The sequence below is a fragment of the Bos indicus x Bos taurus genome, chromosome 26, assembly GCF_003369695.1.
Source record: "Bos indicus x Bos taurus breed Angus x Brahman F1 hybrid chromosome 26, Bos_hybrid_MaternalHap_v2.0, whole genome shotgun sequence".
Taxonomy (NCBI): Eukaryota; Metazoa; Chordata; class Mammalia; order Artiodactyla; family Bovidae; genus Bos; species Bos indicus x Bos taurus.
Genome location: NC_040101.1, coordinates 45,309,623 through 45,381,711, shown reverse-complemented (window position 1 = coordinate 45,381,711; position 72,089 = coordinate 45,309,623).

Below are 72,089 nucleotides of genomic sequence, written 5' to 3'. Positions count from 1 at the left end.
AGACAACAAGATAGATTTTTATTTTTTTAATCAGAGAGTATGATACAATACCTTCACTTTGTTTCAAAGGAAAGGTACCAAAGGATTATTTCAATTATGTGCATAGTCAGGAGCAGGGATGCAACAATGGATTATATGCAGACTGAAAGAATTAAAAAGTTGGCCAACATACATTTAGATGATTTTTTCCCCCTCCATGAAACTGCAAAGAAATCTGTTACTTCTTTGAGTATTTCCAAAGGAGAATCATTCCGTATTTTAAAATACTAACAGTGAATTCAAAACAGGTGTTCTTTTCAAACAAACAGACTAAACTCTTCTGGAGCCAGCCATCTTTAAAAAAATTTTTTTTGGAGGGAAGAAATAAATATTTATTAACTTCTGCGGACATGCTCTTCATATTACACATATTCTCCCATTTACTTGCTACAGGGAAATCTGTGAAGGAGCCTATATTCCACACCCCCCAGAAAACAAACAAACACAGAAAAAATGCCTTAGGCTCAAGATGGTTAAGCAATTTAACCGAAGTCACACAGTAAGGAAGCACCAAATCTAGATTTGAACCTCCTCTGTTTTTTTTTTTTTTTTATCCCATTTTACCCTTAGTAGACTTAGACCTGAAAAGTTTTTATCAGTAAACTGCTGTCTTTATGAAAGTAAAATATCTCCTTCTTTTTTTTTTGGATAATTTTGAACAAATGTCATTGTTCTTCATTTTAAATAAAATTGTGCAAATTTAAATTGACTTCCCTTTGCTGTTGCTTCTTTCTCTTTTTCTTTCCCTTCTTTTACTTAGTCTTCATCATTCCTAAATCGATACACCATGGTTTGAGTGCTTTTTTCCTAGAGCATATCTTGCACTTTCAGTTATGTAAACCCTTAGGAGGCTCAGATAATATCTCTCATATAGGGAGTATTTGGCTCCAGCTGAGCATTTAAACAGCTGCCGATCTACACCACTTCAATAGCTCACAACTGTACTCAAGCTGGGCCAAATATTTTAATACTTTATGGCTTCATCATTATTTTCCAAATGTGTACATGTCATAGAGGATAAGAATGGGGAAAGAATAAATGGAAAATAATTATGTGATTCAGTCTGTCTCCTAATTCTGTGAAAAAGTCCAGAAAGCATTACAAAGTATTATACTACATAACATGTAATTTATAACACCTATCATACAAAATACTAAGTACATAGATGATTATTTTTTAATTTTTCCTTCCTATTTTAATCTGTTATATTTTCTAAAGAAAACTCATCAACAAGCTTTGAAAGAGGGATAAATAAGAAATGTGTTTCTGGTGATTAAAGACTGTCTTTGTCTAAGTGAGGCAGATTTAGTTAGAGAAAGAGATTTGACCCAGAAAGCAATGGAAAACAGATTTGTCACATCACCTTTCATGACCCAGTGCAAAGAATGTAGCTTTCGGAATTGTGACCTTGAGCAACTTAATCAATATATAATTTTTTCTCATTTATCAAGTGGGGATAATGAAGATGTGCAAGTTTATTCTGAAGAAGTAAGCTACATTTTTAAAGCTTTTTGATTTGGCACATAATAGATATTTAATACATTTTATCCCCCGTTTCTCCCTCTTTCTGCCAGTCTAATTTTGGGGTCATAGTTAAACACAGCTAGAACCTAAAGAGTTAGAGAACTATTTTGAAAACCATTAATTTTGTTAAAAGTCCAGTATATAATAGAGTTCATATGTTTCCTACTATCAAGAATATTTGAAATTGCATTCAAGCTGAATGTAACTGATTACCTTTAATTTTTGGTTCTCTTATTTCATTTTTATTATCAGCTAAAATTATAATTTAAAAATTATTACTATATTTCCTTAAAACAAAGTTTCAGAATTCCTGAGAGGTCCAGCAATTAGGACTCTAAGCTTCCACTGTAGGTTTGATCCCTAGTCAGCAAACTAGCATCCAGCATGTTGTGCAGCATGGGCAAAACAAAAAAAAGTTTAAGTACAGATATCCATGTTAAAAGCTTAATATTTCCTTGTGACATCTGTTATTGCTCTACTAGGAATTACGATTCTAAATCAGAACTTTTGTTTAATGTTAGCTACTACTCTCCTTCTCTGAAACTTTCAAATAATAATATCTCATATCTTTATGAAGTTTGATCATGCTTAATATCTAAATTGTAGATCACAGAGTAATGCTTACCATGGCTTGCTAGATCCATACAGATAGATTCTAACTTATGTAATGCCAGTTTCCTCCAATATCAAGGCAATTTGGATGTGGAGCATCCGAATTAGACATCAAGATTAACATGAGAAACAATATCTCCTCATAAATGCCCTGAAGTCTTGTGACTCTTTTCTAATTATGATCTAACTCTCTAAGTTCTTTTTCCCTTATTTAGATGTAATTGTCATATAAGTGTAAGTTTATGATGTACAACATGTTGATTTAATACATTCATACATTGCAATATGTTATCATCAAAACTTTAGCTAACACCTTTAGCACATCACATAATAATGTGCTTGAATTCTCTCAGTGTTGGATGGGGCTTATTAGCTGCTAGACACCATCAGAAGGCTTTTAGATAGGGAGTTTGACATTTTGTTGATAATCTCTAATTTTCACTTATCAGTCTCCCCATAAGAAATCTACTAGACTCCTATGCTGGTGGGAGGAGAAAGGGCCTAAATCTGGCAGCCAGAATTGGAGAACCCAATCAAGGAAGAGCTTTGGGTATCCCATTCTTATTTCCTTTCAATAAATTTTTCCTATTCCCAATATGGTTCTCTCACCCACAAGCACAGCTCACCTCAGTGTCCCTGAGCCCAGATTTTATACAGAAAGTAAACTTCTGCTTGTATGGGAGAAGGTGGTTATTGAGAAACTTGGTTTCTGGGAGGATATCTAAGGATCAAACTAATTATCTTGATGAGCCAGATATGCCTCCTGCATAGCCCAAATTTAAACGCTTAGGTTTCAGTTTCTCTTGCTTGCTAAATCAATTAGCATAGGAGGATATCTAAGGATCAAACTAATTATCTTGATGAGCCAGATATGCCTCCTGCATAGCCCAAATTTAAACGCTTAGGTTTCAGTTTCTCTTGCTTGCTAAATCAATTAGCATAGGTCCTGCTTTCTTATAAAATTTTGTAATCTCTCTTGTTATTCACTGCTTCTGGCCTTCTCTACCACTCCTTAGTTACACAAAATTCCCCAGATACCTCATCCCGAGACTCTGTTTAATTTGGAGAACTGAAAATTTTCTTTCAACCAAGAGTAGCAGTTTGTTGGAATGAAGAATACTCCATATAGTTCTCTCATATTAACCATATTATTTTTGTGTGTGTGTTAGATGGTTTAATTCAAGCTAGTTTACTAAATAAATAATTTAAAATCTGCTTTCCTTTTGAAATATGTATATCTTTGGAAATAAATCTGTGTACATATTACATACTCCAGATTTTTCTTTCCTTTTTCTCAACTGAGTATATTATTAAAAAGAAAAGATGAAATTATGACTTTTTAAATATTCACAAGTACTTGGACAAGCAACTCAATCATATTCATTTCATATGTCAAATTGCACGATTAATAGTGGAAATTCTGGAACCATACAGATCAGTGTTCAAGTCTGAGTACCAGAGCCCTTGCTGGCACAGTTAGTTTTGTCTTGGTACAAGTTAGGCAAAGGTTTCCCAGGTGGCACAGTGGTTAAGATTCCACCTGCAATGCAGGAGACGCAGGTTTGATCCCTGGGTTGGGAAGATCCCCTGAAGTAGGAAATGGCAACACACTCCAGTATTCCCGCCTGCAGAATTCCATGGGCAGAGGAACTTGGACGTCTACAGAGCTGGACACAACTCTGCATGTGTACAATTTACAGCAACAAATTAAGCAAAGGTATTCCCTCTGAGTGAAGGCATCCCCAAGAGAGAAGGGGTCAGGAGAGGAATGGGGTTGGATTTAGTTTCCTGTCAAAGACACATTTAAAAGATAAGAATACCAAGAAAAGCATTGGATAGCTGAAAGATAGCCCACCCACAATGTATATTAATATATAGCATAACCAATTCTGACATATTAGATATTAAATGGAATATAATTCACTTCTGCCATTGTCAACCTGGATCACTATTTGATATGCAATTTACATTGAAATGATGCAGAATGAAATTTCTGCTTCAATTTCTTGGCTTTTAACACAATGCACAATGTTTTACAGATGTCTGACTTTTGAATTTTAATTTGTATGCTGTTTTCTCTGAACAAAGACTGACATAAAAAAGTTGCTCTTTCATACAAGAACAATTCCATAATGAGCACATAAAAGATCCTATGCAATGCAATTTTTTCTTAAAAAAAAAAAAACATGTCTAATATAGTTGTTTCTATAAGTGTTTCAGAATTTGCAGGTAAATATATAAAAGGCAGGATTTGGTAGCAAAGATCCATATTTTTCTTTTTAAGTTTAGCTGATTGGGAAGAAATGTTTAAAGATCCTGATCTTGATTCTAGTTCTTCAGAAAACCTGTCAGCTTTTCTTATACTTTACTTTCCTCATTATCTGTCACTTAGGCCCAGTGATTTTTTTTTTGTTGTTTTGTTTTTCTTCTTCCTTCTGCCTTGTTATTCTTATTTCACCTTACCTACCTGTTTAAGATGTTACTATCATTCTTATACTCTTTTCCACATCCCTTAAGATTTCACTATGGGTTGTTCATCTTTGCTGCTTTCTTTCATAGCCTCTTTGTCATAGATTTGCAAATTAATGCCAATAACATTGAAGAGAAAAGCCATGTTCTTTCATATTACTGCATGAATTGTAAGAGATGCTTTTATATGGATGAATAGACTACATATTAATACTTTAAAGAATTTTTTATTGTGGATGATGACATGTATGGAATAATTCTGGGATTTCTCTATATTTAAATAATAACTTTATTAAGAAAAAATTCACATATCTTAAAATTCACTCCCTTAACTTATTCAACTCAGTGTTTTTTGGTATATTCACAGAGTTGTGCAACAATTACCACTATCTAATAACAGAGAATTTTTATTACCCTGCCTACATAGCCATATACGCACTAGCAGTAACTTCCCATTTACCCTTCCCACTCCTAGAAACCATTAATCTGTGTTCTGACTGTATGGATCTGCCTGCTCTGGACAATTCATATCAATGAAACCATACAATATTTGACCTTTTTTGTTTGAAAGTGATTTGTTATATTTTTTTCTCATATAATCACTTTTTAAAGTTTCCCTGACTGACACTAGTCAGTGAAAGTCTTTTAAAAAAAATCAGTTTTTATTGAAAAAAACTGCCCTCACTTTCTGCCCTCATGTAAACACCATAATTTTAATATCTATATCTGCTATAACAAATTTGCATTTATTTGGGAGGCAGTTTCCACTATTTCTGTTGATGGTTTCTCTTTTGATCCATTTCTTATTTGTTCAGATGTATTTTGGCTTAGACTTGGACACTTCCTCACCCACAGAGGGCTTCCCTCATATCTCAGTTGGTAAAGAATCTGCCTGCAATGCAGGGGACCCCAGTTCCATTCCTGGGTCAGGAAGATCCACTGGAGAAGAGATAAGCTTACCCATTCCAGTATTCTTGGGCTTTCCTGGTGGTTCAACTGCTAAAGAATCTGCCTGCAATGCGAAGACCTGGGTTCAATCTCTGGGTTGGGAAGATCCCCTGGAGAAGGGAAAGGCTATCCACTCAAGTATTCTGTCTGGACAATTCCATGGACTGTATAGTTCACGGGGTCGCAAACAGTGGGGCACGACTGAGTGACTTTCACTTCACTTCGCTTCGCTTCACCCATAGAAGCCACTTCCTTTAATTTTTATACTCAAAGCCATCCACTGAATGGTTCACTTTGATGTTATCTTCACAGAAGCTCAGAATTGACTTCTCTCGGAAGCCAGTATCTGCCCTAGTGAGTCTGTTGCATCGTCACCCTTCGTTTCTGAGCAGACTGCCTGGTGTATCTGTTCTTCTGGCTTCGTCACTTCACTTAGCTCCCAGGTCTTTCCTCCCACTCGCCTCCTTGTTGTGACACTCTCCTGCTCCTGTGGTACCTAGGTAACTTTGCTCCGCAAGATATTCTGACACAGCTGCTTGCATAATATCCAACACTAGGTTACTGCTCACTTCTCTGTTGCTCTGCATCAGCCTGTCAATAGCTGTCTATTCCTTTGGACTTAGAATTGCCCCTACTTACATTGCATCTTAATCACAGTTTCACAGCCTGGTTTTGTCCAGAATTAAAATATTTATGTAAAATTTTGCTTTTATTTAAATACCACTTTTTGTGTATATTCCTCACCAAAATTAACCTTAAAATTTTTTTTTCTTAGGATATATTGTTCCAAATTTCTGCCCTAATTATTGCATTTTCCCCTGTTCTGACCAGTGTTATAATACTATTTCCCATCAGCAGGTATTATCCAGTTAATTTTCACCTCAGTGTATGAGCTATTTCGCCTAATACCTAGACTCTGGGCGTGGTTTATGTTGCAGTTATTTCAATTCCAGGTTCAATAATGTTTTCTATGTTGCACATTCAATTTGTTCTATTTATAATCTTACTTCAATGGTTCATTTAATAAAAATTTCCTTTTTTTCTATTATTTCTCAAACTTTTATTCTTCTTTAATTTTTTCTCAATTGTTATTTCAGGTCAATCTTAAAATTTTATATTTTAGCATAAACGTTTTTGATAGTATTATCATTGTCTATCTTTTAAAAAATCAGTTCAATTCAGTTCAGTAGCTCAGTCGTGTCTGACTCTGCAACCCATGGACTGCAGCACTCCAGGCTTCCCTGTACACTGCCAACTCCCAGAGCTTGCTCAAATTCATGTCCATCGAGTTGGTGATGCCATCCAACTATCTCACGCTCTGTTGTCCCCTTCTCCTCCTACCTTTGATCTTTTCCAGCATCAAGGTCTTTTCCAATGAGTCAGTTCTTCACATCAGGTGGCCAAAGTATTGGAGTTTCAGCTTCAACATCAGGCCTTCTAATGAATATTCAGGACTGATTCTCTTTAGGATTGAATGGTTTGATCTCCTTGCAGTCCAAGGGACTCTCAAAATTCTTCTCCACCACCACAGTTGAAAAGCATCAATTCTTCAACACTCAGCTTTCTTTATAGTCCAACTCTCACATCCGTAAATGACTACCGGAAAAACCATAGCTTTGATTAGATGGACCTTCATTGGCAAACTAATGTCTCTGCTTTTTTAATATGCTGTCTAGGCTGGTGATATCTTTTCTTCCAAGGAGCAAGCGTCTTTTAATTTCATGGCTGCAGTTACCATCTGCAGTGATTTTGGAGCCCAAGAAAATAAAGGCTGTCACTGTTTCCATTGTTTCCCCACCTATTTGTGCTGAAGTGATGGGACCAGATGCCATGATCTTTGTTCTTTGAATGTTGAATTTTAAGCCAGCTTTTTCACTCTACTCTTTCACTTTCATCAAGAGGCTTTTGAGTTCCTCTTCACTTTTAAAATATACACGCTTTTAAATTTATCACAGTTTTGTCGCATACCTGCCATAGCCCAGGGAATTTCCTAGGAGCTAGAGATAAAGAGTCAAGTTGAAAACACTGCACTTTCATATGAACAAGAGTATTCAAGCACACTCAGGACTTCACTATTAGCATAAGCTATTCCTTTTGACTAAATTATATATAAATGTACATATATAAGAAAAAAGATAAATCATTACCTCAATTCAGGCATACTTCGATGAGATCAATGTGTATTTTTAAATAAGCTCTCCCTTATCTTGCTTTCAAAGAAGCTGATATAAAGATCCCTACATTATTAATTGTGAGGAAAAACAATAGTAATTCTTAAGATTTGTTCATTAGAGGAAAGTGACAGCTTGTTAGACATTTACCAAAATAACCCTTTTTATCTTACAAAGTAATCTGAATCTCCATTTAGAGATCTCCTTTAATAAATGTGTGCCCAGGATATTAGATTTCTATTCTCAGTGTGCTTTCATCAAGTGAAATCCAACAAACTTTTTCTGGTAGAAAATACATCTGCTTTCTAATCAGAAAAAGAATGAGTGAGAGAACAGAAATGAAAATGTGGTCTAGTGCCACCTATGAATGTCTCTTATGATATCATGATATGCCATCCTGGAAGGAAAAATAAATAAATAAAGATAATGAGAAGAAAATTTGCTGCGATGTACATCGGTTTAGAAATGAGATGCTTTAGAAATGAGATGCTACTCAGAATTATTCTTGATATTGTTATAAACAACAGAAGAGCAAAATAAGTATGCAAAGAGAAGATAATTTATTAATATTTGGTATAGAGTAATATTACATCCTGGCTTGCTGTAAATAGTCCTGGTTTAGAAACGTTATCTAGCATCTTCAATGTATGTTTTTTCCCTCATGCTCTTTCAAAATTGTTCCAAACTGGGTAATAAATTAAACACTAATTACACAAAATGGCATTTAGAATGATACAACTACTTTTAAGCCAATAGTTTTGATCATTACTAATTTTTTCTTTGCTCTCAAATTTTTAAAGTCTCAGTAAAAATAAATTATTTTTAAAAAGAATTTTGCTCGGTGTTGCCACATTTTCTGGGATGGTCTTAGCTTTGGGTACTTCCAAAGAAAGGAGCTTGACATGTTTTCATCCTATTCTGATACAATTTATAAATATCTATTTTTACTGTACTGTCCATTAAATTTTTTCTTCTGCTGTTTTCTAGATATGATTAGAAATGAATCTCATTTCAGTAATGTTCTCCCTTTTACACAGAATGGGTTAGACATAAACAAAACAGCTGGTTAATGTGATTTATTACAGTTTACAATAAATAATTGACAAGAAAAGGACTAGAGATTGTGAATTCTAATTGAAAATAAATTGTAGATGTGGTATTGATAATATATTTATTCAAATCTTGGGTCTACTAATATTAGCTCTATAGTGAAGCGAAGTCGCTCAGTCATGTCTGACTCTTTGCGACCCTGTGGACTGTAGCCTGCCAGGCTCCTCTGTCCACGGGATTCTCCAGGCAAGAATACTGGACTGGGTTGCAATTGCCTTCTCCAGAGGATCTTCCCAACCCAGGGATCAAACCCAAGTCTACTGCATTGCACACAGACGCTTTATCCTCTGAGCCACCAGGGAAGCCCCGATATTAGCTCTATAAGTCTGTGCAAATTATTTAACATTTAATTCCTTATTTTCCTTATAGTCTTAAGGCTATACCTTCCTTCAAATGGAAAAAGCAAGAGAGCTCCAGAAAAACATCTATTTCTGCTTTATTGACTATGCCAAAGCCTCTGACTGTGTGGATCACAATAAACTGTGGAAAATTCTGAAAGAGATGGGAATACCAGACCATCTGACCTGCCTCTTGAGAAACCTATATGCAGGTCAGGAAGCAACAGTTAGAACTAGACATGGAACAACAGACTGGTTCCAAATAGGAAAAGGAGTACGTCAAGGCTGTATATTGTCACCCTGCTTATTTAACTTCTATGCAGAGTGCATCATGAGAAACGCTGGGCTGGAAGAAGCACAAGCTGGAATCAAGATTGCCGGGGAGAAATATCAATAACCTCAGATATGCAGATGACACCACCCTTATGGCAGAAAATGAAGAGGAACTAAAAAGCCTATTGATGAAAGTAAAAGAGGAGAGTGAAAAAGTTGGCTTAAAGCTCAACATTCAGAAAACGAAGATCATGGCATCCGGTCCCACCACTTCATGGGAAATAGATGGGGAAACAGTGGAAACAGTGTCAGACTTTATTTTTCTGGGCTCCAAAATCACTGCTGATGGTGACTGCAGCCATGAAATTAAAAGATGCTTACTCCTTGGAAGAAAAGCTATGACCAACCTAGACAGCACATTGAAAACAGAGACATTACTTTGCCAACAAAGGTCTGTTTAGTCAAGGCTATGGTTTTTCCAGTGGTCATGTATGGATGTAAGAGTTGGACTGTGAAGAAAGCTGAGCGCTGAAGAATTGATGCTTTTGAACTGTGGTGTTGGAGAAGACTCTTGAGAGTCCCTTGGACTGCAAGGAGATCCAACTAGTCCATTCTAAAGAAGATCAGTCCTGGGTGTTCTTTGGAAGGAATGATGCTAAAGCTGAAACTCCAGTACTTTGGCCACCTCATGGGAAGAGTTGACTCATTGGAAAAGACTCTGATGCTGGGAGGGATTGGTGGCAGCAGGAAAAGGGGACGGCAGAGGATAAGATGGCTGGATGGCACCACCGAGTGATGTTTGAGTGAGTTTGAGTGAACTCTGGGAGTTGGTGATGAACAGGGAGGCCTGGCTTGCTGCAATTCATGGAGTCGCAAAGAGTCGGACACCACTGAGCGACTGAACTGAACTGAACTGATACCTTCCTTACAGATCTGATATGAGAGATAGAAATGACTGTAAATTTCTTAGTATGGAAGAACTCATTAAATTTCTGATCTTTAAAGATAAATGTCAGTCTGTTTTTTCATGTTAGAGTCATGTTCTATATCTAACTCAATTGCAAATTCAACGCACTCTTCCATAATATGACACTGAACCCAGGGCTGGAGAAGAAAACGTGTACATCTGAAATTAAAGAAGAATTCTCCCTTATTCTTTCTGCCCTTCAGAAACGAGAACTCAATTTCTTATCTCCTCAGTGTCCAAGCACCCTCAAGTCGGGTGGTAACAGCTGGAATGGGAGCAAACTTATGGATGTTCCCCATCCTAATGCTGAGGAAGGACATCTTCACTTATTCCTGAGCATTAATATGATTAAAATGATTGTTTATAGACCCACTTCAGGCTTCCCCAGTGGTTCAGAGGTTAAAGAATCTGCCCGCCATGCGGGAAACCTGGGTTCGATCCATGGGTTGGGAAGATTCCGTGGAGAAGGAAGTGGCAACCCACTCCAGTATTCTTCCTGGAGAATCCCATGGATGGAGGAGCCTGGTGGGCTACAGTCCACAATGTCACAAAGAGTCGGACACAACTGAGCGGCTTTACTTTCACTTTCACTTTTCACTTTACTTTCAGACGCACTTCATCCTTGTGTAACAGGCGAGAGGAGTCTCTCCCATAGTATGGTAAGCTGGGCCCTCTACCCAGACTCTTTCCTACCTCTGCCAACAAAGCTGCAATGGAACTCCATGTGGAGTTAAGCTACTCAGAGGTGATGCAGCAAAAGGACCCCTCAATTAGAAGTCCAAAAATTGTTTTGGTTTTATCACAGATTTTCACTGTTTTTTCTACCTTGAGCAATCTTTCTCAAGAGTGGGTCATTTTTTAAAAATTATTATTTTTGTTTTTTCCCCCACATGGTTAAGATCAACTTAAGCATCATAAAATAGGAGCTACTTTTATCCTTTTTTTCCCATGAAGACATCAGGAGTCTAAATCCTGAGTTTCTGATTTACTGTTCTGAGTTACTGAACAGACTGTGATGCTACCAACTAAGATTAAAGTGAAAGTCGCTCAGTCGTGTCTGACTCTTTGTGACCCCCATGGACTGTAGTCCATGGAATTGTCCAGACCAGAATACTGGAATGGGTAGCCTTTCCTTTTTTGAGGAGATCTTCCTGACCCAGGGATGGAACCCAGGTCTCCCGCATTGTGGGCAGATTCTTTAGCAGCTGAGCCACTGGGGAAGCCCAAGAGTACTGAAGTGGGGAGCCTATCCCTTCTCCAGTAGATCTTCCTGACCCAGGAATCCAACCAGGATCTCCTGCATTACAGGCGGCTGCTAAGTCACTTCAGTCATGTCCAACTCTGTGTGACCCCATAGACGGCAGCCCACTAGGCTCCCCTGTCCCTGGGATTCTCCAGGCAAGAACACTGGAGTGGGTTGCCATTTCCTTCTCCAATGCATGAAAGTGAAAAGTGACAGTGAAGTCGCTCAGTCATGTCCGACTCTTAGCGACCCCGTGGACCGCGCCTACCAGGTTCCTCCATCCATGGGATTTTCAAGGCAAGAGTACTGGAGTGGGGTGCCATTGCCTTCTCCCAATTCAGGAGGATTCTTTACCAACTGAACTATCAGGGAAGCCCAACTAAGGTGAGGGGGAGAAAATAATAACTATTTTTACAAAGGATACTTTGAAGTTCATATGAATTTATGAGTTTAAAATTCCATGGAGCATCCTGGCTGGAGATACATATATATTTTTTAAAGTTTCAGTTTTATAAGGCTTTTATCATCTAGGATAGTTCCACCTATGTAATTACTGCTTTAGACTATTACACCATAGATGTAAGTTAGAAATAAGTTCTTACATAAGTTAGTCAAACCATTTTCTGGCTCTCATAATTGCTAGACTTTAGCTGAGCTTATCAATTTTATTAAACTAGCTATCTTTGCAGAAATCAATATACATGTCCTTGTCTCATGCAGCACAATCAGTGCTGAAGTCCTATACTCAGTAAATGGTGAAGAAATATTTAAATATTGACAAAAATTTGAATTTGATACCTCTACAAATAAATTAACAATGTCAAAAACATATTTCATCAGGATAAATCTCTTCAGGCAATAGTAATCAGTATGGTGTACATCTGAATTTTGATATGTATTTTGTTTCTACTAATAATTTCCCATACTACTTTTTAAAATCTGTGATAAGTAAGGTTTCACTCTGAACCTTGAGTCATAAAATACAATATTTTAGAGATTAAATAATATATAAAAACCTAAATTATGTCACAAATCCAGTGACATAAACTGACAGCTCTTGAGCTTAAGAAAATTATGACAGACATAAAGGTCACTGATGAAATGTGTAAGATCTGAATAACCAAACCAAAATTCTCATTTTATGTAAATGAATGGTCTTTCCAACCTAGGAATTCCTTCAACAAAAGTCACCAGGTAATATGCCATACATATCAGGAGGATAACAGCAGAGGCTCCAAAAAAACCAATTGTTAAAAATTTTGAGGAGAAAATAATCTCCCCTCTCTGTCCCCAAGCATGTGGGTGATCGCCTTGCTTTCCTTGATTTGGCATCTTAATTTGCTAATGCTGGAGAAGGCAATGGCACCCCACTCTTGCCTGGAAAATCCCATGGACTGAGGAGCCTGGTAGGCTGCAGTCCATGGGGTCTCGAAGAGTCGGACACGACTGAGCGACTTCACTTTCACTTTTCATTTTCATGCATTGGAGAAGGAAATGGCAACCCACTCCAGTGTTCTTGCCTGGAGAATCCCAGGGATGGCGGAGCCTGGTGGGCTACCGTCTCTGGGGTCGCACAGAGTCGGACACGGCTGAAGCAACTTAGCATCAGCAGCAGCAGGGCTATTTTGGAAATAAATGAGAATAATCTCAACTTCAAAGTGAAAGGAAAGGATAGAATCAGACTTTTTATTAGGTAGAAATCATTGTCTTTGGGAAATCAGATAACCTGTCTACTTCATAAATCAACTGCCTTTAAAAAAAACATAGATAAGCACAGTATTTTTCCCCTACAGTAATTTACCCTTAGGGTAAAATACAAAAGCATCAATTATAAATGTTAATCCAGATAAAAAGAATAAAATATAAAATCAAAAGTAGCTGTTAGTAAGTCTTTTATATAGTTTGAAGACAGGTAATTTTATCTATACTAGAGATCCAACTATACAATTAAAACCAAAAAAAAGTCAAACAAAAATCCAACAAAAATTCATTGATAAAATATAAAAATAAGAAAATAACAGAAGCATCATTTTATGAAATCTTCAAGCAATACAAAAATGTATAGTCCTAAATTTATTTCCTCTTTGGCTTAATTAAAAACATCTAGGAAAGACACTTCCCTTCTGGTCCAGTGGTTAAGATTTTGCTCTTGTTATATGGGGAGTGGGTTTGATCCCTGGTTGGGAAATTAAGATCCTCTATGCTGCACAGTGTGGCTAATTTTTTTTTTAATCTAGAAAATGTCCTTCTTGCTTTCTTATTCAATATTATATTTTATACGTAACATTGATGCACTTTAGTCACTCCTGGTAGCCTGTACAACTTCTAAAAACTAGCCGATGAAGTATTAGAGAAGCAAGATGTGAGAAATCCAAGAAAGCTGCACAAGTTTGTGCTGTCTAGTATATAACTACAGGAATTAGAAACCAAATTACATTTTAGATGATTATGTTAACTCATTCTACTTAGCAAATCTGCTGCTGTTTTTCTACAAGATTTTATGCCTATGGGGAAAGCACAAGAATAACCTAATTTTCATTAAGATATGTGTACTCTTTTCATATTATTATTTTATCACATATATGGTTTTTCCAGTAGTCATGTATGGATGTAAGAGTTGGATTCTGATTCCCTTCCTATAAATATATAATTTGAAAGTATTTTCCACTTCTTCATATTTGATATTGTATGATCTTGGGACTATAGCATTATATTTTAATCTCTGTTGGAGAAGAAAAAAAAGTCCATCTTTAAACAGAGATTAGTAACTGTGTTTTTACTTTCCAAAATCTCCAAATAAATATAACCAAAAAAGGACTTCATTTAATTTTGTTCTTTTTTATTTTAAAGATAACTTGGAGACTAATAATCTTCTATATCCAAAAAATCTCACTTTCTGAATATGTAAAAAAAATCAAGTCATGGGCTCAGATATAGTGTGCAAGTGACATTTATAAAATAATCACAGGCACGCACCAGGTGAAATTTATCACATATGTCAGAACAACAATAAAACAAGTCAGATAGAAAGAAGACAGGAATACCATTTGCAACAAGCTTAACATCAAGTATGAGTAATAAGGATTATGCCCCAAACAATAAATGGACTTTAGAAGTAATGAATATCATTGCTTTTCTGCTCCAACTAGATGTAGGATGATGGTCTGCCTGAACCTGAAGAGAAAAATCAATGGTGGCAGGTTTTGCAATTGATAAGGGTATATCCTCAATCTGAAGTGGTGTCACAAGACTGCGTGAGAAAAATTTTGGAACAGACAAAACATAATACTGGTGTTTATTTGGTATAATATTTAAAATTGGTGTAATATTTAAAACACTGAAGACATTGTCATACTGTATTCTGAATCAAAAGCATATTAAAGGTAATTTTTTAAATCTTTCACATATTGAAGAAATTTGCTACCACAAAACCCAGAAAAAATAACTAGAAGAGGACACTCAGGGAGTGAACAGTCATCTTTTTGTCGCAAGAAACTGAAACACGAACTGCATAAATACACTTAGATATTTTTCCCCTAGATCCAGTTAAGCAAAAGCATTAATATCTGTTGACCTATCATTGAGAAAAGATAATGTAGCTTTATCAATTTTCTATCAGTGCTGTTTAAAAATTGCAACATATTTAGTGACATAAGAGCACACAAAGTCACTGTATTGCAAGTTCTAGAAGTTAGAAGTTCAAAATAAGTCTTAGGAGAGTAAGAGTAGAGTACAGGCAGAGTGGCATTCTGGAGGAGAGAATACATTTCTTGCCTTTTCCAGCTTCTAGAGTCTGCATACCTTCCTGGCTCATGGCTGTATCACTCATTTCTACTTCTATTGTCATATCTCCTTCTGTTATTCTGAATTTCTTGTCTCCTTCTTTAGAAGGACATTTGTGATTACATCCACCTGAAAAGTCCCCACATTAGAAGATCTTTAAACATAATCACATCTATTGAGTCCCTTCTGCCAGACAAGGTAGTCACAGGTTCCAGGGGTTGGGGTGAACATTTCAAGGAAGGAAAATTACATGTCATAAGGGTACAGAAGTTTTTCAAACAAAGTGAAAATTCATTATATTGTTAGAACCTAACTGCATTGTCAGTCCTCTATTTTACATTTTCCCTACTTAGGATTAGCAATCCTAAAGTCTTTTTGATTCTTTCCTAGAAAAATGTCTTTTTCCTTGCAAGCCCACATCTGCAATCCAGCACCACTTCTAGTCCTTGGTAGAAGTGTCCAAAGCTTTCCCTATTCAAAATTGTTTTTCCTTGCCTGACTCTGAGTTTCTTATCCCTCTTCTCTTCTGGCCATTAACTAGCTGCTGAATCCCAAGACTTTAAAATATTAAAATTGAATACCATGTATTATTTTATGTCTTCAAATTTTTCTTGGCTGTTAGGATATCTGTCTCTGTATATATGTCAAAGGGTGACAGCTATTTAAGCCTTGGGCTTAGTTTTACATATTGAAATTCCAAAATTCCTCATTTGTTCCTGAGTTCTAGTATCTAGCTTAAGGTCCTCTGACTAAAGGCTGCACAGGATAATCATTGCCCTGCATGCATCTCATTATGCTATTTCTGAATAACCTGAGAGTTGAAACAATTGACTCCATCTGCTGTCAGAGATACTTGAAAATATACAGGCAGTCTGAAAAAATATTTGTGCTAGAGAAATCTGAATATTAAATTTAAATATCTTAAATAAAGATAATTTGAAAGTTATGTTTTCTATATTTACTTGTTAATTTGAATGGGCTCATTAATAAAAGCCTAGCTAATAGTCTACATCCAGTTTTGGATTTCGGTGCCTATGCTTTATTATAAAATTTTATAGCTCTATTAAAGAAAAAAAGCATTATAATTGCTGTGATGACCATCTGCTTAATTACCCTCACACTTAATGAGAGATTTTATATGCCAAATATGAATATTAACTTGTGTGCATGAGTGTGAGTGTCTGTGTGTAAAATGTATTCCTTTTCAATGCCAAAGTATAAAAAGTAATTGCTGACTAAACAATAAGGAAATTGATACTTGGAAATATGTGTGTGTGTTTCCCATATGACTCTTTAAATAATCTTTTGCAGAAAAATTTTTTCAATGTCATTGATTTGTTTGAATACCAAGAAACTAGAATTAAAATTATTTTTGGCTGCGGTGATATTTGTGTAGAGGAATGTTTTATTTTCTATTAACAAATACTATTTTCAGAGAAATTCAAATGATAGATACATTCATTTTTTTTATGTTGCTTTTTTTAAATTTATTTTTAAACTTTAAAATATTGTATTAGTTTTGCCAAATATCGAAATGAATCTGCCACAGGTATACATGTGTTCCCCATCCTGAACCCACCTCCGTCCTCCCTCCCCATTCCATCCCTCTGGGTCGTCCCAGGGCACCAGCCCCAAGCATCCAGTATCGTGTATCGAACCTGGATGGCAACTTGTTTCTTACATGATATTTCACATGTTTCAATGTCATTCTCCCAAATCTTCCCACCCTCTCCCTCTCCCACAGAGTCCATAAGACTGTTCTATACATCAGTGTCTCTTTTGCTGTCTCGTACACAGGGTTATTGTTGCCATCTTTCTAAATTCCATATATATGCATTAGTATACTCTATTGGTGTTTTTCCTTCTGGCTTACTTCACTCTGTATAATAGGCTCCAGTTTCATCCACCTCATTAGAACTGATTCAAATGTATTCTTTTTAATGGCTGAGTAATACTCCATTGTGTATATGTACCACTGCTTTCTTATCCATTCATCTGCTGATGGACATCTAGGTTGCTTCCATGTCCTGGCTATTATATACAGTGCTGTGATGAACATTGGGGTACACGTGTCTCTTTCCCTTCTGGTTTCCTCAGTGTGTACGCCCAGCAGTGGGATTGCTGGATCATAAGGCAGTTCTATTTCCAGTTTTTTAAGGAATCTCCACACTGTTCTCCATAGTGGCTGTACTAGTTTGCATTCCCACCAACAGTGTAAGAGGGTTCCCTTTTCTCCACACCCTCTCCAGCATTTATTATTTGTAGACTTTTGGATCGCAGCCATTCTGACTGGTGTGAAATGGTACCTCATAGTGGTTTTGATTTGCATTTCTCTGATAACGAGTGATGTTGAGCATCTTTTCATGTGTTTGTTAGCCATCTGTATGTCTTCTTTGGAGAAATGTCTATTTAGTTCTTTGGCCCATTTTTTGATTGGGTCATTTATTTTTCTGGAGTTGAGCTGTAGGAGTTGCTTGTATATTTTTGAGATTAGTTGTTTGTCAGTTGCTTCATTTGCTATTATTTTCTCCCATTCTGAAGGCTGTCTTTTCAGCTGCTTTTATTCAACATAGTATTGGGAGTCCTAGCCATAGGAATCAAACAAGAAAATGAAATAAAAGGTATCTAAACTGGGAAGGGAGAAATATTACTGTCAGTGATTGTAGAAGACATGACACTATGCATAGAAAATCCTAAAGATCCCAGCAAAAAAAAAAAAAAAAGATTACTAGAGTTCATTAATGAATTCAGTAAAGTTGCAGAATACAAGTTAATATACAGAAATATGTTGTAGAGGAAAAGAGGACGACAGAGGATGAGATGGCTGGATGGCATCACCGACTCAATGGACATTAGTTTGAGTGAACTCCGGGAGATGGTGATGGACAGGGAGGCCTGGCTTACTGCAATTCATGGGGTTGCAAAGAGTCGGACACAACTGAGCGACCGTACTGAACTGAACTGAACTGATACACTAACAACAAACCATAAGAAAAAGAAATTATTTTTGAGATTAGTTATTTGTCAGTTGCTTCATTTGCTATTATTTTCTCCCATTCTGTAGGCTGTCTTTTCACCTTGCTAATAGTTTCCTTTGATGTGCAGAAGCTTTTAAGGTTAATTAGGTCCCATTTGTTTATTTTTGTTTTTATTTCCAATATTCTGGGAGGTGGGTCATAGAGGATCCTGCTGTGATGTATGTCAGAGAGTGTTTTGCCTATGTTCTCCTCTAGGAGTTTTATAGTTTCTGGTCTTACGTTGAGATCTTTAATCCATTTTGAGTTTATTTTTGTGTATGGTGTTAGAAAGTGTTCTAGTTTCATTCTTTTACAAGTGGTTGACCAGATTTCCCAGCACCACTTGTTAAAGAGATTGTCTTTAATCCATTGTATATTCTTGCCTCCTTTGTCAAAGATAAGGTGTCCATATGTGCGTGGATTTATCTCTGGGCTTTCTATTTTGTTCCATTGATCTATATTTCTGTCTTTGTGCCAGTACCATACTGTCTTGATAACTGTGGCTTTGTAGTAGAGCCTGAAGTCAGGTAAAAATATATAAGCAACTCCTACAGCTCAACTCCAGAAAAATAAATGACCCAATCAAAAAATGGGCCAAAGAACTAAATAGACATTTCTCCAAAGAAGACATACAGATGGCTAACAAATACATGAAAAGATGCTCAACATCACTCATTATCAGAGAAATGCAAATCAAAACCACTATGAGGTACCATTTCACACCAGTCAGAATGGCTGCGATCCAAAAGTCTACAAATAATAAATGCTGGAGAGGGTGTGGAGAAAAGGGAACCCTCTTACACTGTTGGTGGGAATGCAAACTAGTACAGCCACTATGGAGAACAGTGTGGAGATTCCTTAAAAAACTGGAAATAGAACTGCCTTATGATCCAGCAATCCCACTGCTGGGCATACACACCGAGGAAACCAGAAGGGAAAGAGACACGTGTACCCCAATGTTCATCGAAGCACTGTATATAATAGCCAGGGCATGGAAGCAACCTAGATGTCCATCAGCAGATGAATGGATAAGAAAGCAGTGGTACATATACACAATGGAGTATTACTCAGCCATTAAAAAGAATACATTTGAATCAGCTCTAATGAGGTGGATGAAACTGGAGCCTATTATACAGAGTGAAGTAAGCCAGAAGGAAAAACACCAATAGAGTATACTAATGCATATATATGGAATTTAGAAAGATGGCAACAATAACCCTGTGTACGAGACAGCAAAAGAGACACTGATGTATAGAACAGTCTTATGGACTCTGTGGGAGAGGGAGAGGGTGGGAAGATTTGGGAGAATGGCATTGAAACATGTAAAATATCATGTATGAAACGAGTTGCCAGTCCAGGTTCGATGCACGAAACTGGATGCTTGGGGCTAGTGCACTGGGACGACCCAGAGGGATGGTATGGGGAGGGAGGAGAGAGAAGGGTTCAGGATGAGGAACACAGGTACACCTGTGGCAGATTCATTTTGATATTTGGCAAAACTAATACAATTATGTAAAGTTTAAAAATAAAATAAAGTTTAAAAAAAATAAAAATTAAAAAAAGAAAAAAAAAGAAATTAAAGAATTTATATTATTAACAGTCCCATCAAAAAAATGAAATACCTAAAAATAAATTTAACTAAAGAGATAAAAGATATTTACTCAGAAAATTATAAGAAACTGATGAAAGAAACTTAAGACAACACAAACAGATGTAAAGATATATCATGCTCATAGATTGGAAGAATTAATATTTTTAAAATGATCGTACTACTACTCAAGTGTAGTTGCTCAGCCATGTCCAACTCTTTGTAAACCATGGACTGTAGCCTGCCAGGGTCCTTTGTCCATGGAATTCTCCAGGCAAGAATACTGTAGTGGGTTACCGTTATGTTCTCTAGAGGGTCTTCCCAACCCAGGAGTCAAACACAGGCCTCCTGCATTGCAGACAGATTCTTTACCATCTGCACCATCAGGGAAGCCAAGGAAGTCCTTATCAAAATATCAAAGGAATTTTTTCAAAAGTGGAACAAACAACTTTAAAATTGTCAGGAAACACAAAAGACTCCAATAGCCAAAACAATCTTGAGAAAGAAAAGAGCTGAAGGAAACATGCTCCCTGACTTCAGGCTATACTATAAAGCTATAGTAATCAAGACACTTGCTCCTTGAAAGGAAAGCTATGACAAAACTAGACAGCATATTAAAAAGCAGAGACATCACTTTGCTGACAAAGGTCTGTATAGTCAAACCTATGGATTTTCCAGTAGTCATATATGGATGATAATCTGGACAATAAATAAAGCTGAACGCCAAAGAATTGATTCTTTAGAACTGTGGTGCTGGAGAAGACTCTTGAGAGTCCCCTGGACTGCAAGGAGATCAAGTCAGTAAATTCTAAAGGAAATCAACCTGGAATATTCATTGGATTGAAATGTACACACAAATTAAATATTATGCAGTCATAAAAAGGATATCCTGTCATTTGCAGTAATATGAATAGATCTAGAAGGGTGTTATGTTACGTGAAATACTTAAGATAGAGAAAGACAAATACTGTATGATATAACTTATATGTGGAATCTAAAAAAGAAAAATTCAGAAAAATAAAGAGGACAGAGGTGGTTACCAAGAATTAGACAGTAGGGGAAAAGGGTAAAAGTGTCAAAAAGTACCAACTTGTACTTATAACATGATTAAGTTCTGGAGGTATAGCATGGTGATTATATTTAATAATACTGTTTGTATATTTATAATTTCCTAAGAGGTAGATTGCTGGGAGAAATATCAATAACCTCAGATATGCAGATGACACCACCCTTATGGCAGAAATTGAAGAGGAACTAAAAAGTCTCTTGATGAAAGTGAAAGAGGAGAGTGAAAATGTTGGCTTAAAGCTCAACATTCAGAAAACGAAGATCATGGCATCTGATCCCATCACGTCATGGCAAATAGATGGGGAAACAGTGGAAACACTGTCAGACTTTACTTTTTGGGCTCCAAAATCACTGCAGATGGTGATTGCAGCCATGAAATTAAAAGACGCTTACTCCTTGGAAGGAAAGTCATGGCCAACCTAGATAGCATATTCAAAAGCAGAGACATTGCTTTGCCAACAAATGTCAATCTAGTCAAGGCTATGGTTTTTCCAGTGGTCACACATGGATGTGAGAGTTGGACTGTGAAGAAAGCTGTGCACCGAAGAATTGATGCTTTTGAACTGTGGTGTTGGAGAAGATTCTTGAGAGTCCCTTGGACTGTAAGGAGATCCAACCAGTCCATACTAAAGGAGATCAGTCCTGGGTGTTCATTGGAAGGAATGATGCTGAGGCTGAAACGCCAATACTTTGGCCACCTCATGCAACGAGTTGACTCACTGGAAAAGACCTTGATGCTGGGAGGGATTGGGGGCAGGAGGAGAAGGGAATGACAGAGGATGAGATGGCTGGATGGCATCACCGACTCTATGCATATGAGTTTGGATGAACTCTGGGTGTTGGTGATGGACAGGGAGGCCTGGCGTGCTGTGATTCATGGGGTCGCAAAGAGTCGGACACGACTAAGTGGCTGAACTGAACTGAGGAGGTAGATCTTAAATGTTATCAACACCCACACAGAGACACAAAATGGTAACTATAGGAGGTAATGAATGTGGTAACTAACAACAACAACAAAAACTATGTGAGGTGATGGGTGATGAGTGTGTTTACAAGCCTTATTCTATAATCACTTGGCAGTATATGCCTATGTCAAATCATTATAGCATATGTCAGTTATATTGCAATACATCTGGAGAAAAAATGAATTCAGCTTTTTATGGGGGATTGTTGTCATTACAACATGATTACAATAGTACTGCAAATTAATTTGGCTGAGTTAAAGTAAAACAAAGGAACACATAATAAGATGTAGTTTGGCAAATATTTCCGTACCAAAAGAATTATTTTGAAGTCAAAATTGCTATTAAATTGTATTTTATTAGCTGAATTTGTAATTTGTGGTGACGTTTATCCTTTGATTTTAACCCATGTTCAAGCCACATCTTAAGAAAACTACAATATTTTTTTATGTCTATGCCAATTTCCTTCTCACTTCAATTTTCTACACTTCTTTTATTCTGACTTACATGATTTCATAAACTAATTATGCAGTTGCCTTTCTTTCATCTTTTATGTCTCATCTCAAATGGTCCGTGCTCTGAGAGCCATCACACTTTTTGCTGATAGTCATTCTGAATTAGAGCATCCCCACAACTAGCTCAGTGCCTTGATTTATTATCTTCCTAGCACTTATTCATTGTCTAATGCCTTCCAAGAGAATGTAAGCACAATGAGAGGAGGAATCTTGTCTTTTATTCTCTGTATAGTCTGCCACATAAACAGAGTTCACTGTCAATAATTATTGTTACATGAATCAAATGAGCCTTTTTATAGACAGCAAAGGTTAATGCGGTTAGTGTTTATCTCCTCCTTGCAGGTGCCTAGGATACACAAGAGAAGAAAAAGTATCTACAAATGTACATTAGTAACTCTTTGACCTGCTGAGATTTAGTGTAGCACTCTTATCTCTAAGATAATTATTACCATTTGCACAGTCTATTACAGCCAGGCAGGTTCTTTTGGAAAAAGTCAAATAGGCTGTGGGAAAAATAACTTAGAGATAACTAAACTGAAACATAAAAGCTATTTTACACCTTGCCTCCAAAAATAAAAATAAAAAACCCTGATTTATTTTTTAAACTTTGGAAAAATAAGTCTAAAGATAAGGTAAAAGGTAATTCACACTTATTCATATAATATTCTCTTTACAAATAGAAACGTAGAATTTAATTTAGTTATTAGAAGACCTAAAAGGCAATAAAAAGAGCTGTCCACATTTTAATACAATTTTTTATTACACATACTTTTTTCCTTTCATATTTTTGTCTACACAATATTTCATGTAATTCTTAAACATTTTGAAGTGGATGAAATTGTTATTTTGGTCTTTCTTGCAATGAAAGAGTGCTCAAATCAGTGAATGAAGCTGCTGAAGTGATGGATAAATCCCACTGAATTTAAGAGGAGGATAAGAAAGCCAGGCCTTTTAGCAAATGAGTGTATTGAAAACTAGAAATTTTGTAACTAAGAATACTTTCTTTGGTATTAGTTGTATATTGTCAGTTTTACTTCCCTTTTATTCTTTTTCTGTCGTTATTATTATTATTATTTTTTTTTACTTTACAATATTGGATCGGTTTTGCCATACATCAACATGAACCCACCACGGTGTACATGTGTTCCCCATCCTGAACCCTCCTCCCTCCTCCCTCCCCGTATCATCCCTCTGGGTCATCCCAGTGCACCAGCCCCGAGCATCCTGTATCATGCATCGAACCTGGACTGGCGATTCATTTCATATATGATATTATACATGTTTCAATGCCATTCTTCCAAATCATCCCACCCTCTCCCTCTCCCACAGAGTCCAAAAGACTGTTCTATACGTCTGTGTCTCTTTTGCTGTCTCGCTTACAGGGTTATCATTACCATTTTTCTAAATTGCAAATATATGCGTTAGTATACTGTATTGGTGTTTTTCTTTCTGGCTTACTTCACTCTGTATAATAGGCTCCAGTTTCATCCACCTCATTAGAACTGATTCAAATGTGTTCTTTTTAATGGTTGAGTAATACTCCATTGTGTATATGTACCACTGCTTTCTTATCCATTCATCTGCTGATGGACATCTAGGTTGCTTCCATGTCCTGGCTATTATAAACAGTGCTGCAATGAACATTGGGGTACACATGTCTCTTTCAATTCTGGTTTCCTCGCTGTGTATGCCCAGCAGTGGGATTGCTGGGTCATAAGGCAGTTCTATTTCCAGGTTTTTAAGGAAACTCCACACCGTTCTCCATAGTAGCTGTACTAGTTTGCATTCCCACCAACAGTGTAAGAGGGTTCCCTTTTCACCACACCCTCGCCAGCATTTATTGCTTGTAGACTTTTGGATCACAGCCATTCTGACTGGCATGAAATGGTACCTCACTGTGGTTTTGATTTGCATTTCTCAGATAATGAGTGATGTTGAGCATCTTCTCATGTATTTGATAGCCATCTGTATGTCTTCTTTGGAGAAATGTCTGTTTAGTTCTTTGGCCCACTTTTGGATTGGGTCATTTATTTTTCTGGAATTGAGCTGCAGGAGTTGCTTGTATATTTTTGAGATTAGTTTTGTCAGTTGCTTCATTTGCTCTTATTTTCTCCCGTTCTGAAGGCTGTCTTTTCCCATGATTTGTCATCAAATATCTTCGATCTCTCTCCACTTATTATTTTATATTCTATTTCTTCAGCAATGAATGATAATCCAGAATCAAAGTGCCTGTATTTATGTAAAAGCCTATATTTATATTTAATATTTGTACATTTTCATAGTTAAGACAGCTCATTAAACTGTCAATAAATTCATTCTCCATATATGGTTATGATATGGTTTATACTTATAAACTTTTCTTGAAATTCCTATATGAATCCTTTGTATAGATATACCATAATGTCTTTTGCTTCTGTCTCTTTGAACTTTTTGTTTAAATATCAATTTTTATTTAGTTTTATTTACTCCCTCCTCTATGGACTGACTAAATTTGAAGAGCAAGAAAACCTATTTAACATGCACTGGGACCAAATAAAAAAGAAAAAAAAATAATGAGCCTTTAATGCTTTCTAATTAACATAGAATATTTAGATTAGTTATAACCTCTGCTGTCAAAGATCTGCCCAAACAAGATTCACATCAAACAAAGGTCTAATGTTTACTTGTTTTCCTGAATGACTTCCATAGTAATGTTAATCTGTTTCAGCCCACTGCTTGGGCACCTCAAATTATTAAAAATGTGAAGTTATTATAGACACTAACAGACTATTTTCATTGTCACCAAAGGATGAGAAGAGTCAGGAACTAACAAAGATACAGGTTATTAGGGCCCAGAGATTGTGACTGGCTTACTAAAAGCAACCAGCTAACAGCAAAGGCAATGCTGTAAACTAAGTCCATTTCCTCAGGATCAGGGTTTACAAAACTATGCACTCTCTGAAGCAGCGCTCTCTAAGGAAATACTGTTACCCATTTCTCTTGTCATTCAGCTAAAAGGAATAGACATGAGCACTGACTATAATCTAATAGATGTTACAGGAACTTAAGCAGAACTCTGATTGACCTAAGAGAGATAAATGAAACTCATTCCACCCACCATCCTTTGTCACTGCATCTATGTAATATTAGAAAGAAAGGCAGAAAGAAATGGGATAGAGACTCCCAGCATTGTCTTGGGAATCAGATTCATACAGAGAAGGATGCAATGCATGCCTCCAACATTTCTGGGAAAAAAATAAAGTCACATGTGAAGAACTCCTGCTACTGCTGCTGCTAAGTCACTTCAGTAGTGCCTGACTCTGTGCGACCCCATAGACGGCAGCCCACCAAGCTCCCCCGTCCCTGGGATTCTCCAGGCAAGAACACTGGAGTGGATTACCATTTCCTTCTCTAATGCATGAAAGTGAAAAGTGAAAGTGAAGTCACTCAGTCGTGTCCGACTCTTCACAACCCCATGGACTGCAGCCTACCAAGCCACTCCATCCATGGGATTTTCCAGGCAAGAGTACTGGAGTGGGGTGCCACTGCCTTTTCCGAAGAACACCTAGTATTGTTTTATTTGGAGATCTGATTTGTAGGAAATACAACTAAGAATGGAAGATCTGTAATACCACATGTGAACTTTACTTTCCTGCACTCCTTCAAAACCAGTCAAACGTTCCCCACCTTTTGCCAAGGATTTATTACTACCATGAAATTACACCAGATTCTTCATGTAGCAAGAGGATGCACCAGAAATATTGTTTAAGTATTATTTGTATTTGTTAATCTTCTAGTTGTTTTTAATTTTAATACTAATATCATGGTGCTAGTGGTAAAGAAACTGCCTGCCAATGCAGGAGACATAAGAAATGCAGGTTTGATCCCTGGTTTGGGAAGATCCCCTGGAGAAGGGAACAGCAACCCACTCCAGTACTGTTGTGTGGAGAATCTCATGGACAGAGCAGCCTGGTGGGCTACAGTCCATGGGGTTGCAAAAAGTCAGACACAAATTGGACATGACTGAAGCGACATAGCACACAAAGAAACTGATGTAATACAAAATCTTAGAATTTATCAAAACAGTTTATAAAGATGGCAAAGCAACTTCTACCAATTCAATGATAAATATACTTCTCAGAAAGGATAAGATCCATTATATATTGACTAACATTTATGAACCTTTACTCTTAAGGCACTAAATATTTCCTGGTACAACCTGTTGGTGCCAACCAATCCCAGAATTGCCCATGAGTTGATCACACCCAGCTCCTTGAACACTATAAAACTCTTTACCACTCTTTCCAGGGTAGGTCACACAGTCTTGAGGACATTAACATGCTGTAGCCCCCACTGTGGCCTTTGCCCAGCAAAGCAGTAAAAGCTACTCTTTTCTATTTACCCCAAATTCTGTCTCTGTGTTTATATCTGGCATAGGTGAACAGGGGCCAAATTTTGCCAACATATCAGCCAAAGAAAATTCCTTAAAGGTATCATGTGATTAGGTTAGGCCCACAGAGGTAGTTTTCCTTAAAATAAACTGAGACATATATGCTAATCATTGGAGTGAAATTCATTACATTTAAAGTCCTGGAGATTATGCAGAGTATGTGTATTGGGGAGAGAGGTGAGAAATCCTGTAGACCATTTTAGAATTTGGCTTGCTACAGTCCGTAAGGTCTCTGAACTTTCAACAGTATTTCTAAGAGAAATCACTAATTCCTTTACCAGCATTGGAAAAGGAAGATATTTGCATATGTTTTTCACATACCTAAACTGAAAGCTGTATCAGGAAATATCCTACCTATTGATTTCAGCTTTTTAAAACAGAATGTGCTTGCTATATCACAACACATTTTTACATCAAGTTTCAGTTCAGTTAGTTCAGTTGCTCAGTTGTGTCCGACTCTTTGTGACCCCTCTTTGTAGCACGGCAGGCCATCATGTTTAAGGCTGTCTTTTATTTTTGTGGGGCTCATCATCTTTGGAGATAAAGGACAGAAAAAATTTCCTGCTGCTACAAGTAGATGACAGCAAAGCAAATTGATCATTCCCCATATATACCTGGGAGGGCTTTCCTCAGTGGGCTTAGAGAACAGCAAATCATGCCAAATAAGTCTGTTGTTTATTTATTTTTTAAATAATCCTATCTCTAACTGACTACTGTACTCAGTGGCTCCCGGAGGCCTAGTATTATCAAAAATCCATATATTATCTTCCATTAAAAAGTCAAACTACTCATCTGTGGTAGATATTATGTCTATATTTCATTTTACAAAAACACATGACCATGTTGGCCTTTTTCATGAACTGTGTTAAAATTCAGTTCAGTTCAGTCGCTCAGTCGTGTCCGACTCTCTGCAACCCCATGAATCGCAGCACACCAGGCCTTCTTGTCCATCACTAACTCCCGGAATTCACTCAAACTCACGTCCATCGAGTCGGTGATGCCATCCAGCCATCTCATCCTCTGTCGTCCCCTTCTCCTCCTGCCCCCAATCCCTCCCAGCATCAGAGCCTTTTCCAATGAGTCAACTCTTTACATGAGGTGGCCAAAGTACTGGAGTTTCAGCTTCAGCATCATTCCTTCCAAAGAAATCCCAGGGCTGATCTCCTTCAGAATGGACTGGTTGGATCTCCTTGCAGTCCAAGGGACTCTCAAGAGTCTTCTCCAACACCACAGTTCAATAGCATCAATTCTTCAGTGATTAAAAATAGTAATGATTAAATGTATCATCATTACATTTTTCATATACCAAGAAAAGTAACAATGTGACTTAAATTAGCGATTCAGCAAATTTAGTTTGCTAAATCTTCAGAAGCTGTCAGTTTAATGACCCATTCTAATAAAAAAAGAGCATTGATCAGTAGATCAATATCAAGTTGACAAAAGAACAAGAAAAGAGGAAAATGTTAATCAGTTAAAGCATCCATTCAACAAATGGGTGCTGACAGCCTTCTGTGTGCCTGGTAGACAGAGGGCTTACAATGGTGAATAAGACAAGGCCCTTGACCTTAAGTCATTTTTCACCTGTTTTATAGAAATGAACAAGCAAACCATCAATTACAACAACAATTAAAAATGTGACTAAGGGATTATATGCTCTGTGGCTATGTATTATGAACATCTGGTGTTATATTAAGGACCACTGGGAGAGGCTTGAGCTGACAGTGAAGGTATAACAATTTGCAAGTGTCCTGTGCTTTTGAGTGTATCCTTAGTTAACATGGATGAAAATAGCAAAGGCATGCCTATCAAATTTCTGGGTAATTCAAAACTGAGAATGATTGCTGCTTGTAAAAGAATTATATTTCAAAATATACTTCAAAATAACTAGCTCACTTCAGCTAAAATAAATGTCCACTACCAGGAAAAGAAAACCTAGAATAGAAAGAAAGATAAGAATCATTAGTTTTAAATCATTACACTTATATATAATGATATTTAAGGATAATAGGAACTTGTGATGATTTCTTTGCAGCCAAAGATGGAGAAGCTCTATACAGTCAGCAAAAACAAGACCAGGAGCTGACTGTGGCTCAGACCATGAATTCCTTATTGCCAAATTCAGACTTAAATTGAAGAAAGTAGGGAAAACCACTAGACCATTCAGGTATGACCTAAATCAAATCCCTTATGATTATACAGTGGAAGTGAGAAATAGATTTAAGGGCCTAGATCTGATAGACAGAGTGCCTGATGAACTATGGAATGAGGTTCATGACACTGTACAGGAGACAGGGATCAAGAACATGCCCATGGAAAAGAAATGCAAAAAAGCAAAATGGCTGTCTGGGGAGCCGTACAAATAGCTGTGGAAAGAAGAGAAGCAAAAAGCAAAGGAGAAAAGGAAAAATATAAGCATCTGAATGGAAAATTCCAAAGAATAGCAAGAGATAAGAAAGTCTTCTTCAGTGATCAATGCAAAGAACTAGAGGAAAACAACAGAATGGGAAAGACTAGGGATCTCTTCAAGAAATCAGAGATACCAAAGGAACATTTCATGCAAAGATGGGCTCAATAAAGGACAGAAATGGTATGGACCTAACAGAAGCAGAAGATATTAAGATGAGATGGCAAGAATACACAGAAGAACTGGAAAAAAAAAGATCTTCATGACCCAGATAATCACGATGGTGTGATCACTGACCTAGAGCCAGACATCATGGAATGTGAAGTCAAGTGGGCCTTAGAAAGCATCACTACGAACAAAGCTAGTGGAGGTGATGGAATTCCAGTTGAGCTATTCCAAATCCTGAAAGATGATGCTGTGAAACTGCTGCACTCAATATGCCAGCAAATTTGGAAAACTCAGCAGTGGCCACAGGACTGGAAAAGGGCAGTTTTCATTCTAATCCCAAAGAAAGGCAATGCCAAAGAATACTCAAACTACCACACAATTGCACTCATCTCACATGCTAGTAAAGTAATTCTCAAAATTCTCCAAGCCAGGCTTCAGCAATATGTGAACTGCGAACTTCCTGATGTTCAAGCTGGTTTTAGAAAAGGCAGAGGAACCAGAGATCAAATTGCCAATATCTGCTGGATCATGGAAAAAGCAAAAGAGTTCCAGAAAAACATCTATTTCTGCTTTATTGACTATGCCAAAGCCTTTGACTGTGTAGATCACAATAAACTGTGGAAAATTCTGAAAGAGATGGGAATACCAGACCACCTGATCGGCCTCTTGAGAAATTTGTATGCAGGTCAGGAAGCAACAGTTAGAAGTGGACATGGAACAACAGACTGGTTCCAATTAGGAAAAGGAGTTCGTCAAGGCTGTATATTGTCACCCTGTTTATTTAACCTATATGCAGAGTACATCATGAGAATTGCTGGACTGGAAGAAACACAAGCTGGAATCAAGATTGCTGGGAGAAATATCAATAACTTCAGATATGCAGATGACACCACCCTTATGGCAGAAAGTGAAGAGGAACTAAAAAGCCTCTTGATGAAAGTGAAAGAGGAGAGTGAAAAAGTTGGCTTAAAACTCAACATTCAGAAAATGAAGATCATGGCATCTGGTCCCATCATTTCATGGGAAATAGATGGGGAACAGTGTCAGACTTTATTTTTCTGGGCTCCAAAATCACTACAGATGGTGACTGCAGCCATGAAATTAAAAGACGCTTACTCCTTGGAAGGAAAGTTATGACCAACCTAGACAGCACATTCAAAAGCAGAGACATTACTTTGCCAACAAATGTTCATCTAGTCAAGGCTATGGTTTTTCCTGTGGTCATGTATGGATGTGAGAGTTGGACTGTGAAAAAGGCTGAGCGCTGAAGAATTGAAGCTTTTGAACTGTGGTGTTGGAGAAGATTCTTGAGAGTCCCTTGGACAACAAGGAGATCCAACCAGTCCATTCTGAAGGAGATCAGCCCTGGGATTTCTTTGGAAGGAATGATGCTGAAGCTGAAACTCCAGTACTTTGGCCACCTCATGCAAAGAGTTGACTCATTGGGAAAGACTCTGATGCTGGGAGGGATTGGGGGCAGGAGGAGAAGGGGACGACAGAGGACGAGATGGCTGGATGGCATCACCGACTCGATGGACGTGAGTCTGAGTGAACTCCGGGAGTTGGTGATGGACAGGTAGGCCTGGTGTGCTGCGATTCATGGGGTCACAAAGAGTCAGACACGAGTGAGTGACTGATCTGATCTGATCTGTGTCATTTTGGTTTGAAGAGTGAGACAAAGATGAAGAGAAGTTGGGCTGTAAATCAATCAAATAAGAGCTACCATGTATGCAAAACCTATCTTATACTTACCTCACCAATTTATAGGTCAGTAAATTAATAAATTTCTATGAGATTACATATTGGCAGTAATTCCTGGAACCAGTATTTGAGTCTAAATCTTTCAGTGACAGACATGGATTGATAACATAATTTAGGAGGTAATTTATGGTATTAAAATAGAAGAAATTACAGTACATTAAAACAATACAGACTGTACTTGATAAAATATACTTGAATAGGAATACTGTATGGGTTTATAGACAGTAAGGGGTATTTTATGTGACATATATAGTCAGTGTAAGCTATATTATGCCATGTAGTAGAGAATATATGTTTCAGTACATGAGGAATTGATTTAAAAAAATTCAAATTTGGAGGACAAGGCTACAAATTACAAATAGAGGAATGATATGAGCTGACCTCACAGTTAATAATTCAATCATATGAAGCAAATGTTCCAGCTAAAACTAATTCCATTCCAAGATGGCCATGATGTAAGAAGCTCTCTTTAGGCTGATGATACAATAATTTGAAAATTTATAGAAAATTACCATTTCCCATTCAAGAAAATGTGTGAGATGAGTTTAACAGTGTTTTGTGCAACAACAACAACAAAAAAATAAATGAACTGAGAACAGGTATGGTTTATCTATCAGAAGGACAACAGAGTCTGTGACATTGAAAATTTCTTAAATAATTGAAGACTGTTTTAACTATACTGTCAATGTCAGTAAGGTCAGTGTCAGTAAGTCAAGTTTCATGAAACATGTTCCACTGGATGGAATTGCAACAAGGAAAAGCCCCTGCCTTGGTAAATAGGGATGCTCATTGTCTTGACTCCTTTCTGTGAAATGCCTTGTGTTGCTATCAAATACGGCAGCTTACAGTCTTGATTGTCTCCCTGCCCTTTGCTAAGACAAAAGATGGAACTAAGAATTTGGGGTAGTGAAGGAATCCAAAATAGTCTAAATACAAGAGGTTTAGAAGGTATACAATGGGCCTCTTTAGATGTATAATTACCTTTTTTGAATGTGCAACAGTGCATTTCTTAAAGTTATTCTTGCTTCAGAAGGTAGAACAAAACCAATGGGTGAATTTTATAAAAGAGTATTAAAGAGTAATATTTTAGATAAATACTGTGTTAATTTTGAATACTTTCATTTTTCAATAAGACTGTAAGTCCTTTGACCTGTTCCATTTTCCCCATCATTGAAGTAATTAATCAGAAAGGGAATGGAGTGCTTTGTCAGGAAGCTGTGCAGGAAATTTCTCCTTTAGATAGACAGTTATATAAATTGATGTTAAAACCCCTTCAGACTCCAAATAATATTATTCCAAGTGTATTTTCTTCATAATGAAAAAAATAAATTACACAAGTTAATGAATAAATAATTAGATGTCAAACAATGTGGGTGGAAAGGAAAATTACCAGTTCTGTAAATAAAGCCTATAATAAAATCTACTTCCTTTATATGAATATGTTGCCAAGGGGCCTGGATTCATTATTTAGAATAAAGAAACATTCTCTTCTTTTCACTGAAATACCTCTTAATAGAGAATTATTAGGCAGAGAAATGAAAAAGTATGTAATACCATGGTAACCATTAGAGTAACTAGGAAAAAAGACTCACTAAATTAATCAAAATGCTAACACAATCATCTCAGGAAGAGTTCAGGACAGACAGGAGGAAAAGTGTTCATTTATATGAGTAATCATATTTAACTCATTATATTAAAGGTTCTTTCCATTTAGATGACCTAAAAAATTGCTTACATCTCATGGAAAGACTTTAGCATTCCATTAGTAAAATATTTAATTTTCATTAAAGCTGTATATTGGTGAAAATCATTCAAATAAACTTTGAAGCTCACTCTGATACATACAAATTTGAGCTAACATCACCACATTTATCCTAGCCTTTTTCCTGTCTACATTTGTTAAGTCTCTTCTCTGAAAGTGAGAAACCTGGCAACTCCAGACCCATTTAATCTCAGTAAGTTTATACTTACTGGTTTAGCACCACTGTATATATTTAAACTTCAAGCTGGTCTCACCCAAAGTTCATTCAGACACCCTGCCCACCACTGATCTCCATTTGGTGAGCTCTAGAGATATCACTCTCTATCTCCTCAGAAGGCATATCAGACTAAATCTGGATCCTAATCAACCTGACACCTTTACATCAGGTATACTGAGTTGGTTGATAGCTCAATTCTGATAAATGAGAAGTGCAAGAAATATTAGGTTAAATTTTTATGCAAAAACATTTAAAGATTTCCAAAGGTTAACCTGCTAATTAGGTTACCTTTGCCAACTGCTTTATTACCATAAGTTAATGTCCATGTCTGAACATTCTTTGGCATTGCCTTCTTAGGGACTGGAATCAAAACTGACCTTTTCCAGTCCTGTGGCCAATGCTGTTTTCCAGATTTGTTGGCATATTGAGTGCAACACTTTCACAGCATCATCTTTTAAGATTTGAAATAGCTTAACTGGAATTCCATCAAATACACTAGTTTTGTTCATAGTGATGCTTCCTAAAGTCAACTTGACTTCACATTCTAGGATGTCTGGCTCTAGGTGAGTGATCACATCATCATGGTTATCTAGGTAATGAAGATCTCTTTTCTATAGTTCTTCTGTGTATTCTGCCACCTCTTCTTAATATCTTCTGCTTCTGTTAGGTCTCCATCATTCCAAGTCAAGCTCCAACAATATGTGAACCATGAACTCCGAGATGTACAATCTGGATTTAGAAAAGGCAGAGGAACCATAGATCAAACTGATGATATCCATTGGATCATAGAAAAAGCAAGAAAATTCCAGAAAAACATCTACTTCTGCTTTATAGGTTATGCCAAAGCCTTTGACTGTGTCCATCACAACAAACTGCAGAAAATTATTCAAGATATGGGAATATCAGATCACGTTACCTGCCTCCTGAGAAATCTGTATGCAGGTCAAGAAGTAACAAGTAGAATGGGACACGAAACAACATACTGGTTCCAAATTGGGAAATGAGTACGTCAAGGCTGTATATTGTCACCCTACTTATTTAAATTGTATACAGAGTACATCCTGTGAAATCCCTGGCTGGATGAAGAACAAACTGGAATCAAGATATCCTGGAGAAATATCAATAACCTCAGATATGCAGAGGACATCACCCTTATGGCAGAAAGCAAAGAGGAACTAAAGAGCCTCCTGATGAAAGTGAAAGAGGAGAGTGAAAAAGCTGGCTTAAACCTCAACATTCAAAAAACTAAGTTCATAATATCTGGTCCCATCATTCCATGCAAATAGATGGAGAAAAAGTGGAAACAGTGAGAAACTTTATTTTTTAGGCTCAAAAATCACAGCAGATCATGACTACAGCCATGAAATCAAAAGATACTTACTTTTTGGAAAAAAAAAAAAAAAAACAGCTATGATCAACCTAGACAGCATATTAAGAAGCAGAGACATTACTTTGCTAACAAAGGTCCATCTAGTCGAGGCTATGGTTTTTCCAGTAGTCATGTATCGATGTGAGAGTTGGACTATACAGAACGCTGAGAGCCGAAGTCTGAATTTGGCAATAAGGAGTTCATGATCTGAGCCACAGTAACTTCCCAGTCTTGTTTATGCTGACTGTATAGAGCTTCTTCATCTTTGGTTGCAAAGAATATAATCAATCTGATTTCGGTGTTGACCATCTGGTGATGTCCATGTGTAGAGTCTTCTCTTGTGTTGTCAGAAGACGGTGTTTGCTATGACCAGTGTGTTCTCTTGGAAAAATTCTCTTAGCCTTTGTCCTGCTTCATTCTGTACTCCAAGGCCAAATTTGCCCATTATTCCAGGTGTTTCCTGACTTTCTTCTACTTTTGAATTACAGTCTCATATAATAAAAAGGACATCTTTTTTGGGGTGTTAGTTCTAGAAGATCTTATAGGTCTTCATAGAACTGTTCAACTTCAGCTTCTTCAGCGTTACTGGTTGGGGCATAGACTTGGATTACTGGGATATTGAATGGCTTGCCTTGGAAACAAAAAGAGATCATTCTGTCATTTTTGAGATTGCATCCAATTGCCAACATCTGCTCGATCATCAAAAGAGCAAGAGAGTTCCAGAAAAACATCCATTTCTGCTTTATTGACTATGCCAAAGCCTTTGAGTGTGTGGATCACAATAAACTGTAGAAGATTCTGAAAGAGATGGGAATACCAGACCACCTGACCTGCCTCTTGAGAAACCTGTATGCAGGTCAGGAAGCAACAGTTAGAACTGGACATGGAACAACATACTGGTTCCAAATAGGAAAAGGAGTACGTCAACTCTGTATATTGTCACCCTGCTTATTTAACTTATACGCAAAGTACATCATGACAAACGTTGGGCTGGAAGATGCACAAGCTGGAATCAAGATTGCTGGGAGAAATATCAATAACCTTAGATATGCAGATGACACCACCCTTATGGCAGAAAGTGAAGAGGAACTCAAAAGCCTCTTGATGAAAGTGAAAGAGGAGAGTGGAAAAAGTTGGCTTAAAGCTCAACATTCAGAAAACAAAGATAATGGCATCTGGTCCCATAACTTCATGGGAAATAGATGGGAAAACAGTGAAAACAGTGGCAGACTTTATTTTTGGGGGCTCCAAAATCATTACAGATGGTGATTGTAGCCATGAAATTAAAAGACGCTTACTCCTTGGAAGGAAAGTTATGACCAACCTAGATAGCATATTCAAAAGCAGAGACATTACTTTGTCAACAAATGTCCATCTAGTCAAGGTTATGGTTTTTCCAGTAGTCATGTATGGATGTGAGAGTTGGACTGTGAAGAAAGCTGAGCATCTAAGAATTGATGCTTTTGAACTGTTTTCTTGGAGACTCTTGAGAGTCCCTTGGAGTGCAAGGAGGTCCAACCAGTCCATCCTAAAGGAGATCAGTCTTGGGTGTTTATTGGAAGGACTGATGTTGAAGCTGAAACTCCAGTACTTTGGCCACCTCATGCAAAGAGTTGACTCATTGGAAAAGACCCTGATGCTGGGAAAGACTGAAGGTAGGAGGAGAAGGGGACAACAGAGGATGAGATGGCTGGATGGCATCACTGACTCGATGGACATGAGTTTGAGTGAACTCCAGGAGTTGGTAATGGATAGGGAGGCCTGGCATGCTGCGATTCATGGGGTCACAAATAGTCAGACATGACTAAGTGACTGAACTGAACTGAACTGAACTGCATTTTGGACTCTTTTGTTGACTATCATGGCTACTCCATTTCTTCTAAGGGATTCTTGCCCACAGTAGTAAATATAATGGTCATCTGAATTAAATTCCTCATTCTGGTCCATTTTGGTGCACTGATTCCTAAAATGTTGATGTTCACTCTTGCCATCTCCTGTTTGACCACTTCCAATTTGTCTTGATTCATGGACCTAATATTCCAGGTTCCTATGCAATATTGTTGTTTACAGCATTGGACTGTGCTTCCATCATCAGTCACATCCACAACTGGGTTTTTTTGTTTTGTTTTTTTACTTTGGCTCCATCTCTTTATTCTTTCTTGAGTTATTTCTCCACTGATCTCCAATGGCATATTGGGCACCTACTGACCTGGGGGGTTCATCTTTCAGTGTCATACCTTTTTACCTTTTCATACTGTTCATGGGGTTCTCAAGGCAAGAATACTGAAGTAGTTTGCCATTGCCTTCTCCAGTGGAAGACATTTTGTCAAAACTCTCAACCATGACCTATATCCATCTTGGGTGGCCCTACAGGGCATGGCTCATAGTTTCATTGAGTTAGACAAGGCTGGGGCCCATGTGATTAGATTGGTTAGTTTTCTGTGATTGTGATTTTCAGTCTGTCTGTCCTCTGATGGAGAATGATGAGGCTTATTGAAGCTTCCTGGGGAGAGAGGCCAGGAATTGATTGGCAGGGCCATGCTCAGTAAATTGTTAATCCAATTTTCTGTTTATGTGTGGAGCTGTGTTCCCTCCCTGCTATTTACCTGGGGCCAAACTACAGTCAAGGTAATGAAGATACTGGTGGCCTTCCTCAAAAGATCCCATGCATATAGTGCTATACTCAATGCCCCCAATCCTGCAGCAAGCCACCACCGACCCACGCCTCTGCTGAAGACTCCCTGACACCCACAGGCAAATCTGGGGCAGTCTCCTGCTGGGTCACTGCTCCTTTCTTCTGGGCCCTGGTGCAAAAGATTTTGTTGTGCCTTCTGAGAGTCTATCTCCCAGTCCTGTGTAAGTTCTGGCAGCTCTATGGTGGGGTTAATGGTGACCTCCTCCAAGAGGGCTTATGCCATACCCAAGTCTGCTACACCCAGAGCCTCTGTCCCTGTGGCAGACCACCCCCAACCTGTACCTCCACAGGAGACACTCAAGCACAGTTTTGTCTCAGTCTCTGTGGGTTTCAGGGTCCTGGTGCACACAAGGCTTGTTTGGGCCCTCAGAGTGTCTCTGGCTGGAATGGGGTTTGATTCTAAATGCGAATTCGCTTCTCCTACCATCTTGATGGGGCTTCTGCTTTACCCTTGGATGTGGTGTATCTCTCACAGCTGCTCCAGTGCCTACTGTCATACTGGGGTTTCTCTGACTTGGACTTAGGATATCCCCACAGTGCTGGTCCAGGGAAGCATAGCTGCTGCTCCTGACCTTAGACGTGGGGAATCTTCTCTCAGTGCTCACCAGTCCAGCAAAGTGAGAAATAGGTTTAAGGGACTAGATTTGATAGACAGAGTGGCTGATGAACTATGGACAGAGCTTCATGACACTGAGGAGACAGGGAGCAAGAACATCCCCAAGAAAAACAAATGCAAAAAAGCAAAATGGCTGTCTGAGGAGGCTTTATAAATAGCTGTGAATAGAAGAGAGGCAAAAAGGAAACGAGAAAAGGAAAGATATATCCATTTAAATGCAGAGTTTCAAAGAAGAGCAAGGAGAGATCAGAAAGCCTTCCTCCGTGATCACTGCAAAGAAATAGAGGAAGACAACAGAATGGGAAAGACTAGAGATCTATTCAAGATGATTAGAGAAACCAAGGGAACATTTCATGCAAACACAGGCTCAATAAAGGACAGAAATGGTACGGACCTAACAGAAGCAGAAGATATTAAGAAGGGGTGGAAAGAACACAGAAGAACTGTACAAAAAAATTTTCATGAACCAGATAACCACGATGGTATGATTATTCACATAGACTCAGACATCCTGGAATGTGAAGTGAAGTGGGCCTTAGGAAGCATCACTACGAACAAAGTTAGTGGAGGTGATAGAATTCCAATTGAGCTATTTCAGATCCTAAAAGATGATGCTGTGAAAGTGCTGCACTCAATATGCCAGCAAATTTGGAAAACTCAGCAGTGGCCACAGGACTGGAAAAGGTCAGTTTTCATTCTAATCCCAAAGAAAGGCAATGCCAAAGAATGCTCAAACTGCCAAACAATGGCACTCATCTCACACACTAGGAAAGTAATGCTCAAAATTCTCCAAGCCAGGCTTCAACAATACATGAACCGTGAACTTCCAGATGGTCAAGATGGATTTAGAAAAGGCAGAGGAACCAGAGATCAAACTGCCAACATCTGCTGAATCATCAAAAATGCAAGAGAGTTCCAGAAAAACATCTATTTCTGCTTTATTGACTATGCCAAAGCCTTTGACTGTGTGGATCACAATAAACTGTGAAAAATTCTGAAAGAGATGGGAATACTAGACTGCCTGACCTCCCTCTTGAGAAATCTGTATGCCAGTGAGGAAGCACCAGTCTTAGAACTGGACATGGAACAACAGACTGGTTCCAAATAGGAAAAGGAATATGGCAAGGCTGTATATTGTCACCCTGCTTATTTAACCTATATGCAATGTACATCATGAGAAACGCTGGGCTGGCTTAAGCACAAGCTGGAATCCAGACTGCTGAGAGAAATATCAATAACCTCAGATATGCAGATGATACCACTGTTATGGCAGACAGTGAAGAGGAACTAAAGAGCCTCTTGATGAAAGTGAAAGAGGAGAGTGAAAAAGTTGGCTTAAAGCTCAACATTCAGAAAACTAAGATCATGGCATCCAGTCCCATCACTTCATGGCAAATAGATGGAGAAACAGTGGTAACAGTGTCAGACTCTATTTTTGGGGTCTCCAAAATGACTGCAGATGGTGACTGCAGCCATGAAATTAAAAGACACTTACTCCTTGGAAGAAAAGTTATGACCAACCTAGACAGCATATTAAAAAGCAGAGACATTAATTTGTCGAACAAAGATCCATCTAGTTAAGGCTGTGGTTATTCTAGTAGTCTTGTATGGATACGTGAGTTGGACTATAAAAAGAGCTGAGTGCCAATAATTGATGCTTTGAACTATGGTGTTGGAGAAAACTCTTGACAGTCCCTTGGAGTGTAACGAATCCAACAAGTCAATCCTAAATGAAATCAGTCCTGAATATTCATTAGAAGGACTGATACTGAAGCTGGACCTCCAATACTTTGGCCACCTGATGTGAAGAGCTGACTCATTTGAAAAGACCCTGATGCTGGGAAAGTTGAAGGTGGGAGGAGAAGGGGATGACAGAGGATGAGATGATTGGATGGCATCACTAACTCAATGGATATGAATTTGAGCAAACTCTGGGAGTTGGTGATGGACAGGGAGGCCTGCATTCCATGCGGTGGCAAAGAGTCGGACATGACTGAGTGACTGAACTGAACCGAGCACTGAAGGATTGATGTTTTTGAACTTGGGTGTTGGAGAATACTCTTGAGAGTCCCTTCGACTGCAAGGAGATCAAACCTGTCAGTCTAAACAAATTCAGTTCTGTATATTCATTGGATGGACTGATGCTAAAGCAGAAGCTCCAATACTTTGGCCACCTGATGCAAAGACCTTATTCACTGGAAAAGACCCTGATGCTGGGAAAGATTGAAGGCAGGAGGAGAAGGGAACAATAGAGGATGAGATGGTTGGATGTCATCACCGACTCGATGGACATAAGTTTGTGCAAACTCTGGGAGCTGGTGATGGGCAAGGAAATCTGGCATGCGGCTGTCCATGGGATCACAAAGGATTGGACAGGACTGAATGACTGAACAAATGTCCACATTGACTCTAACTCACCAACTAAATATTTTTAAGAATATCAAATTCAATATGCCAAAGGAAGGGGTCATTAACATTTAAATTTTGTATTAATAATACTATTGACCTTCCAGTTTTCTAAGATAAATTATTTCACTTCAGTTCAGTTCAGTCTCTTAGTCATGTCCGACTCTTTGAAACCCCAAGAACCACAGCATGCCAGGCCTCCCTGTCCATCACCAACTCCCAGAGTCCACCCAAACCCATGTCCATCAAGTCAATGATGCCACCCAACTGTCTCATGCTCTGTCATCCCCTTCTCCTCCTGCCCTCAATCTTTACCAGCATCAGGGTCTTTTCCAATGAGTCAGCTCTTCACATCAGGTGGCCAAAGTATTGGATTTTCAGTTTCAGCATCAGTCCTTCCAATGAAAACTGATCTCCTTTAGGATGGACTTGTTGGATCTCCTAGCAGTCCAAGGGACTCTCAAGAGTCTTCTCCAACACCACAGTTCAAAAGCATCAATTCTTCAGCACTCAGCTTTCTATATAGTGCAACTCTCATATCCACACCTGACCACTGGAAAAACCATAGACTTGACTAGACAGACCTTTGTTGGCAAAGTAATGTCTCTGCTTTTGAATATGCTATCTAGGTTGGTCATAACTTTCCTTCCAAGGAGTAAGCGTCTTTTAATTTCATGGCTGCAATCACCATCTGCAACGATTTTGGAGCCCAAAAAAATAAAGTCTGACACTGTTTCCCCATCTATTTGCCATGAAGTGATGGAACCGGATGCCATGATCTTAGTTTTCTGAATGTTGAGCTTTAAGCCAACTTTTCCACTCTCCTCTTTCACTTTCATCAAAAGGCTTTTTAGTTCCTCTTCACTTTCTGCCATAAGGGTGGTATCATCTGTATATCTGAGGTTATTGATACTTCTCCAAGCAATCTTGATTTCAGCTTGTGCTTCTCTTTCAGCCCAGCATTTCTCATGATGTACTCTGCATATAAGTTAAATAAGCAGGGTGACAATATACAGCCTTGCCATACTCCTTTTCCTATTTGGAACCAGTCTTTTGTTCCATGTCCAGTTCTAACTGTTGCTTCCTTACCTGCATACATGTTTCTCAAGAGGGAGGTCAGGCAGTCTGGTATTCCCATCTCTTTCAGAATTTTCCACAGTTTATTGTGATCCACACAGTCAAAGGCTTTGGCCTAGTCAATAAAGCAGAAATAGATGTTTTTCTGGAACTCTCTTGCTTTTTCGATGATCCAGCGCATGTTTTCAATTTGACATCTGATTCCTCTGCCTCTTCTAAAACCAGTTTGAACGTCTGGAAGTTCACAATTCATGTATTGTTGAAGCCTGGCTTGGAGAATTTTGAGCATTACTTTCCTAGTGTGTGAGATGAGTGAAATCGTGCGGTAGTTTGAGCATTTTTTGGCATTGCCTTTCTTTGGGATTGGAATGGAAACTGACCTTTTCCTGTCCTGTGGCCACTGCTGAGTTTTCCATATTTGCTGGCATATTGAGTGCAGCACTTTCACAGCATCATCTTCCAGGATTTGAAATAGCTCAACTGGAATTCCATCACCTCCCCTAGCTTTGTTCGTAGTGCTGCTTCCTAAGGCCCACTTGACTTCACATTCCAGGATTTCGCCGTCTACGTGAGTGATTACACCGTCGTGATTATCTGGGTCATGAAGATTGTTTTTGTACAGTTCTTCTGTGTATTCTTATTTGACTTAGTCCTCTCTTTAGCTTCTATATTCATATGGTTGTCAAAACCTGGATGGTTTTAATTCCATTGACCATATCTATCAAACATTTGTAGGGTATTGTTTTAGCTGATCTAAAAAATAGATTTTCCTAACTAAATCATTGCTTAATGAAGATCACCATTCATATCTCTAGCACTTGTAACTCAGTACAGCTATTCCAGAAATACATAAAGTGACTTGATTGTCTTTAGGGCCTAAGTCTCCAACCCTGATTGATCTGAACTATATCCCCAGTTTTCCTAGATCTCCAGATTATAGATGGCCACCATGAAACTTCCCAACTCCATATTTGTATGTGCCAGTTCTTTATAATCTATCTCTCTTCTGCTATCTTTTTCTGGAGAATCCTAATACAGCATATTGTATGCAATGGGATTGTTATTATTATCACCATTCTTACAATTATTATTAACATTACGTTGCACATTCTACTAGTTGCTTTGGGAAAACAGAAATAAACAAAGCATGACCATGATTCACCAGGAATTTATAGACTTATAAAAGAGGGGGAAAAAAGCTGAGTAAAATTTGATATTAATTATTTTTTAAAAAATAAAAGCGATGAATAAATAGAAGAAGTTATATCCAAGTAAATGCCTAATATTTGGTTGTATATACAAAGAAAAACAATATTACATATCTAACTTCTGTAGTTAGATATTCAAGGAGGAGCAATTTTTTCTGTTTAATGGTACCTGAATAAAAGTCACTGACTCTTACCTTGTACTCAGAGGGATTTATTCTACAATTATTATGAAACTGATCAAAGAAGTGCACTTCTGTGTAAAGGGGGTATTGATAATTGCTTTGGAACAACAGAAACTAAGACGGCCTTGGGCAAATGAGAATACTTATGTCTCACATCAGTCTTTCGGCTTCTAACCCTGCTCTAGAAGATGGAACATCATCTTCAAACAAAATCATCTCCAGTTCTCCAAATCTGTCACTTCAGTTATTTTGGCTTATAAAAATAATGGAATGAGTCAAACAGTACAAGTTAAAGTTAAAACCAGAGGACAAAGATATCTCAAATTTGGCACAGGCAAAATGAAATATTAAGAATATATTATAGTAAAGGTCAAAACTCATGTTTAATTTCAAGCCCTCTAAATTTGTAAGGCATTCATTGAAGTACTTTGATATGAAGTCACCAACCTGACAGAAAAAAAGTAAGAACTGGATCCTACGGATGGGTTTCAACTGAGCTACTGCTATTGTGTGCTTGGGATGAGAAGAAAGAACTGACTTTATTTACAGTCCTGCCAAAGAACTAATTGTGCTCAACTGTCTGTTTTATTGCCATTGAAATGCCCAGTGGTGAAATAAAGTCTGTATATAACACATTAGCATAAATGTTTTAGAAACTATTGATTTGTGCAGAAATGAAACCTCCAGGAAGGAATAAGGGTTTTGATAACTGAGTTTCTATCACCCTGAATTTTCCAGGAAAGTGTGGGTTCCTCAAACATTTTCTGGACTCTTGAAAATAGAAGAGACACAGTGATATGCTTGCCTATTCACTTTAGAAAAATAACTACTTGGCTATTCTGCATTTTGTTAGTCTTACTTTTCCCCTGGGCATCTAAATATATTTTGTCAATTTATATAATGAAATACAACCATGTGTGCATTCTCAGTTGCTCAGTCATGTCTGATTCTTCACAACCCCATGGACTGTACCTGCCAAGTTCCTCTGGCCGTGGGATTATTCTGGCATGAATACTGGAGTGGGTTGCCATTTCCTTCCCCAGAGTATCTTCTCCACCTAGGGATCAAACCCACATCTTCTGCAGCTCTGACATTGGCAAGTCACCTGGGAAGCCCAAATACAAGATACTCACAAATCTTTCCTAACTAAATAGGATACTTCTTCTGGACCATATGGATTTAAAAAATACAACAAACAAAAAACAAACCTTCAGATATCACATCATAAAAAGAATACATACTCAATATCCCATCTCTGGTAAGAGCTAAGAACCTAGGAAGAGGACTTCATTAAAAAAAAAAAAAAATCCTTTCTGAAATGTTAGTTAGAGACCATCAATTTAAGACAATATGTTTTTCTCTATATTTACACTTTTAAAAGGTATTAACTAGAATTTTAGAATACCAGGGATTACTTCTATTTTAAAAACTTTATCCTATACTACCCCATTCCCAGAATAAAATCTAGAGATAAGAGAGGAAGCCTATTTATTCTAATGGTAGGAAGAAAATAACTAATTTTAAAATGACATAGCAGAATTAAATTGATAAAAATGAGCATTTTCCTCTATATTTTTCCTTTGATTAAACATAATCACATTAGCCTGACCCCTTTTCCCAAGTGTTGATGGAGTATGGGTTACTGCCTTGTCTGAGATACGTTCTTTGAAGAATCTTTCAGAGTATGAGGTCACAAGTCTATATCCTCCATAATGGCAAGTTAACACTTAGCCAAACTTGCTTCTGAGGCTACTGGAAGATTGGAAGCTTTGCATCATCACCATCATAGTCTATTCTTGCCTTAAAAGACTCCAGCCATCCTTCTTTTCCTTCAGGGTTATGGCATATCAAAATATCCAATGACAGAATTTAACCTTACATGTACCACAGGGAAGAGTCATATGTCTTCTACTATAGTCAGGGGTGTTTGCAGTTCTCTTACTCAGCATATATTGTCTTAATCTGGGAAAATACTTGACAAAGACAAGTGTTAGTTAGGTAACTCAAATGTGTTAAAGTAACTCTTGTCTCAGCTTATATTCATTACATACTAAGGTTTGTCTAGTCAAGGCTATGGTTTCTCCTGTGGTCATGATGTGAGAGTTGGACTTTGAAGAAGGCTGAGCGCTGAAGAATTGATGCTTTTGAACTGTGGTGTTGGAGAAGACTCTTGAGAGTCCCTTGGACTGCAAGGAGATCCAACCAGTCCATTCTGAAGGAGATCAGCCCTGGGATTTCTTTGGAAGGAATGATGCTAACGCTGAAACTCCAGTACTTTGGCCACCTCATGTGAAGAGTTGACTCATTGGAAAAGACTCTGATGCTGGGAGGGATTGGGTGCAGGAGGAGAAGGGGACGACAGAGGATGAGATGGCTGGATGGCATCACTGATTCGATGGATGTGAGTCTGGGTGAACTCTGGGAGTTGGTGACGGACAGGGAGGCCTGGCATGCTGTGACTCATGGGGTCGCAAAGAGTGGGACATGACTGAGCGACTGAACTGAACTGAACTGATGCAGTTTTCAGTGGCAGAATTCAGCCATAGATCAAAAAGCTATATATTTAATCTTATAAAAGTCTACAAGGCACAGAGAAAACATCATAATTCTACTTGTATAGTGAAACTATTTATATTCCAGAATGTAATTAGCATGTCCATATACATTTTGTTTCCTGATAGAAATGGGACTTTTCTTGTTATCTCTGCATATTTGCTGGAATGCAAATACAAGATTAAGAGATGATAAATCACCCTTACCAACAACCACACAAAACACAAATTCTGAAGAAAGGTCTTACAGAAAGACAGCCAAAACCATTTTTGCAATACTACTCTTTACCCTGATGTTGTTTAGTTGCTAAGTTGTGTTCGACTCTCTTGAGATCCCATCAACTATAGCCCACCAGGCTCCTCTGTCCATGGGATTTCCCAGGTAAAAACACTGGAGTGGGTTGCCATTTCCTTCTCCAGGGAATCTTCCTTACCCAAGGACCAAACCCATGTCTCTTGCATTGACAGACAGGTTCTTTATCACTGAGTCACCAGGGAAACTCCACTCTTTATCCCACCTCAGGCTTTACATGGGAAAAATAGAGGCTTTTATCCTTCGAGGGACTATGTGGGTATGTGTGTTTGTGTGAGATATTGTGTGTGTGTGTGTGTGTGTGTGTGTGTGTAGAGGTGAGGGGAGATGTCTTTCTCTTACCGGCTAGAAACTAGTTTGAATATGAATTTTCCTTTAAGAGAAAAGAATGCCATGTGGCTGATATCATTGGCTGGAAAACTGTTGAGACCCGAATTTCACTGGCTAGACCAACTTCTTGCACTAGAAACACCCAGCAAAAAAGTTTTATGAGTGCCCATCACTTTGAGGGTTGGGCGCAATAAGAATGTATACAATTTCAAATGGGCATAGTGAATACCACAGAAGCAGTCAGGCTTGCTTGTCTGGAAGGACCCTACTAGAGAATGCTATGTGGTGAATATTGGTAGCTTCAGCATAAATAAGCTAAGAAGTGCTGGGATTTTACTGGAAAGTTGTAGTGGTCAACCTAAATAATGAAATCATATAATTTAAAATTATCTAGAACTAAATTAAAAACTTAGCTAATTTCATTAATTGCTCAGTTTTGTCCAACTCTGTGATCACGTTCATTGCAGCTAATTTAAATCAATCATGGAATGAAAAAAGAAAAATCTAGTAATCTACCTCAGTGTTTCCAAATACCAACATAAGGAGACTTTACTGGAATTGCCGCCTTGTGTTTTAGTTACATTTCACTGTGTGTATGCTGCAGGAATATAAAATGCTTTAGGGTAACGTTATGTTCAGATGTGTTTGTAGCTTATAATGCTTAACACAGTATTACTAATTCTATAGTTATTCAGTTATTCTTATTGACTTGACACTATACATTATACATTGCAGGAAGCTTTCTGTGTCATCAGACATTTTCACAACTGATAAAATACACAATTTATATGGCAAGAGAATTATTTGGTTTTGCTTGTACCATGCTTTACGTGTGTGTGACTAGGTGTGTTTGAACTATTGTATACATGTGCATGTATATGTATGTTAGTAATTTTATAATCTATCAGTCCTGAAGAGCACCAGTTCCTTTTTTTCCTCCTGAATATATGGGATATTACAATGATTTTTATTAGTTTTGATAATCAGATGAGTTTCTGTATTTCTAAAATACATAAAAAGTGTAATGCTTTTATTCATGGTAATATAAAATGAGCCACCTATGCAAAGTTCCTGGTACAAAATATGTCTACTATTATAGAAGGAGGAGAAAGAAGAACCATAACAATGCACTATAAAGTTCAAAGATAAGTAAAGCATCACTTTTATTCTGATCTAGTAATCAGCTATAGGAGACAAAACCACAAAACTCAGTAATTTTCATTACTGATGGTAGTTATTAATATATTCTATACTCACTGTAAACAATTAATGAATACCAAATCATTCCTCTTAGTGGAAATAGAGTTAGTATTCTAAAAGCCTTTGGTCACATTTTTATCAATGTATCAATTCATAATCTTACCATATATGCATGCATATATATATATGTGTGTATATATATATATATATGTGTGTGTATATATATATATATATATATATATCTGTTTAAAGACACTTTATTGCTAATAATTAGCTTGGAACTCATAGCCAACAGCACTATAACTCATGCCTGAATGAACCTTATATAATACATGTATATTCTTCTTATGGCATATAACAGTCTTCCTGCACTTAAAAACACTAGACAGGACTTAGGTACTACCCTGGGGAGAGATTTTAAATGGCAAAATCACCAATGATAGACATAAAAATATAAAAAATGTAGTACTAAATAAAAATGAAAAGAATGCTTGTTTGTATGAACTGAACCAAGAAGGCAGAGTGTTGCCTTGTCCATCCTCAACTGGGAATGTACCTTTAGATGATTCAAATATTTTGCCACTCTGTTCATGTCTGCAAATTACTGCAAAAGTTTCATAAGTATTGATTTGGGGGTTACAAATTTAGCAAGTAAGTAAATCTGGAAATAACAAAGACCATATTTTTTTTTAAAAATGCAAATTCTGATTGGTAGAAAAATCTACAGTAAGTGTCTCCCTACATCTTATTTAATGCTAGAATATGCAGTGTAGATATGCCTACAAATATCTAGAAAATCTTTTTTATGCAATTTTATTTACACACTATTATTTAAAAACTATAGCTTGGTTATACCAAAAATGTAGTTTAAGCTTCTGAAATCTATCCATTATTGAATCTTAAATTCAGATTAACTGTTTTCATTGACATATATTTATCATGTTTTTGGTTGTTCTTGTTTGTTTTCAATAATGTGTAACAGTTGACTATTTTACAGGTTACTTGAAATTAACACTTCTAATACAATAGTTAAAAATATGAAAATGATGTTTCTATGAAATAGATTGGTCTACCAATAGCTGTACTTACAATATAGCTTATGGAGAATAAAAAAAAAAGAAAAGAAATTGAAATCATTATCTTCTCTCCATTACTTTCAATGAACATTTCTTTGCCTCTTCATATAAAACCAAAAGGCATTTCAACCCAGTTATCCATAGTAAAGTGCATTGATGACCATTCAAAAGTACAGCTGAATCCGCAACTTGAAAATTAGCCTAATGATCTCACCACCTGTCCAACTGTTAGTGAAAGTAAATGGGCCTTAATAAGCAGCTAGAAAAATTCAATTACCTGTATTACATCCCCCATGAGGATAAACCAACTAAGCCATGCAATTCAATTTGGCCAAATATTTATTAGATGTCTACAATTTGCCGCTATGGTAGACACTGAAAAGGGTTCAAAGCTGAGTAAGCTATGTATCCTTAGAAAACTCATCTTCTGGTTACAGAGATCAGAGACATATAAAAGACTAGAATGCAGGACAACCTAAGAAGATTGGCATAGAAGAAGCTCATGCAAATTTTTGCAGCAACTCAGAGGGGAAGGAATATTCCATTTGGGAAACAAAAAATATTTCATGGGTAAAGGTATGCACAATGGACCTTCAGTAGTTGGAATAAACTTTCATCTGAAAGGTTGGGAAAGAGGAGTTCAGTTAGTGATAAAGGTTTAACTTAATATGTAGAAACATGGAACACTGGGGGTGCTTAGGGAGGACATGCAATCTAAAAAGAGGTTTTATGGGAGATGTGTATGTGTGTGTGTACTGGGAACTTGTCAAGATTTGTCAAAGACTTTCAATGCCAGAATGAAAAATTAAAACCCAAATTGGAAAAATAAAGCTAGTGTTTTGAATAGGAGAATAAAATAACAGTCAGGAGCAATGTGTCAGAATTATTTATCAGGGATAAAATAGTAGGCAAGTTTAGAAGAGAAAGATATAAAGGAGTATAAATATATAAGTAGGAGATAAGTTTTAGATACAATGTGCTTTACATTTATTTTTCTGTTGGATGTCCCTCAAACCCTTTTTAAAAGTTGCAAAAATTATTCCTGTTTTATAAAGGCTTAAAGACTTTTAAGTAAGTTTCTCAAAGCAATAGAGCTAATAAATGATGAGCTGAAACATAAACTATAGTCTTTCAACTAAAGGGCATAGAAAGTCAATGTTGTTTGAATAACTAAGGAAATGAATGAATAAATATTTTGTGAGTGAGTATAATTCCTTAATAAGTTTATTTCCTGTCTCCAAGTAAATTTGTAATTGATTTTTCTTGAAAATATTTCCCTTTATACTTTTCTTATACAGAGAACTGTAGGAAGGTTCCCAGCAAATCAAGTGACTTTTTAGAATCTCAGCATGTTTCTTGGGTTTCAGTTCAGTTCAGTTCAGTCGCTCAGTCGTGTCTGACTCCTTACCACCCCATGAATCACAGCACGCCAGGCCTTCCTGTCCATCACCAATTCCTGGAGTTCACTCAGACTCATGTCTATCGAGTTGGTGATGCAATCCAGCCAGCTCATCCTCTGTTGTCCCCTTCTCTTCCTGTCCCCAATCCCTCCCAGCATCAGAGTCTTTTCCAATGAGTCAACTCTTCGCATGATGTGGCCAAAGTACTGGAGTTTCAGCTTTAGCATCATTCCTTCCAAAGAAATCCCAGGGCTGATCTCCTTCAGAATGGACTGGTTGGATCTCCTTGCAGTCCAAGGGACTCTCAAGAGTCTTCTCCAACACCACAGTTCAAAAGCATCAATTCTTCAGCGCTCAGCCTTCTTCACAGTCCAACTCTCACATCCATACATGACCACAGGAAAAACCATAGCCTTGATTAGACGAACCTTTGTTGACAAAGTAATGTCTCTGCTTTTGAATATGCTATCTATGTTGGTCATAACTTTCCTTACAAGGAATAAGCATCCTTTAATTTCTTGGGTTTAGACACAGTTAAAGATTTCAAACTACAATTATTTCCAAAAGCTCTGTTTATTTGCATTGTCTTTACTAATTGAGTGATTCCTAAGAAATTCTTGAATTTCATCTCCTCTGAGCTTTCATGCAGTAAGAGCCCTAGAGAAACACTCCAAGGTACTGCTTGGACTCTAGAAAAGGGCTTCCCTTCAGCATGACTCATTAAGTCTAGGACATGGGATTCAAACAAAAAAAAAAAAAAAATGGGAAAAAACACTCAGATAGAAAAAATAAAAACAAAACAAGCAACTTGTTGTAAAAGGTTAAAATCCAATGATCATCCAAAAATAATATTAATATTTCATTGAAAGTCCCAGTATATTGCTTGAAAGTTGCATTCGAGTGAGTACATGAGAGGGAGACAGGTTTATCCAGAAACTAATTCCCTCAAAGGAGTCCACATTAGGTACATGAGCTACATTTTATGGGTTCCTTTAAAACACTAAAACATTTGATTCCTCATAGGAACAGGAAATCTGACCCTACAAAGCAAATGAAACACAGTGAATCTCAGTGAGGATGACTATCATAGAAACACTCCTGCTGTTCTTCAAAGGAGCTATGAAAGAAACAAATTTGTCACTGACTAAACTAATCCCCAGAGAAAATAGCATTAGAGTTTAGTTCTTGGTCTCATATTTATTTTCCATATTCATCACATTAGAACTATAATTTTCCTTAAAAATCATTTTTTTAGAAAAAAATTTTTAAAGTATTATGAGCAATTACCTGTGGCATAAGCCTTCCATAAAACTAAAAGGAAAGATGCAGTTGGTGAAAAAAATTTTCAAGAGGCACTATCCAGCAAAGATGTTGAATTACAGAGCTAATATATATTGAAACATTCCTATTTTAGACACAGTGTTTCATTATCTTTTCATTTCTCCATTAGTACAACTCTCTAGATTTACTAGTAAAATTTGTGAAAATAAACAGTCATCATCTATGGAAGATAAATAATTATAATACCACTTTCTTTTAAAAATATCCATGAACTTTGTGAACAAATCTTTATTTTTAAAAGAAGTATTATTTAAAAATCTTTAAAATAATATTTTTACTTATAGGTGAAGCAAAATATGTAGTAGTTTTTATAAAAAGTATTACCAGGACATACCAGTTGAAGAGGTATCCTACAGAAGGTGATATAAATTTGCTCAATTTAGCTCAATTGTTGCTAAAAAAGATGGTTACATTTAAAATGTAACAAAATGCAGGATTTGAGAACATAAGACAGAACTTTCTTAAAACTGGATTTCTCCCATAATTAGAAAAAAAACCACTAAAGTTTACTTATACCAGATTTATATTAAATGCTTTATTATTATCTCCTTTCCTATGAACAACCTGTATGCAAAGGACTATATCTCTTCTTTATATAAAAGAAAAAACTGACACATGGATAGTTTAATAAGTTTGTTCAAATGTCATATGATTTTCTTTTTTTTTTCTTTTTTTTTAATGTTCATTTTATTTTTTTTATTTTATTTTATTTTTAAACTTTACAATATTGTATTAGTTTTGCCAAATATCAAAATGAATCCATCACAGGTATACATGTGCTCCCCATCCTGAACCCTCCTCCCTCCTCCCTCCCCATACCATCCCTCTGGGTCGTCCCAGTGCACTAGCCCCAAGCATCCAGTATCGTGCATTGAACCTGGACTGGCATCTCGTTTCATACATGATATTTTACATGTTTCAATGCCATTCTCCCAAATCTTCCCACCCTCTCCCTCTCCCACAGAGTCCATAAGACTGTTCCATACATCAGCGTCACTTTTGCTGTCTCGTACACAGGGTTATTGTTATCATCTTTCTAAATTCCATATATATGCGTTAGTATACTGTATTGGTGTTTTTCCTTCTGGCTTACTTCACTCTGTACAATAGGCTCCAGTTTCATCCACCTCATTAGAACTGATTCAAATGTATTCTTTTTAATGGCTGAGTAATACTCCATTGTGTATATGTACCACTGCTTTCTTATCCATTCATCTGCTGATGGACATCTAGGTTGCTTCTATGTCCTGGCTATTATAAACAGTGCTGCGATGAACATTGGGGTACACGTGTCTCTTTCCCTTCTGGTTTCCTCAGTGTGTATGCCCAGCAGTGGGATTGCTGGATCATAAGGCAGTTCTATTTCCAGTTTTTTAAGGAATCTCCACATTGTTCTCCATAGTGGCTGTACTAGTTTGCATTCCCACCAACAGTGTAAGAGGGTTCCCTTTCCTCCACACCCTATCCAACATTTATTATTTGTAGACTTTTGGATCGCAGCCATTCTGACTGGTGTGAAATGGTACCTCATAGTGGTCTTGATTTGCATTTCTCTGATAATGAGTGATGTTGAGCATCTTTTCATGTGTTTGTTAGCCATCTGTATGTCTTCTTTGGAGAAATGTCTATTTAGTTCTTTGGTCCATTTTTTGATTGGGTCATTTATTTTTCTGGAGTTGAGCTGGAGGAGTTGCTTGTATATTTTTGAGATTAGTTGTTTGACAGTTGCTTCATTTGCTATTATTTTCTCCCATTCTGAAGGCTGTCTTTTCACCTTGATGATAGTTTCCTTTGATGTGCAGAAGCTTTTAAGGTTAATTAGGTCCCATTTGTTTATTTTTGCTTTTATTTCCGATATTCTGGGAGGTGGGTCATAAAGGATCCTGCTGTGATGTATGTCAGAGAGCGTTTTGCCTATGTTCTCCTCTAGGAGTTTTATAGTTTCTGGTCTTATGTTTAGATCTTTAATCCATTTTGAGTTTATTTTTGTGTATGGTGTTAGAAAGTGGTCTAGTTTCATTCTTTTACAAGTGGTTGACCAGTTTTCCCAGCACCACTTGTTAAAGAGATTGTCTTTAATCCATTGTATATCCTTGCCTCCTTTGTCAAAGATAAGGTGTCCATATGTGCGTGGATTTATCTCTGGGCTTTCTATTTTGTTCCATTGATCTATATTTCTGTCTTTGTGCCAGTACCATACTGTCTTGATAACTGTGGCTTTGTAGTAGAGCCTGAAGTGAGGTAGGTTGATTCCTCCAGTTCCATTCTTCTTTCTCAAGATAGCTTTGGCTATTCGAGGTTTTTTGTATTTCCATACAAATTGTGAAATTATTTGTTCTAGCTCTGTGAAGAATACTGTTGGTAGCTTGATAGGGATTGCATTGAATCTATAGATTGCTTTGGGTAGTATACTCATTTTCACTATATTGATTCTTCCAATCCATGAACATGGTATATTTCTCCATCTATTAGTGTCCTCTTTGATTTCTTTCACCAGTGTTTTATAGTTTTCTATATATAGGTCTTTAGTTTCTTTAGGTAGATATATTCCTAAGTATTTTATTCTTTCCGTTGCAATGGTGAATGGAATTGTTTCCTTAATTTCTCTTTCTGTTTTCTCATTATTAGTGTATAGGAATGCAAGGGATTTCTGTGTGTTGATTTTATATCCTGCAACTTTACTATAGTCATTGATTAGTTCTAGTAATTTTCTGGTGGAGTCTTTAGGGTTTTCTATGTAGAGGATCATGTCATCTGCAAATAGTGAGAGTTTTACTTCTTCTTTTCCAATTTGGATTCCTTTTATTTCTTTTTCTGCTCTGATTGCTGTGAACCTTCTCCAGGATAGATCACATCCTGGGCCATAAAGCTAGCCTTGGTAAATTCAAAAAAATAGAAATCATTCCAAGCATCTTTTCTGACCACAATGCAGTAAGATTAGATCTCAACTACAGGAGAAAAACTATTAAAAATTCCAACATATGGAGGCTGAACAACACGCTGCTGAATAACCACAAATCACAGAAGAAATCAAAAAAGAAATCAAAATTTGCATGGAAACGAATGAAAATGAAAACACAACAACCCAAAACCTGTGGGACACGGTAAAAGCAGTCCTAAGGGGAAAGTTCATAGCAATACAGGCACACCTCAAGAAACAAGAAAAAAGTCAAATAAACAACCTAACTCTACACCTAAAGCAACTAGAAAAGGAAGAAATGAAGAACCCCAGGGTTAGTAGAAGGAAAGAAATCTTAAAAATTAGAGCAGAAATAAATGCAAATGTCATATGATTTTAATACCTGATTTGAGATGAAGTCAGTATTTGAACTAAGCTGATTATTAGACCACTAAACAAATCCATGACTTTGTCTCTGAGACCTTAGCATTGACATGTTAGGCAGAAGAGTCACTGAAAATTTCTGAAAAGACAGCTAACAATGAGGAAAAGACACTTCTGGGAGGTCGGTATACAGGAAAAAATTGAGAGAGAGAAAGGGAAAGAGAGAGGTCTTGGGGTCAGTCTGGGTGTTACCAAGGCTATGCAGTGATACAGGATTGAAGGAACACTGAATAATAACATATAAACACTTTATATTCCTACGAGATTTTGACAGCATCTCCTCACAACAACCTTATAGGACAGGCACAATGTTATCCAACTTAAAAGATAAATAAACTAAAGCTTTTAAAAGGTTTAGGTATCATTCAAGGCTGCACAGCTAATAAAAGATGAAGGTTACTAGGCCTGGGTTCAAAACCAGGCCTATCTGATTCTATTAAGTACCAAGCTATACTGATCATATTATTAAGTCTATTAAGTACCAAGCTATACTGATCATATTATTAATATGTTATATAGATAAAACTGTTCTGAGACTCACACCATACTTTGAAGTACACTGAGCCTTGGAAAGTTTAAGGGACTTTGAAGTCACATAATTCAGATTCAAACTAAGGCTTATTTATGATTTTGAGTGGAGTTATATAAAATATACAATTGATGTAAACTACTTTCAAGCAAATTATTAAGCTAAGAAAGTATCTAATGTTCTTTCTTCATAAAAGACTGGATCTCAGTTCTAAGACCAAACATTCCTTTAGGGTTCAGTTCAGTCACTCAGTCATGTCCGACTCTTTGCGACCCCATGAATCACAGCACGCCAGGCCTCCCTGTCCATCACCAACTCCGAGAGTTCACTCAAACTCATGCCCATCGAGTCGGTGATGCCATCCAGCCAGCTCATCCGCTGTCGTCCCCTTCTCCTCCTGCCCCCAACCCCTCCCAGCATCAAGGTCTTTTCCAATGAGTCAACTCGTCGCATGAGGTGGCCAAAGTATCGGAGTTTCAGCCTCAGCATCAGTCCTTCCAATGAACACCCAGGACTGATCTCCTTTAGGATGGACTGGTTGGATCTTCTTGCAGTCCTTTAGGGTAGTTTCAACAATAAAAAAATGTTCCCCACCACCCCCCACCCGCCCCAAGACCGTTTTATATTTATCATCTGAAAGTTCTCATGTACTTATTGCTGAGTTCACTGAGGGTAGCATTCCTGAAATGAAGGCATTAATCCCAACAGCACTGGGGTATGGAGGAGCCTAGTAGGCTGCAGTCCATGGCGTCGCTGAGGGTCAGACACAACTGAGTGACTTCACTTTCACTCTTCACTCTCATGCATTGGAGAAGGAAATGGCAACCCACTCCAGTGTTCTTGCCTGGAGAATCCCAGGGACTGGGGAGCCTGGTGGGCTGCCGTCTATGGGGTCGCACAGAGTCGGACACAACTGAAGTGACTTAGCAGCAGCAGCAGCAGCAGCAGCACTGGGGTACTGTTGTTGTTTGTTTCTTTTTTCCATAAAAGGAGGGGGAAAAAAGCCATAAAAACTAAACTGTGTTTCTCATGATGTTTTTCTATAAATTACATGAAGAATTCTTATATGAGAAGCTGCAATGCCAGTCCCAGCTTATCTCAGACCATACATGTACATGCTACCCTCCCATACTGAAAAAACGGAATAGCTGTGTCATGTTATAGCAAGACCCACCATCAGGGTTGATGAACTTACATATGGGATAAATACTGGAGGGATCTGAAATTAGAGAATCAGAGTAAGTCAACAAAAGGAAAACAACAACACTATACTTCTTGGAGGTTGGTAGGGACTTCTCTTGTGCTGGTCAACTTGATCCCTTCTTTGTCTTTCTGCATTTGGAAATTGCAGGGCAGTTTGCTCAAGCATACCATGCTGTGACTGGATGGATTGACAAGTCTACTAAGATAGTAATTGGCCTTGGCTTCCTGCCTACTAACAGCTGCAAGCACAATTTAGAGTCTGACCCAACACTTGACTCCATGTTTCCTTGACTTATGTTTTCCCAGAACAGTAGGATTTTTGTTGTTATTCTTAAAGTCATGTTTCAAATAGTGTATTGTAAGGTTAACCACTTTAACTCAAAACTTGTAAGTCCTGTTAAGCATTATAGAAGGGTTTCCCTAGTGACTCAGTAGTAAAGTATCCACCTGCGGTGCAGGAGATGTAGGTTCAATCCCTGGGTCTGGAAGATCCCTGGAGAAGGAAATGGCCGCCCATTCCAGTATTCTTGCCTGACAAATCCCATGGTCAGAGGAGTCTGGTGGCCTACAGTCCATGGGGTCACAAAAGACTTGGACATGACTTAGTGACTAAACAACAACAACACAAAGCATTATAGAATGACTACAAAATTATACATGTATAAAACTCATTGAAAATAGTTATTAGGATTTCTTCTAAATTTCTCTTTGGCATGAAAAATTCTCTCCAGTTGCTCCTTGCCCCTTTCAGAACTATGACAGATAGATACTGCAATGGATCCTGATGCTGGTTTTCCTGAACTTGAACATGGCAGTCATGTCCAAGCAGCTAAGTATGTATCTATTTATTATCCTTGCTCTTGTTCATGCCAAAATACACAGCTCAAACAACAGACATGGCTATACTGAAAAAACTCAATTTCTGAAATCCTGGAGGGAAGGGTTAACTGTACGCTTAGAATCACCTTTAAGTCAACATAGCTTTTTTCTTTATACCAAATCCAAATGATTTTATGGTTCCCTCTGATACAAAATTAGCCATAGCTGTATGGGTTTATTTCTGGAATCAATTCTATTGCTTGGATATATATGATTATCTTTATGCCAGCATCATGCTGTTTCAATTACAGGAGATTTTCAGTAAGTTTTGAGATTGGGAATTATAAGCCCTCCCCGCCAACCTTGATCTCTTTTAAAGGTCCTTTGGACTATTCTAAATCCCTTGCCTTTATATATAGCTTTTAGAATTAATTTGTTAATTCCTACATAAAAGTTATCTGGGATTTGATAGTGATTGCATTATATATTTTCCTTTTTATATATTGCTGAATATGATTTGCAGTTTTTAAAAAATATATATTTTTGTTTCCATGATTCTGAGGTATATTGATCCACAGGATTTGTTTCTTTAATTGATTATTAGGTTTTGTTATTACACTCATGAAAAGTCAAGTGAAAGTGTTAGTCACTCAGTCATGTCTGACTCATTGCAACCCATGGATTGTGGCCAGCCAAGCTCCTCTGTTCATGGAATTTTCCAGGCAAGAATACTGGAATGGGTAGCCATTCCCTTCACTAGGGGATCTCCCAGACCCAGGGACTGAACCCAGGTCTCCTGCCCTTCAGGTAGACTCTTTACCATCTGAGTCACCAGGGAAGCCCATCATACTAACGAGGACCTCTTAAAACTATTAATAGTTGAGAATTATCCCACATCTTCCATTTCTGGCCTTGGGTAAGATTGGGCATATTTCTTACATTAAATATTTAATAAAGTTTACCAATGAAAGCATCTGGTCTTGAAACTTTCTTTATTGAAAAACTGACAAAGATTGAAAACATTAATGCATATAGGAATACTTCAATTTTCTATTTCAGCTTGGTTTTATGTTATAATTTTCAAGGATTATATGGCATTTAAGTTTGAATTAATCAAAGTTTTTTTGTACTGTCTTACTGTGCTTTTCATAGTTCTAGGATCTGCAGTGATGTCCCATTTTATTCCTTTTACTGATAATTTTGTGTATTCTATCTTATGGTTTAGTGTTTCTAGTGTTTTATTGATTTGATTTTGTAATTAAAATTGCTTGTCTTTATTAATTTTCTTTATTATAATCTATTCTTTAATTTCTTTTTTTTTCCATACTATTCTGCTTTTAATTTGCTCATTTTTTAAAAAACCTCAATGTGGGAGTTTAGATAATTAATTTTTAATATATTTTATTTTCTGAGGCAAGTACATTTTTAAAGTCTCATCTAAATACTACTTTATCAACATCTTCAGCATTATGATATGTTATATTTTTATTATTTAGTTCAAAATATTTTTAATATGGTTGTCTAGATGGGTTACATAATTCTCAATTATTTGAGTCTTTTCTATTTATTTTGTTTTTGTTTATTTCTATTTAATTATATTAACTGGTAAGACATCTTACTCTACATCTTTCAAATTTTGAAATTTAAATCTAAAATACATCAATGTCTATTTCATAAGAAAAAGTATACTCTCTTTTAAACTTATAAGACTTTTATCAAAATCCACAAATAACACTAATATGATGATATTATCTAATCTTAAAACCATATTAATATTTTACTAGTTATCGTATCAATGATCCATAAAGCCAAAACAAACAAAAAACTGAACTTAGTTTACATTTAGGATTACATACTGCATTTAAATACCATGGCACTTCATTCTTCCTTAATCACAGCTTCTCAATCTTTTTTTCAGTAACATTGCTGTTTCTCTGATATTTCTCATGACTAAATTCAAATTACGCGTTTTAGGAAGTAATACGGAGAAGGCAATGGCACCCCACTCCAGTACTCTTGCTTGGAAAATCCCATGGACGGAGGAGCCTGTTAGGCTGCAGTCCATGGGGTCGCTAAGACTCGGACACGACTGAGCGACTTCACTTTTACTTTTCACTTTCATGCATTGGAGAAGGAAATGGCAGCCCACTCCAGTGTTCTTGCCTGGAGAATCCCAGGGACAGGGGAGCCTGGTGGGCTGCCATCTATGGGGTCGCACAAAGTTGGAAACAACTGAAATGACTTAGCATAGGAAGTAATAACACAAAATTGTTGATATCTTCTTCTCTGTGCATCCCATCATCGTGAAGATGATAGTTTTATCTTATTACTATACTATATATATCATAATACATAAGTTATATACAACATAAGTTTAAGTCTATTAGAAGAATTATGTAAATTCTTGTAAAGAATTAACAGTGCCTGGAACAGAGTAAATGCTCAATGAAAATGAGCTATCATTTTTATGATGGTTCTGCCTTCTTAATATTATCTTTATATGTCCTTTATTCACTATTACTTTCTATTTTCTCTGCTATCTTACTCTGACTTTCTTATTTGATTTGATAATAACAGGTATGATATACATATATTATAGTAATATATTTAATTCCCACATCCAGTAAAATTTTTATGCCATATTTTCCTAATTTTTCAGTTTCCTTATTCACCACCACTAGCTTTTTAGGCTCCAATTATATTTTATCTGACCTAGAGGATAAGCTTCTAATTAATCCTATAATAATCATTCTGTACTCTACTTCAGACTGTTATGAGTAAATCATAGAATGCGTAATTTTTTCCTTAGATCTCAAACTTATGAAAGGTACTTACTTAGACTACCTTTTAAATTCTTTTATGATCTAATTTAAGTATATCATACCAGCCTATTTCTCATAAAACTTAAATGAGAATATGGAATTCCAGTTGAGCTATTCCAAATCCTGAAAGATGATGCTGTGAAAGTGCTGCACTCAATATGCAAGCAAATTTGGAAAACTCAGCAGTAGCCACAGGACTGCAAAAGGTCAGTTTTCATTCCAATCCCAAAGAAAGGCAATGCCAAAAAATGCTCAAACTACCACACAATTGCACTCATCTCACACGCTAGTAAAGTAATGCTCAAAATTCTCCAAGCCAGGCTTCAGCAATATGTGAACCGTGAACTTCCTGATGTTCAAGCTGGTTTTAGAAAAGGCAGAGGAACCAGAGATCAAATTGCCAACATCTGCTGGATCATAGAAAAAGCAAGAGAGTTCCAGAAAAACATCTATTTCTGCTTTCTTGACTATGCCAAAACCTTTGACTGTGTGGATCACAATAAACTGTGGAAAATTCTGAAAGAGATGGGAATACCAGACCACCTGATCTGCCTCTTGAGAAATTTGTATGCAGGTCAGGAAACAACAGTTAGAACTGGACATGGAACAACAGACTGGTTCCAAATAGGAAAAGGAGGTGGTCAAGGCTGTATATTGTCACCCTGTTTATTTAACTTATATGCAGAGTACATCATGAGAAACGCTGGACTGGAAGAAACACAAACTGGAATCAGGATTGCTGGGAGAAATATCAATAACCTCAGATATGCAGATGACAGCACCCTTATGGCAGAAAGTGAAGAGGAACTAAAAAGCCTCTTGATGAAAGTGAAAGTGGAGAGTGAAAAAGTTGGCTTAAAGCTCAACATTCAGAAAACGAAGATCATGGCATCTGGTCCCATCACTTCATGGGAAATAGATGGGGAAACAGTGGAAACAGTGTCAGACTTTATTTTTCTGGGCTCCAAAATCACTACAGATGGTGACTGCAGCCATGAAATTAAAAGACGCTTACTCCTTGGAAGGAAAGTTATGACCAACCTAGATAGCATATTCAAAAGCAGAGACATTACTTTGCCAACAAGGTCCATCTAGTCAAGGCTATGGTTTTTCCTGTGGTCATGTATGGATGTGAGAGTTGGACTGTGAAGAAGGCTGAGCGCCGAAGAATTGATGCTTTTGAACTGTGGTGTTGGAGAAGACACTTGAGAGTCCCTTGGACTGCAAGGAGATCCAACCAGTCCATTTTGAAGGAGATCAGCCCTGGGATTTCTTTGGAAGTAATGATGCTAAAGCTGAAACTCCAGTACTTTGGCCACGTCATGTGAAGAGTTGACTCATTGGAAAATACTCTGATGCTGGGAGGGATTGGGGGCAGGAGGAGAAGGGGACGACAGAGGATGAGATGGCTGGATGGCATCGCTGACTTGATGGACGTGAGTCTCACTGAACTCCGGGAGTTGGTGATGGACAGGGAGGCCTGGCGTGCTGTGATTCATGGGGTCACAGAGTCGGACACAACTGAGCTACTGATCTGATCACTTATTTCTGTAAAAAGTATTGGATAATGCAATACTTCTGTTCAAAACTCACTGCAAAACTCCTTCCCTACCCACCAGAAAAAGTTTCCATAAGTTCTTTTTTATATTTTATTATATTTTCAAACTTTACAATATTGTATTGGTTTTGCCATATATCAACATGAATCCTTAACTTTGTGTATTTAATTACGTCTATAATGAACTTTGGAGAAGGCAATGGCACCCCACTCTGGTACTCTTGCCTGGAAAATCCCATGGAGGAGCCTGGTAGGCTGCAGTCCTTGGGATCGCTAAGAGTCGGGCACGACAGAGTGACTTCACTTTCACTTTTCACTTTCACGCATTGGAGAAGGAAATGGCAACCCACTCCAGTGTTCTTGCCTGGAGAATCCCAGGGATGGCGGAGCCTGGTGGGCTGCCGTCTCTGGGGTCACACAGAGTTGGACACGACTGAAGCAACTTAGCAGCAGCAGCAGAATGAACTTCTCACATATTTCACTTGTTGAAATCTTGGTACTTACTAAAGCCTATTTCTATTAACATTTCTATATTGAAGCCTTTTCCTGTTTCTTTAATCATTTTTCCCCTAAGCTATCATAATTTTATGATAATTATTCCATACATAATTATTTAATCAACCACAAAGTCCTATTGTGCTTATAAAGGCAGTATACATAAATTAGTGATTAGGAGAAATGTGGACTGAAGTAACATATCTTATGCATAAAACCAGCACTACCACTTCTAACTATATAATGGGAACTCTCACTTTTCTGTGACTTAGAGAGGTTACAAACAACGTTAAGTTTAAGTCTATTACAAGAATTAGGTAAATTCTTATAAAGAAGTTAACACAGTGCCCTGAACAGAGTAAATCCTCAATCAAAATGAGCTATCATTTTTATGATGGTTCTGCCTTCTTAATATCATCTTTAAATGTCCTTTCTTCACTATTACTATTTTCTCTGCTATCTTACTCTGACTTTCTTATTTGATGATATGCTCTCAGGGCAGTTTCCTGAGCTTCCTGCTGTACAAGTGAAAGCCACTCAGTTGTGTCCAGGTTTTGCTACCCTAAGGACCATACAGTCCATGGAATTCTTCAGGCCAGAGTAGGTAGCCTTTCCCTTTCCAGGGGATCTTCCCAATCCAGGGATCAAACCCCTGTCTCCCACATTGTAGACAGATTCTTTACCAGCTGAGCCACAAGGGAAGTCTTTGCTGTAAAAACTGCGTTCTAATCTATACTGATGTCACAGTGGTTTTTTCAAGTGCTAGTCTCATCCTGTTTCTCAAGTATTCTCTTGCTTAAAATAGTTTAGAGCATCCACATGGCTCATAAGATAAAGTTAAATTCCCTCAGCATGACTATTTATCTTCATTTTACTTTCATTTTGCAATTTTACCACTCTTGTTAGATTCCTGAATTTTCTATAATGTTTCAGAAGACTTGTCTTTGCTGACGAATCTGCCTTTTTGGCACTGCTGTTTTAGAGGCATATTCTTTACCCATCTCTCCTATTAAATCCAATGGAGGGATCTTGCACACATTCCAAGTTTCACTGAAACATCACCTTCCTTATCATTTCTTTTGAACTCTGAGAAGTCAATCAGTTTGTCATATGATTGCATGCTATACCACATGCCTACTGCTAACAATGAACCTACAACTTTACTATATACATATCTATCTACTCCTACTAGCCCATCAAAACTTGAAGATAACAATTGTATCCAATTCGACATTTCATCCCTGGTTCTTATTATGCTTAATATGGTGGTTTGGCCAGAATACTCAGCATTTTCTGAATGAATAAATAAAGTTAATAGTGTAATTATCTTGGTCAATTTTTTTGGTCAGGATGGGCTCAAGGAATTTGAACTTCCTTTAATCAGAAGGGGTCCATGCTAGGTTATACCTTCACTTAAAAACTCAGCTTGTTGGGGGCCCTAGATCTGTAATATCGTTGGTTATTAGAGAAGAGGAAGGAGCATGGTGAATACACACGGATGCTTAAAGACTGTCACTTGAAGTGACAGGGCGCACTGCTGTCATATGTCACTAGAATGGCTCAATTCTACTATGAAAAGAAGTAGAATATTGTAAAACAGATCTATTTTTTGTAAAATCACCACGTACCACGTTAGGCCACGAACTTCCTAAGGGCAAAAAATACATTCCCTGAGTCCTTGTATGTTTCAAAAAAAAAAAAAAAAAAAGAAATGCTGCCCAAGCAATTACGCAGCAAATGCTTTTGTAATGAGTGAACAAGTGATCTCATATTGATCTTAAACATCAGTCGAAATAATGATGATGATTTCAGCGAAGAAAATATATCAATAAAATTAACTAATTCAGAGGGCTTCGTTTAACTACCATGTTCATTGACTCACTTCACTTTGATTTCCCATTTTCTTAAATTTCAGCAGTTTCAATCCAGCAAACATTAATTGTATTATCTGGAGCCTCTACTCTAGAGTATAATGAAAATAATCCTTGGGATTTTGCCAAAGCTCTTCGTTATTATTTTGTCTATAAATAGCTGAACTTCTGATGGTAAAACACTGTCATCAACAGACATTAATCATGTGTCACTAAGTCACTTCAGTAGTGTCCGACTCTGTGTGACCCCACAGACGGCAGCCCACCAGGCTCCCCCGTCCCTGGGACTTTCCAGACAAGAACACTGGAGTGGGTTGCCATTTCCTTCTCCAGTGCATGAAAGTGAAAAGTGAAAGTGAAGTCGCTCAGTCGTGTCCGACTCTTAGCGAATCCATGGACTGCAGCCTACCAGGCTCCTCTGTCCATGGGATTTTTCCAGGCAGGAGTGCTGGAGTGGGGTGTCATTGCCTTCTCCGTTAATCGTGTGTGGAATGGCTTAAAAGCACTTTTTTTCTGTGGGAAATTAGGTGTTTGTTTCAGTGTATACTAAATATAAACCTCTTTCAATCTAACAGTCACTGTGGATTTAATTACATTTATGTAGAAAAATTACTATTTGAACCCCCATTGTAGATTCTTTCCAAACATTTGATTCTTTTCAAATTCTACTCTAATGAGTCATGAATGGGTAGAACTGTACTGAAAATGGTATGATAAATATTTCCAAGTTTTACACTTCAACATTGATAATGTATAATTAATGTGCTGTGACAAGAATTTCTTTCTTGATATAAAACTCTCAATATTTTTAAGTGATTCAAAGAAAAGTACAATAAAAGAAGAAAATTACACAATAATTTTAATGTCACAAGTGACTGTCCTATATTAAAATATATTAATACAAAGGGGAAAATTGTCTAAACACTTTTCTCCCCAGATAATGTTCCATGATAATCTCTTCCCTCTGATATTTTGTTTACTTAAATTTAGAATGGCATACCTGACATACATTATGTGATTTCTGATTCTGCTACCTATGTAATAGTGTAATAGGGAAGAGTCAATTTCGACTCTTCCATGCTAAAACTATTTCTTTAATTTTAACTCTTTTTTTTTCTGCTTTGTTATTAATATAATCATACATAATGGCTTACCTCAGAGAACTCCCTCCCCTCATCCTCCTGATCCATAAAGTGCCTTAGTTTAGCTCGCAGGGAGATAATCTGACATCTGCCCACCTGTAAATGACTGTAAGAAAAAGAAAAACATTCCCCTGCCCAAGGTGTGCGAATCTAGGAAATATCTTTAAGAATTAAATATTGGGGTTTTTTTTTTTTTTTTTTAACTTTGCTTCCTCACCTCTCCTCATATCTGTTCCATAAAAGACCTGGCGTCCAGACCCAGGGAAAATGGTTATTTTGAGACATTAGTCTGCCATTTTCTCAGTAAGCCATATTTCTGAATAAAGTCATATTCCTTGCTTCAATACCTCATCTCTCTCGGATTCATTGGCCTCTCATGTGGAGAGTGGAGAGAGCTTGGAACTTGCTTTCACTGGTAGCAATAAGGCTAAACACAAAATTAGTGATAATATGAATAATATTATTATTATTGTCTCCTTACAAGTTTACTTTTAAATATTTGAAACTAAGATATAGGTAGTTTGGTTCAGGGAGAAATTGGATCATAAAATGTTCTTCCTTCTTTTCTAGGCTTCTTCTCTATTCAGTGGGCTTCCCTGGTGGCTCAGATGGTAAAGAACTTGCCTGCAGTGCAGGAGACTGGGATTCAATCCCTAAGTCAGGAAAATTCCCTGAAGAAGTACCCATTCCAGTACCCTTTCCTGGAAAATTCCATGTACAGAGGAGCCTGGTGGGCTACAGTTCATGGGATCACATATAGTTTTACTCAACTGAGCAACTAACATTTCTGCTTTCATTCTTCTCTATTCAATAACACCAAATGGTAGCAAATTGCCATCTCAGTTAGAACCCACACAACAACCACAAAAAAAGAAAAAATTGGAAAGCAGCACATATCAAGTATTGCCTAGGCAAGAAACAGTTTTTCTGGCAGGGGCAGAAATGTGTTGATAAAACCATTTGGGAAAGTATTACTAGAAGTTAGTATGCATATACATAATGGAACAATTGCTTGTTCTTTGATATAAATTCTAGAAAATCTTGAAAACATAAGTATAAAGACAAGTACAGATGAAAAAACATCATCAAGGCATTGTATGTAATAGCAGAGAGCTAACTAGGAAATGGATACATAAATATGGTAGATGCACACTGCAATGCTTCTATAAAATGCAGTAGTCAAAAGAGTGAAGAAGGTGTACACATAGAAGCATAGAGCTTAAAAATAAAGAGTTGAATGAGAGAGGTATGGGGAAATACATAAAATTTATTATTTACTCTTAAATGTTAAATATTAAAATTGATCTAAAAACTCCACCACCTGATATACAAGCATGGTTTATATGAAGGGCATATTTGCAAACCATTAGAGTGATTTGATTCTGATTAACTGAGTCATTCCTATGAACCCTTTCATTAAGAAAAACTAGATTAAGTGGACACACTGTCACTGAACAAAACTATAATAAATGGATAATTTTTTTTTTTTTTTTTTTTTTTTTTTAGGTTTCTTCCAATTTTATTTTATTTTTAAACTTTACATAATTGTATTAGTTTTGCCAAATATCAAAATGAATCCGCCACAGGTATACATGTGTTCCCCATCCCGAAAAAAACTTTTTTTAAGAAGATACTGGACGAGTATCAAAGCAGAAAATAATTACAGTGTATAGAACTGGGAAGCTCATAGATAGTTTTTTTAACATAATCAAATGTCCACACACCTGGGAGTACAAAAATTGAAATGTACAACCTTAAAAAGTGGCATACAGTACTGCAGATTTCAATCTGTGTCTTAGAGGAGGAGCTGTTGTCAACAGGTTGGCTATGATCTTGCTCAAGCTCTGATTTGCTCAGAAAAATGCTAGAGAGCTTTCCTCAGTAGACTGCTGCTAAGTCACTTCAGTCATGTCCAACTCTGTGCGACCCCATAGATGGCAGCCCACCAGGCTCCCCCGTCCCTGGGATTCTCCAGGCAAGAACACTGGAGTGGGGTGCCATTGCTGCCGGGGTCCAGCCCCGGCTGATCCAGGGTATTCGAAGGGGAGACGGCTTCAGCGACTATTTAAATATTCATCAAAGATATAAAGAGTAATAGAATGAGGATAGATAGCTCAGTAGGAAAATTCAGTGGAGAAAAGAGGCTGAGTAGCTTGGTTTACGCGGGAGACCAATAAAACTTCAAGACAAGAAGCTTGCACCACTTACGTAGGCCGCAGGCGTCCTTCCGTTCTCCCGAAGAAGAGGAGACACTGAGGCCTCCCCGGTCAGATCTTAGAAGCCCACGCATAATTAGTAAGCATGGCCGGTTCCGCGCTCCAGATGGAGACTCAGCCAGAGTGAGAGAGAGAGAGACATGGGGAGACCAGTCTTTCGAGGAACTGATCCCAATTCTTTATTTTCCAGAGTCTGTTTTTATACACTGAGATGTTATGCAAAAGTCACGTGGGGACAGCAGTCCTGACTTTTATTAAAGTCAGGTGCTTCACACAAATGTATACAGAGGTCTTAGGGGTGTTACATCATCTTCTGGCCCGGGGGACCTGCTGACAATTTATGACCCTCTCCTTGTGACAGTGGTCAGTCAACCAGGACACTTATTTCTCCAAGGGTGAGTATTCTTAAAACAGACGCCACCCAAATAAAGTTACATTCCTATAGGGTGAGGGTGTAGTGGGTTTTAGTTAAGGAAAGAATTTACTTAGCCTAAGGTCTAATGTGATTTATATCAAAGGTTAATACTTATTTCTTCTATATATTCATTAATGTGTGTAAGGGCAGGGGATGTGGAGACTTAGCAACAAACATTGGCTCAACAAATGAAAAACCCTTCACCAATACAATTTCTAATCAGCCCATTATACTTAAACTAATAGTTTTCTAACTTTTCTAAGGAACCTGTTTTTAGAAGGTTTAAAGCATCTCGTGCCTCTCACAGTTGGGAGGCTGTGAGCAATCACATGTGGCCGGACACAAAACATATACCTACACTCTATGTTTAATCTCATCTTTTGGTAATATTAATCCTAATTAACTTATTATTTAAAGTCTCATTTACTTTAATAAGAGCCTACTCTGTCTCATTAGTCAACTTTTCTTAGAACTGGAATTAGGATCGCTTTTTAAGCAATCAAACAAAGGCTTTAAATCTGCAGTAGTCGGTTTTAAATGTGGGCATATCCAATTAATGTCCCCTAATAATTTTTTGAAATCATATAACGTTAGTAAACAATCTCTCCGAAGCTTCAAAGGGGCATTGTCAGTTTGCAAAACTTTTGGCACCTAAATATGAGAAGCAAGATAAGAGGTGTTGCACAACATCTTTATAAGCTTCTCCAGTTATTGTTTTGTAACCTAAATCTGGTCTATAGCTTCTTAGATGACAAGCAACCATCTAATCTTTGCTTGAATACCTCCAGCAATGGAGAACTCACTACTCTTCAAGGTTTTAAACTTTCCCTCACCTTTTTCTCTACAGCATTCCCACCCCACATACCACTTTGTCTAATCTCATCAACTCATTTTCAGTAGTATGCTGGGCCAGGAACTGGGCCAGTCTTTCCCAGCAATGTTATGAGACGTCTGTTCTTGTGTCTAAGAGCCCTGACATTTTATTTTCTTGAATTAAAAGATCTTTTAAAGGCCTTGGAGCTGTAATTTCCTGCACCCAAAAGGCTAGATCACTAAATCCAAATACTCTGTGGCTCCTAGCCTGAGAAGTCAAGTTTTTTCCTGTCTGATACTAAGGTAAAGGCAAAAGCTGTGTTACTCTTTGACCTTTATTAATTTGCACAGTTTTCACAGGCGGTGAGGTCAAAACTTTAATTTCTCAATATAATCAGAATCTACTACACCATGCACCGCCGAAATTTTTCTTTTCTCTCTCTCTTTTTTTTTTTTTAAAGAAAGCGAGCTACGCCCTAGCACAAGTCCTACAATGCCCTCAGGTAGGGGTCCAGCCACTCCTGTTGGAATTGGAGTAACCGGCTTGTCAGGGGTTAATATTGTTGCTAAATCCCCTTACCATTCTGCTTTTCTCTTAGCCTTGGTGAGACCCCCCTGAGTGGGTTTTCTCCAAGGAGCACGCTCTGCATATTGTGTATGCAGTCTGTTTTAAAAGCTCCACTGTTCAAAAAACTTTTTATCTTCCTCAGGCTTAGGCAACACTTTGAGAGGCTTTGGGGGCAAAGTGGGGAACTCTTGGGCCCTAGAAGGCGCAAACGGAGGTGGCGGCGATCGCCTTAAATCAGAAAGTGGTGGATAGGTTTTTTTTAAAGGTTTGAGGAGGGAGCTCGCCAGGGCGCCTGGCCACAGTGTCCTGTAAGTCCTCTCCTCTCTCCTCTGCTGATTTTTTCTTTCTTCTTCTCTTTAAATCTTTCTCAAGTTTTCTTTCCCTCACTCTATCTTTTTTCCTTCCTCTTCTCTTCTCTTTTACTTTCTATCATTTCCTTCCTGTTTCCCTTTTTCATTCTCCCTTCTTCCTTACTTTCTTTCTCTCTCTCTCTCTCTCTCTCTCTCTCTCTCCCTCTCTTCCTGCCTTTTTCACTTTTCTGTCCCCCTTCTTTTCTCACTACCTTTTCTTTCCTTCGTTTCTTTCCTTTTACCCTCTTTCTCTCTAACTTTTTCTTCCTTCTTCCCTCTTTTTCTCTCTGTATCTCTTTTTCTAACTTCCTTTCTTCCTTTTTCTATCTTGCTGCGTTCCCTGATTCCTTCCTCCTCTGTTCCTTTCTCCTTTTTACTCTTTAGTTCTTTTTCTATCTTTAGATCTTTCTCTATTTTCTTTCCTTTTTTTTCCACTTTTTTTCTTTTTTCTTTTTATTTTTCTCTCTCTCTCTCTTTTTTTTTTTTTTTGCTTGGGTGAGGCCCCCTGGAGGGGGTTTTCTGCAAGGAACAGGCTCTGTATATTGTGTATTTTTTAAAAGCTCCTTTGTTTAAAAAGAAAACCTTTTTTATCTTTTTCAGCCTTAGGCTATGCTCTGGGAGGCTTTGGATGTAAACTGGGGAGTTATTAGGCCCTGGGAGGTGCAAGCAGAGGTGGGGTAGTCATCTTAAATCAGAAATTATTGGATAAATTTTTAAAGGTTTGTGTAGAGGAAGAGGGGGCTCGCCAGGGCGCCCAGCCGCAGCATCCTGTAAGCCCTCTCACTCCTCGGGAGGTAGAGCACCGTCTCCCTCCTTTTCTTCGTCAATGGCAGAAAAAATGATCTGCGCAGAAGGTGGAGACCTACTACCATCCACCGCTATAGCCTCTCCCATAGGTTATCCCACAGCCTCATGACGGGGTTCCAGAACATTTTAAATCATATTTATAGGATAAGTTTTTAGTTTTTTTTTTTTTTTTACCTTCACCCAAGTATCTAAATTAACAGTACCCTCTTCAACAGTTTCAAGATTACTTGTATAAAGAGTTGGCATTTTTAGTTTCAGTGTTACCCATGTCAGAAAGTTAAGTATAGTACAAGATTTTGCTTTTAGCTATCAAAAGATTAGACCTTTTTTGTCAGCCTTTTTAGAATCTGTTTTTTCTCTCTAACTCTTCAACACTTTCAACACTTCCCACTCCTCTTCACCCTGTCTATCCTACAGGGGGATCTGCAGCACCCTAAGTGGGGTCCTAGCCATCTTGAAAACTCAACACTGGGAGAATAGGGTTGGGGACTTACCTTCAAAAGGCCTCAGGCGCCACCTGCCGGGGTCCAGCCCCAGCTGATCCAGGGTATTCGAAGGGGAGACAGCTTCAGCGACTATTTAAATATTCATCAAAGATATAAAGAGTAATAGAATGAAGATAGCTCAGTAGGAAAATTCAGTGGAGAAAAGAGGCTGAGTAGCTTGGTTTACGCGGGAGACCAATAAAACTTCAAGACAAGAAGCTTGCACCACTTACGTAGGCCGCAGGCGTCCTTCCGTTCTCCCGAAGGAGAGGAGACACTGAGGCCTCCCCGGTCGGATCTTAGAAGCCCACGCATAATTAGTAAGCATGGCGGGTTCCGCGCTCCAGATGGAGACTCAGCCAGAGTGAGAGAGAGAGAGACATGGGGAGACCAGTCTTTCGAGGAACTGATCTCAATTCTTTATTTTCCAGAGTCTGTTTTTATACACTGAGATGTTATACAAAAGTCACGTGGGGACAGCAGTCCTGACTTTTATCAAAGTCAGGTGCTTCACACAAATGTATACAGAGGTCTTAGGGGTGTTACATCATCTTCTGGCCAGGGGGGCCTGCTGACAATTTATGACCCTCTCCTTGTGACAGTGGTCAGTCAACCAGAACACTTTTTTCTCCAAGGGTGATTATTCTTAAAACAGATGCCACCCAAATAAAGTTACATTCCTATAGGGTGAGGGTGTAGTGGGTTTTAGTTAAGGAAAGAATTTACTTAGTCTAAGGTCTAATGTGATTTATATCAAAGGTTAATACTTATTTCTTCTATATATTCATTAATGTGTGTAAGGGCAGGGGATGTGGAGACTTAGCAACAAACATTGGCTCAACAAATGAAAAACCCTTCACCAATACAATTTCTAATCAGCCCATTATACTTATACTAACAGTTTTCTAACTTTTCTAAGGAACCTGTTTTTAGAAGGTTTAAAGCATCTCGTGCCTCTCACAGTTGGGAGGCTGTGAGCAATCACATGTGGCTGGACAAGCCTGTCAGGCAGGCTAGAGAACCTTCAGAGGAGTTTGTAGGTTAAAACACTCTTATCACGCCCAGGAATTATTATTAACTGGAGCTCTAAGTTAACTCCTTCTCCGAAAGAGGTGGTGGGGGACAGCCCCCCGTAAAGTCAGAGGTGTAAGTGAGAGCACCAAGTAGTAAAGTAGGCAGGCTCTGGTTATGGGGGTAGATGCTCGAGAATTTCCAAGGGGACTCCTGAGGCTCAGTCCCACCTTTGCGTATGTCGAGCCTCCTTCCTCATGACCTTTGTCATGGGCGGAGTGCCTCATGCCAGCCCCCAACACATTGCCTTCTCCATTCCTCGATAGATCTGGGGTCAAAGACTAATTCACTGATATATGCCTGTCCCCAAGGTAGGTGGGGTCTACATAATATCCACACTGACAAACAAGTTATAACAGTATAACAAAAATAGCCACTCCTCAGCATAACCCTGCAATCACTTGGGAAGGGACAGCAAATTTCTGTAGTATTGAATGCTCTAAATGGTA